Genomic DNA, 72,089 nt, shown 5'->3' on the forward strand with positions numbered 1-72,089 from the left:
AGATCAACAAATAAATTAGCTGGTGCTGCCAAGATAACTTATTGTTGAGTATTCCATGGGTGCAGTTCCTTTTTCATCTCTGTGCACACATTTTACTCTTTTGTAATTAAGCTACTGATTAGGAAGTTGTAGCTTTGCACTTTTAAAAACACAGATGTGACAATGGGTACCCATTAAAAAATTGCACAAACTAGCACAAACATACCACGTTTAATTAAGACATGCAGGATTCCTGTACTCAAGACATGGTCTGGTCACACAGTAGTATAATAGTCATGGTATATAAAACAGGTGACTGTAATAACTCAAATGATTTTTCTATCATGTAACAGATAGTTTTTACTTGGAATGGAAAGCCCAGTGTGTTCCAGTAATCCTACTTGTAGGTATCTACCAAGGATAAATGCAGACATACATCCATGCAAATATCTGCACATACTTGCTCATAGCAGCATTATTCATAATAGTTGAAAAATGGGAAGAGTTGAAATATTCATCAAATGATGAATGGATAGACAAAATGTGGTGCACCCAGACAATGGAATATTATTTTACAATAAAAAGGAATGAAGTGTTATTACATGCCATTATATAATTGTCATATCTCTAAAGCAGTATGCTAAGTGAAAGAAGCTAGCATATGTCTAGGAAAGGCAAATATATAAAGATATAAGGTAGAATCATGATTGTCTAGACCTGGTTGGTGGAGTGGGGGATGGAGGGGGAAGCAGGGAGAGGAAATGTGAATTTAAAGCTTATGAATAGGGAGTTTCTGTATGGGACGATGGTAATGTTCTAAAATTAGGTTACATTGATGGTTGCTCAACTCTGTAAGTGTACTAAAAATGTTGAATTTCATATTTTAAATAGGTGAATGTTATGGCATATAAATTATAGCTCAATAAAGCTGTTAAATTTAAATTATAGATGTATAGTGTCAGGTATTAGGTTGTTAGTACTTGAAAAAGCGTGATTAAGAAATGTAAAACATATCACCAATTAATTGAAAAATATTAAGTTCAGAACATGTTGTTGGGTTCTGAAGAGATTAAAAGCAACTAATAAGATACACTTTTATATTTAAGTAGCTCATATACAGTTGAAATAAAGATAACATAATTTTGAATTTGCAAAGTTCTGAAAAACTTGTTGCAAAATCTCTCTCTAAAAAGAGGTCAATTTAACTTCGATGTAGTAAGACTATGAAAAGTTGTCTTCATATTAATGAGTCACCTGTTAAGTAGGAAAGAACCTATACATCCAGAGCATAAGGGAAGCAACCCATGAGAAATCTGTTTTAAAAACTGGCTTGTTAAGTTTGATAGATCATCATTGGGCAAAGGCATTGTAGGCACTATTAAAAACTAGGTGGATTCCCAGTCCAATGGGATTCTGTTTGCGATGTAAAAAATTGGTAAGAAGTGAATTCTGATTCACCAATCATCTAAGCAATTATAATCACAGGTTATTTTGTAGTAAACAGTAACTATTACATAAAAATCTCAACAAAAATGCATCTAAGGAAGTCTGATATACAACTGGAAAATAATATAATTAAACATTTGTAGCCAACAAAATTTTAACTTTTGAAATACCGTACTGCTCACCAGAAACAATGAGAGTGTCACCCTCTGCTCATAACTCCAAAGAATAAAAATCAAATCCAGTTTTTGAACCCAACACATTTGGGAGGTTGGAGCTTATAAAAAGAAATGTTTCTTTTAGAGGAAATAATAATTGCACAACACTTCAGTTTTATAGAAATAAGTCTTCAAATTTATGATTTTAAACTTATTTATTTCAGTAAGCACCTACACTTGTAGAAATGAAATTTCATAATTGATGGTCAAAGGCTTGAATATACAGAATAGTCCTAAACTAGGCAGGTGGTAAAAGTACGAAGCAGAGGACAAGGGTTCCCATCTAGGAGGAAAAGATGCGTAGATGACAGAGAACTATCAAAAACCGGGCACTTTAAAGACATAATTTTATGTAACCTGAAAAGCAATTCTAAAGGGTAGGTAATGTTGTTCTCAGTTGAAAGATGAGAAAGATTAGTTTTAGAACTTGCAAATAACTTGCACACCTGTACACAGCGAACGGAAGCAGATCTGTCTTTTACCACTTTGTACACAGCTGAAGGGAGCAGGTCTGTCTGACTATACAGTCTGCTGCTGTCACTCTGCTTGTGGTTTTCCAGTCAGGGAAAATCCAGACTTCTTGATGTCAATTGAGGGTCACAAAAGGCTCTCACTTGAGTTGATGGTCTGAATCATTAACTTAAGTAGGCATTCTCTGAGGAAGACAATTTCTTAGGTTGAGGAAATTTATCAGGTTGTCTGCCAGTAGCCAGAGCACAGGGCTCAGGGGAATGAAATACAGAGCAAGCATGTCTTGATGATGAGAGGAAATTTAAGTGTTCAAGGTTCTACACAGGCTTGACAACCCTAAATAGGTTGAAATGCCCCTGTGAAATACCTTAGATGCTCCAGAACTCCCATTAAAGATGCTGGTGACAGATGAGGAAGGGGGTCACTGCTGAGCTTCTGTGATGTTTAAAGAACTTCAGATACCAAATAATTTTGTGTGTCTTCCATTATTAATCACATGGAGAAACTGTGAACATTTTTAGTAAAGATAAGATTATGCTCATCCCTGACTGTCTGAATTGGAGAGATTAATGTTATGTCTTAGACGTTAGAATAAAAATAAAAGTTGCTACAATACATATTATGTACAATAATATTGCAGGCTTTTGCATATCATGAAACAGGTAGTTACTCTCATTCTTTACATAAAATGTAGCATAGATACTACCACAGCTTGATTAGAGTATTATGTGTCAATGCACCAGAAAAGAAAAAAGAAAAAAAAAATCATTCCTGTGAAGCAATTACTTCCACCATTTACAGTGTTGAATGCCTATTGAAAGCAGGAACAGTTATTTTGATTGGAAATAAAACACGAAAAATGGAAAGTGATTTGTGCAGTTTGACCTAGCTGGAAATTGTCTAATTTTAGTTCTCATGCTTTCTATTGTACCATAAATGTTATTATATTTGGATATTACTAGTTTCTATTATCAACTTAAATAAAATTAAAGCCTCTCACATTTATAACATTTCTCGGTAAGGAGTGAGAAATAAACATCTTTCAAGGAGAAATGAGAAGTCAGTAAAAGTTTTGTACCTCCCATTTGTAGATCTGTAGATCAGTAAGCTTACTGGAATAATTTCTGAGAGCAACTAAAGGCACACGGTATATTTGACCTACTTGTTTATAAATACAAGCTATAGCACTACTTTATTTCTTATATACAGGACATAATTATATTAGGCTATAGACAACAAAGATAATTAAAATTTAGAAAGGCAACAGAATCAAGATAATGCAGTATTTCCCTACTTCCATTGGGCCCCAACAGAAATCACTACCTAGAATAATTTTTTCATTATTAGACATAGAGTTTGAGTTTTGTTTTCTATTGCATATTTCCTAATAAAACCCAAAGTATAAAGTACAATAAAAAGTAAATTAATATAACATAAATTTTCTAACTTAAAGCACACAAAGACTAACTGTAACTTTCTTTTTTATTATTATTAAAGCATGATAATTATTTTGAAAGGTAGAGCCCATATGTAAATCTCAAACAGTTTTCTGTGGTAGAGTTTCATCTTTTTAGGCTAAATGTATTAAATAGGTATACATTACTCAAAAATCATGATTAATATGCATGATATCTACTTGCATATAATTTTGTTATAATTTCTTAAATTCAGAATAATTAAGCTTGATTTTATATATATATATTTATGCTCAGAGAACTTACATCTTTACATAATGTAAGTACTTGTATTCTGTCTATCTTCTATCTGTGTTACTAAACTAATAGAAATATACCTGGTATCAATGGGGAAACCAAGATTAATCTAAGGTTTGGTGCCCCATGAATGCTTATATCTGAAATACAGTACAGTTTGCTTTGGGACTCTTGATGCTCCAGTTTTCCAAATCAGCAAACATCTTGTTTTTATTCTTCTCCTGTATGACAATAATAGATCTTAAACTCATCCACACCATTTTGATTACCATCTGCTGCCTCAGTTCAGTTACAATGAAAACTCAGTCTGCTACAAGACTTGAGAATCAGTTCCTCATACCACCTGAAAGCTAGAAGGCCAGATATTTTTTGTTTAGCCAGAAAAAGAGAAAATTATTCTAAAGTAAACTTCTGGTAGTAAATGACTCTCATATAAGAAAAGAGAATGAAGTATCAGTAAAGAGAATAACAATGCATGAATACATACCTGTTATTGCATTAAAATAAATGACAATTGCCTTCTTGTGATTTATCTAAAATACTAAATTTTGGAGATTCAGCCAGAACACCGAGTATCATTTAAAATTTATATCTTTCCCTTATTCCTTATTACAGCCTTATATACAATGAATCACAAAATATTGTTCATAGTGCCTCTTACTGCACTAATTTATACCCATCTTTCTGCAAAACCTAAGTGGTCCCCTAATTGATCTCCTGTAGACTGCCTTCTTTCCTGTCCACTCTTTCCAGTATGGCCAGTGAGCATAGTCCTCCCTGCTTGAAATATGTCAGTAGCTCCCCATGGCTGTATTACAAATCTGGCATACAGCATTAATCTTTTTTGGATACAGATGGAATTTCTTAGTATATATGGCATAGGACATAGACCAAAGTCTTAACAATGACTATTTCTATATTGCAGGGCTATGCATGCATTGTTTAATTGTTCTTTTTGTTTATTCATATCTGCAATAAGTGTATGCTGCTTTTTATGAGAAGGAATAAAAGTTTAAATTAAAAAAATTCTCTATCAGGAAACTGATCATATCAGGGAAGAAATATTCCCCATGATGATGACATAAGATGATTTTGCGAGGTCAGTTCTACTGTGTCCAGTCATGGACCAGGCGTTATATAAATCCATATCCAGATCATCCCTGGAGCCACAGTGGAGGGCATAGATACTTGAGTTTCTTTAGTCCTAGATACTGGGTCGTGTTGGAGATGGGGGACACATGGTTTATTTAGCTCTATGCGTCTTGAAGTGAGTCAGAAGTTTATTTGTGATCCTTTTTCATTGCATACGGTCCCTGCCTTTTCTTCTTTCTGGATTGAATGCACTCACTTTATTCCTCTGATTTCTTGCTAGTAGTTTGGAAGTTAAACTCTATGGTATTGTTACTTTATCTTCAAGTTTGAAGATAACAAATAACTCTACCTTCTAGATAAAGACTTAAGATTAGTGTTCAACAATTCTTTTGCTACTGTACTACTAAAAGAAATGTAAGAAGTTATATGTTTCTAGCATATAAAATCAGCATCTAAATATTTTTGTATAATTTTAGTTTCAAATGATGCATTTTACGTAAGCATAAAATGACTACGAATCTATCTTAAATATATATAATGGAATCTATATACTATACCAATTCAATCCTTACTGTCATCTATTTAAAAAGTAAAGATTTTTAACAGTCAGAATTTTTTCAGTGTTCTATGTTCTTTTTGAAATTCTATTTCAATTTCATTTTCCTCATAGAATTTCATCCTAACATAACATAATTATGCTTAAAATCTCATACATCTCTGCAAAAATATATAAATTTAACTTTTTAAATGTATTTTTTTAACCATAGGATGTAAACATTTTCTTACCAGTTGATTTATTACAAATTATTATTAGAACAGTAGTAAAGCTTTATAAACAATATATATTTTAAAATTATTAAACAAAACAATATTTCATTAGAAACAAATTTCAGGGATATTTTATTATTGCCTCTCCAATGTGTCATATATCCAAGGATACATGCTAGAGTAAAACAGATTTCAGTTTTATTGCCATAATTTGTTTTTATGACTATAAGTGCTGTGTAAATCCTAAATGAGTAGATGGGAATGGAATTTTATTTAGCAATCACAATTTGTTTTAATAATAATGGCATTCATTGTGATCTACCTATTATTAAAGTTATTTTTAATGTTACACAGACATCTCAATTTAATCTTCCTTTACTTTTGTAGAAAGAAAAGAATGAAAATTACCTCAACTGTAAAAATCTTGTCAATACTAACACAGATCACCTTTCCTTTACTTGATGCCTTACTGGTTCTTATGCTCTTGATAATACTTCAGAATTTCTTTGTCTATCTGGGCTGATCAATTTTTGGAAAACTGAGATACTAGACAACAATAAAAAACATTGTCAAACATTAACCATACTTTGTTTAATATTCAATACTTATTCATTTTTAGCCAATTGTTCACCAGTTTCTTGGATCCGCATTCCCTCTCACATCTTAACCTTTCTTCCTGGGCGTAATTTTTTTTTCATGTTTAAGTATATCTTTTCTGTTTCCATAAGGACCTATGGAAACAAATTATTTTAGCCTTTGTCCATTCTTATTACATAGTTTCAGTTTTGATGGAGTTAGTTGATGGGTATTTTGTATCAGCTCTTAAAAATTTGCATTCCGTTGTATTTCTGTTGTCACATTTTTTTTTTTTTCTGTGTAACGGGCATCACTTTTGTTAGTCCCCCTTTTTTCCTGTCAGGTTAGTTTTATAATTTTCTTTGATAATTGATGTTCAATGGTTTCATCAAGATGTGTACTTGAGTTTGCTTCTGTTATTTCTACTCAGAACACAATTTGCTCTTTTAACCTGAGCATTTATATTTTTCTTTAATTCTGAAAAATTCTAAGATGTTATTTTTGAAACATTGCTTTTCTTCCCTTTTCTCTATTTTCTTTTACACTCATTGGTACTGTTTCTATTATATCCTCCACTGATTTAGCAAAAATCCTCATTTTACTTCAATTTTCTTCAAACTTAGAGTTTTTTTTGCTTTGACTCTAATTATTTATTTACATTAATTAGTTTTATAAAACTAATTTTGAAATGGCTTATACATAACAAAAACTTCAGCTTGATTTATAGCCTTCTGATATCTATTACGGAGTTTATGTTTGGAGGATGGTTGGGCCATTTTTCCATAAGGTTAGTAGAATTTCTTGGAATTGAACATAAGTTGTATCTCTGCTGGGCCACATCCAGGTGTATGAGATGGTGAGGTGACTCCATGTAAGTTTATGCTCAGGGGACAGAGCAGCTTTCTGGGACAGAAAGGATCCTAAGAGAAGAAAAGCCAAGCTTGATGAGTTATACCTAGCATCAAACCTTTAGTCATCTGAAGTCTTAGTGCATCTTAGTACAGAATTCTGGCTGTTTGATTTGAATTTGGGTTCTGGCAGAAGCCACTGGTAACTCCTGTGTATTCCAAGCAATGAGAGGGCCGTAAGTAAACATTACAAAACTGGTTTATTGAACTCACTTACATGTTAAATACTCTGCCCACTGGTGAGTACTCATATGTCACACTTATAAATCTTCATGCTCTGAGCACTTATCTTTTTACCTAGCAAGAAGTTTTTTTTTTTTTTTTTCTTGGAAATTCCTCAAATATTCTTGAACATCACTAATAATGACTGTTTGGGGCACATATTTCTCCTTACTTTAAGGGTCCTTTGTGAGCTGATATGTTAGATGCCCCAGGGAAGAAGTAGATGGCTCACTATATAATCATCTCACATTCAGCTTGTACCTGTTCTGTGCCAAACAATGGCCTGTGTGCTGTGATATCACGGTATTTCTCTTTAGTTGGTGACTGCCAGACAGGTCTATATATTTCTGAGCCCTCTGACTTGGGTCTAAGTGTTTTTCCACAGGTCTTGGTTCTCATGCAAAATAATTGATATTGGAACAGACGGAAACCTCTGGGATATAAAGAAGTTCTGTTCATATTCTTAAGTTAAGATACGCTTCTGTTCCAACTACATAGAAGACCTCAAGGCGGGTAGTGATGCCTGATCCCATTGTCAGTTCAGCAGAAGCTAAGCACTGGTTTAGCAGGAAGATTCTGTTGCATAAATAACACAAGGATCCTATGGTCCCTTTTTTCACTGTGTGGTGAGAAAGGCTGGAGGAATTATTCACTCCTCCTGTCACTTTCACTCAGTAGTCTTTTCCCGAAAGTTAGCAAGGTAAGGCTCAGGAAATGATAAAGCTGTATAATGAGCAGACGTGACCAAAAAGAAATGATTCTCCCCAGGTGCTAATAAATAGTGATAGAACTGGAATTCTCAGTAGATAGCTAGAAGCATCTCTCAGGGAATGACCAACAAGTGAAACCATAACATTTGTGTGGACAAACACTGGGGCTTCAATACCTTTAGGGAGTAACCCTAGTGGACAAGGAGTCAGTGGAACAAGACATGGCAAATTATGGGTTATTATTCATTATTCATTATGTAACCCTCATCAATGTTATCAGGGTGGCTAAGCCTGAACAGTTTCTGATTTTAGAATATTACATAGTTTTATGTTCAGAACCTCTTTCTAACTCTGCTCTCTCTGAACCTTTATAGCATTTTCTGAGGATCAAATTATGTGTGTCTTTGTCAAGAATCTCTGTAATGGCCTCTGACCAAAAACATTAGTGTTCAGACTGAAGATTAAAACAATTAACACAGCCATCCATATGTCTATATCCTCTGAATCTTCAGGCCAGTTCACACTTTCATCAAATATTACAGGGTATATTTTTTATTTACTTACTTTGCCCACCACTAAGTCAGATGACAAAATAACACGGGTCAGAAACTGACTCTAGTTATGGAAAGAAAAAAATGTATGTGCAGAAAAGAATATGTAAATCACTGGGAATACACCTAAAATGTTTAAATTGATTACCACTGGGGATTGGAATTGAGAGCATGAAGGATAGTTTTATGTTTTTCATTATATAATTCTTTACTGTTTGAATTTTGATGGCTGTATATCTTCAATTAAAGTCCAATGCAAGCAAAATCAATAAAAAATTAATAAATTATTTAATACATTGAACTGGATAAATTGACTAGCTACTTAGAAAATATATTTTCATAACAGTTCATCATAACATGTTTCAAAATAATCTAGATGCATTAGAGTTAAAGCTAACTATGACATCCAAATGTCATAGAAAAATATAGATGATTATCTAATATTGATTGAAGGAAGACTTTTAACAAAATACCAAAACAACAGAAGAAATTAAAGGTTAATGTATTTGACAGTGTCAATGACATAATAACTGCAAACCACAGACTGGGTAAAGTATTTACAATAAATCAGCCTGTACAATGTTAATGTAATATATGAAGTTTTAATATATCAGTAAGCAAATTTCTCATGTGCCTGTTAAAGACTTACAGAAGAGAAAATGCAAAATGACTGATAAGATTAGAAATATTCAACATTAGTAGAAGTGAAGCTGAAAACAACATTCTAATTTTAATATTTTAATATCTGCCTAGGGCAAGACACTTCTACTCTTATAGATTTTTTTCTTAAAGAGTTTGTCCAGCTATTGTTACATGTTTATTTGTTCATATAAATGTAGCCTCTAATTGCTTCAGTTAAATACTGTATTAATATTTTATTAGAATTTTATGAATTTTATAAATTATCACAAGGCATTTTGACATTTTTATGATATTTACATATCCTGTCAGAGCAGGGGATGTCTTCATTTGCTCAGATTTATGCTTGGGACTTAGAGGAATACTTTAAAATTTTCCTCATATAAGTTTTGAGCAAGTTTTAAACTTGTTCCTCTTTATTTGATCTGTGTAATGCTATTGCAAATGGGGTTTTCTCTACCATTGTATCCTCTATCGAGTTATTGATTGCATAATCTATGATTTCTATAAGTTAATTTCATCTTTTGCTATCCTACTAAATTCTTCTACTGTTAACTGAAAATGGTAGTTGTTTTTTTTTTCATTGATTGTGCAGGGTTTTCTAGGTATCTAGCATATCATTGGCAGATAGAAATAGGTTTAGTATTTCTCTTCCAGTTCTTAAAGATTCTAATGGTTTTTTTCTTGCCTTTTTCTTTATATTGGTGGAAAGTCTTTAGTTATTCTCCATTTAATCAAGATGCTGAGTTAAGGATCAAGGTAAATATATCATTTAAGAAAGTATCAATTCCTATCTTTGAGTGTTTTGTGAAGTAACAAGCTGGTTTGTCAAAGAGTTTTAAAGTCTATAAGGTAGTTGTATGTGTCTTAGATCTAGTAATGTGGTACATTATGTCCATGGGTTTTCCAATATTTAAACAATGTTGCATTTCTTAAATAAATCCTATTTGGTTATGCATTATTATTTTCTTAATGTGATGCTGAATTCTGCTTGCTAACATTTTATTTAGAGTATTTACTTTGATGTTCATATAAATATTGTTTTGAGCTTTTTTGTGGCACCTTCATCTGAGTTAGATATTCGTATTATATTTTTTGCTGGTAACAATTTGGAACTTTTTTCAGTTTCCATGCTCTGGAAAAATATATATAGCATTAGGAACTGATCTATTTTTAAAGGCTGGGTGAATTCCCTTGTAAAGCAATCTAGGTCTGATGTGTTTTATCTTTCTCTATTTCTTCAGTGGTAATTGATCTGTTTTCTATCTCTAATGGAATTAATTTTCATAAACTGTGCTTTTTAGGAAATTATACATTTCAGCTAACATTTCAAACTTATTTACATAGAAGTCTTCAAAATAAGCTCCTTTTAAGATTTTTTCAATAATTATTTTCCCTTGTTATTTCATATTTTGTATCTTTGTGATTTTTTTTTCTTACTTGATGACATCAAGCAGTGGTTTGCATATAGTGTTAGCTGTTCCAAGAACCAGCCAGCATTTTGACATGACGATTGAAGGTCTCATTTTCCTTTTCTCTATCTTGTTCATTTCTGCTTTTACCTTTATTATCATCTTTCTTCTGATTTCCTTTAGGTTATTTTTCTGTTTCTGGTTTTTCATTGGAAATTTATTCATTTTGATTCTTTCTTTTTAATTACTAAACATGTTTAAGGCTATGCACATTTCTCTGATCACTGCCTTAAGTATTTCCCATATGTTTGGGTATGAAGTGTTTTATTGTTATTATTTTACACAATTGTGTAATTTTGGTTTATATGCCCCCTTTCAGCCAGAAACCCAGGTGCTGTTTAATAGGCAGATACTTTCTTTTCCATGTTTAAAGTCTTCTAAATTTCATTCCTCTATTTCAATTTTTTTTACTTTGATTTCGAAAATATCATACTTATTTCCTTTAACTGTATCTTCCATATCTGGTTCTACCTTATTGGGCCCAATAATGTTGTGATCCCACAGGGCAGGGTCCTGAGGCTGAGTTGTTTTAATATCTTCTCTTGAGTATCATGGGTTTCATTTCTTGAAACACCATATATGTACTGAGTACTCACAAATTAGTAGCTCTAGCCCAGACCACCTTCCTGAATTCTAAAACTGTTTATCCAACTTAGACTCAAAATAACCACTTAGCAGTCATATACAAATTTCATATTTAATATGTTCAAAATGGAGCTCATGACCATCCTTCCATGTTCCAGTAAATTCTTCCCATTTCAATAAATGCTAACTCTTTTTTTCCAATTGCTTAGGGTGAAAATTTGGGAGCCATCCCTTTCTTGTTTGCTTAACCTCATACCAGCAAGTAGTAAATCCCAGAATGTGGTTTCTTATCACATCCACTACTACCATCCTTTTACAAACCATCATTTTCTCTCCCCTAGATCATTGCAATAGCCTCTTGACCGATCTCTGTGCTCCCATGCTTTTCCATATAAAACTTATGCTCAGCCCTCCAGTCAGGGGCACTCTCCAAGTCAGATGATGTCTTAATGTCACTCCTCTGCTCAAAACCTTATTGTGGCTCTCTGCCTCATTAGAATGAAAGGAATAACCTCTAAAATTAACTGCTCGGCCCCTCATGAACTGCATCTTACAATCCAACACATTACCTCATGGGCTTCATTTCCCACTCTCTTTTGGCTCGGTCCCCTCAGGGTCATTCTTATTCCTTTGATATTCTAAACATGTTCTTGTACCTGTATCTGGACCCCTGCACTTCCTGTTTCTCTGCTTTGATTTTTTTTTTCTTCCAGTTATATCCACAATGCTACAGAATTCACCTCCTTGTCTTCTCCAAGTGTTTGCTTAAAATACTGCCTATTCAGGAGGGCTCTTCCTGCCAGCCTGCTTAAGATTGTACCTGACCACCAGTACTTCCTTTCTTCTTTCCATTCTCTGTGTTACTCCACAGCACTTTAACCAGCCAGTGTGATATATAATTATTTGTTTTATGAGTTTTCTCTCTCACCTTACCAAAATGTAAGCTCTCAGAAGTATAGGTTAAGTCTCATGTTCACACGTACATTCCTAGGACATAGAAGATTATCTGGCATAGAACAAACAGTGAATATTTGTTAACCAAAGAATAAATCATGGAATCTATTATCTGATATTTCTTTATAATAGATACCATTAGATAGGATATACACATTTACCATAAAATCTTCAACCTCAGGCACAAGTTACTACAGGCAGACTTCCCTTTCACATTTTTCATCTTCATATCATTTTCATTGCTCATCCTGGAACTGTGTACTTCAGAAGAGTCCACAAAGCTCTTTCCTGGATCTACAACTCGGTGGTTGGGTCTCATTTCCTTTTTCATTGTACATTCCAAGATCTCTTCAAAGTCTTTGAGTTTCTTCTCCATTAATGTCCCCATGTTATTCCCACCCGTATTGATCTCCATCCTCTTTGAACTCTCATGGCGTATACAGATTATCTTATACATTTAGCTTTTGATTTCTTCTGTATAGGTAAGCCTAATTTACACAGGTGTGCAACAAATAATATAAGGGCAAACAAAGCATTTCCTAAGTTTTACATATTACTTTATTTTTATGATGAGTATATGGTTGGTAATGCCTAACTTGCAGGGTTACTGGTTCCCTGACTGGCTGCGGCTGATTGATTGATTGATTGGGTCAAGGGCAGAAAGTGTGCCTGTAAGAGGAACTGTTTGTTTGGCACTTGGGGAAGAAGGACTGTAAGGTAAATTATCACAGAGATGACCTAGATGGCTTCAAAATTTAGAAATATTTAAACGTGTATATATGTATTATATATATATATATATATATATATATATATATATATATATATATATATATATCTCAAGTATACATAAATATTTAAATTAGGATAAATCAATGTGAAAATTTGAAGTGTCTTATTTTAATGAGCATATTCATAAAACAGATTTTACATAGTTTTTATAGCAAAGATTTCTTTCTAAAACCAGAAAATGTTATCACTTTGCTGAACTGACTTGTTTACAAAAAGACTTTTTAATGATTCTAATGGTAATTGTTCCTGCTCTCTTATTCAGAAGCGTTAGTCACTAATTGTTCTATGAATATGTTACAGAAAATTATACTCTTTTGTGGACATCTGGAATCTTTAAAGTCACAGTTTACCTTAAATTCCAAATTTGATAAATGCCAGAGGTTTCCTAAAAGTGCTTACCATCTGGGAGGAATCTTACTATTTCTTTGAATATTTTAAACATTTTCGTATAAAACAGAAGAGCAAAAGAGTAATGTTATCAGCTTTCATAATGTAAAAGTTACACATTTCCTTTTCAACGCTGTTATTCACTTGAGCGTTTCGTTTATAACCTCCATGGAATGATATATTCATGACTAAACACTTCGATGTGCACTCTGCAGCTCCTCATTCTGGGGGGCTTCCATATTACATTTGTATTACATGCCTAGTATGACAAATGCAAGCCGTATTTATATTAGTTAGTTTAAAATTTTAAATTTTTACCTATAAATATGAGTTTTATTATCAATGTAGTTATTTTATATATATATTTACTCAGTGGATACTCTTTGCTAATATTTGAGCTTAGTGTTTGGTACTTAATAAAAAAAAAATCAAGATGTCTGCCTGTATTACTAGTATGCCTACTAGAGTTTCCAAAATGTCCTTTATTAATTAACTATATAAGTATTAATAAATAATTATTTTTTTCAATATAAATATAAACAGAAGATATTTTGGATTAGTGATAAAAAACTTGAGTTAAAATATTCAAATTTATTCAAATCTGCTTACTAGTTGTATTATCTTAATTGAATTATATAAATTCTCAGTTTATAATTTTTATATTTAGAGTTTGGTCATTTATATACAATCTGTTTGATTCAGGAACTTTAAATATCTCAATGTGTTGTGCTTGGCAGAATACCTGGGTTTTGATAGTCTATATGTATATATATATATACATATATATATATATACACATATATATATATTTAAAAAATCACTAAAGCCAATTAAAGCAGTTTACTACATGCCATTTAACTGAGGAGTATCAGATGACTGACTTGACAATTTCACACATTCAGTAGCCTCTTGATAAGACACATCTTTGTCTACTATGCTTTAGAATCCTTTTGATTCACAGAGAGCAGAGTAGCTTGTGTTTCTATGCCAACTTCCTCGTTGCTATTTGAAACTCTCCATTCTTCTCCTTTGTGCTGGCTCTTGTGTCAAACTTGTCACCCCATCAGAACCAGAGGTCTTTTTAACTCTCCAATAGACCTCTGAAAAGAGTTTGTTGGCCACAACTGTGGGAGCTGAATTCCCTCTGAATTACTCTGTAATGTTCCTTAATTGTGTATGGAGACAAAGATATATCAGGTTAGATTTGAAACCTAAACTGCATCTTAAGAAATACTTCCTAAACACATTATTGCTTTTGTTTGTCTTTGTCTTTTTTTTTTTTAATTTCAAACATCATAAAATATTTTGAACAGATTAGAACTAACTCTAAGTCATTGTGTACTACAATCCCTAGGAGTCCCAAAGTAAACTTTAAACGTGAAAGTTAGAAGTTAGCTATTTGAAAAGGTTAATAAAGTTGACAGCACACGTTAAATGTTAGTCAGGAAACATAGGAAAATACAAAACTGCAATATCATAAATCAAAATGAGGAAATCAATATAATCATACAGAGAAAACATAATAGGTTGATTTTAATCATCTTACACAAATAAATTTGACAGTTTAGATAAAATGAAAAAATTCCCTGAAAAGTAGCATTTACCAAAAATGAAAAAAGAAGTAAAACATGTAAGTTAACTGCTGTTAAAATTAAAAGCTTATTAGCTATTTAAAAATGTATTTGTTATTTCTAAACTTCTTAGATTTCCTGATGCAAACATTATGTAAAAGTAACACTAATATTCATAAACTCTTCCAGAGAATATCCACCAAAGAACAATTTCCAGTTTATTTGATGAGACTAATATGACCTTGCTGCCAAAAACTGTGACAAACATTATAATAAATATTTATCCTCTCTGTTATATAGAGTAAGACAACAACACTATAGTAACACACATGATAAATAAAAGCAGAAAGGACATACATGTTATTTAGAAGATAGAGATGGGAAAATGGCTTACTACATTAAAATGTTAATGTCGTATCTCTACTTTTTACCCTTTAAATGATGGAGGTCAAATAGATGTAAGAATAAATTTGAAAGATGAAAGTTGCAGACTAATGGAATAAAATGTAGGAGAATATTTTTGTAACATTAGGGTAGGGAGAACTTCTTAAACAAGTTCCCAAAGAACCATATATTTTATATGTTAGGTTTGACAGTATGAATTTAAACTCTTCTTCAGTGAAGAATACCATAGACAAAGTTAACAGATGTTTGACAGGTAGGGAAAATGTCAAATCATAACAAAGGGATAAGAACCTGAGATGTACAACAAACTCCTACAAATCAATAAGAAAATGGCATGAAGTCTAACAGACTAATAGGCAAATGATACAAAAAGGGAATTTAAATAGATAAAACCTAAGTATCTAATGAAAATGTGACGAAGTATACAATCAAGTGGTCAGAAAATTCTAAGTAAAATCAATAAGATAACAATTTATATTTCTTAGTTTAGTAGGTTTAGAAAGAAGCATTCATGCCAAATGTTACTGAGGGGTAATAAAATATAAAAATCCTCATGCATTAATAAGAATCAAAACCAGCAGAACTATCCTACAGGAAGAATCAGATAATATTCAGTGAGACCATATATTTGGGTACGTGTGTGTGTGTGTGTGTGTGTGTGTGTGTGTGTGTGTGTATATATATATACATATATATATATATCCCATATATATATATTTATATGTATATATATGGGATATACATGTGTGTGTGTATATATATATATCTCCCATGAACTACTCTCTTTACTTTATGTATATAGGCCAGAAAAAATTGCCAAAGGGGATGTACCAAAATGTTCATCATTGTGTTAGGAGGCAGAGAGAACCAATGTAATAGTCCACCAATAGGGAAATATATAAATAAAATGAGCTATGTATTTTTCATAACATCTATATAGCATTAAAAGCACTAAATTATTTGTGAACAAAACAATATGAAATGATCTCAAAAGCAAATAGGAAAAATATGATGTATAGAAAATATAAAACATATTTACATAAATATTGGAAGAACATGTAGAAAATAATTCATAAATTATAGTTTTTACAGGATAGAGAGGAAGAGAATTGGAAATTATAGTTAAAGGGGGAATTAATGATCGCTGATGATAGTATGCCATAGATTTAGGAGTGGTATTGTTTCAATTCTGCACTGAATTCCAAAAAAGTAAAAACAACAGAAAAAAAGTAAACAAGTTAAAAATAACATGCAAAGCTGATAAGCATTTTCTAAGCAAACAGTAAAGAGAAAATATCTGTCAAATACGAATGATACTGGAGAAATATACATCATGAAACTGGAATACCAGATAAATGTATATTTCTTCCGACAGGAAATGTTGCAAAAGGGGAGTAAGCAGCGTCAGTAGTGCAATCTGCAGATAAGGTTTGTGCAGCTGCAATACATGATCTGGTAGTTGTCACAAAAGAGTTGTGCAATAATGGTTAGCTAAGTGAAAATAAATGAAGGATTGAATGTTTCCTACATTTTGTTAGCCTGATGGTAGGGTGAAATTTGGTAAAACAGCAAAGTATCAGATCTCCTTTACTCCTAAAAGTAAACTGTTGCTTGAGGGGGAAAAAAATGGGAAAAGAAAAAGAATGATGCCATCTGGCTACAAATACCCTTCTGTTCTAACTGCAGGTCTTGTGCTTATCACCTTTGGGTGTAAAACAAAATGCCAAAGTGCTGCTTGCAACTGATCCAAAATTAAATAGTGCTGTATTGCAGCTTCTGAATGTGAAGGATGTCATCTCTAGATTGTAACCATAGGAGTTTAGTCTCAGCCTGAAAGTCAGTATTTTTCCTTTATTACCTGGTTCTGGACATTCACAGTGTATAAGACTGCCAGTGAATAAAAAATGAGAGAAAAATAGTGTGATATGAAAGGTCTCATGTATTTCAAATTGTCTCTATAGAACCTGTGTACACCCAAGGTACAATATGTCAGCTGTCAATCACATTGCTCTTTTCAGATGTCGTTAGTCCTATGGAGGCAGCAAGTAATAAAGAATATTTTTGCATTTAGACCCCCGATTAGGAACACTTTATCACAGTCTCTCCTTTCTCCAGACTGTCACCTTGAAAGTAGCCTTGATGATAGTGTGCAGAATTCTTATCCACATGCTCGGTAGTTTCCAGAGATCTTTGATTTGCTCTACAATTATATCTTTTAATCAAATGTGCCAAGTAGAATGGATATATATGATTATTGACTTTTATGTTAATAAGTTAAGTCTCAGATTCAATGACTTTATGAAGACCCTAAAATAATGTGTCTAGAGACTTGGAAAATCTGAATTTAAGTAGAATAAATATGACAATTTTTGTTGAAGAAAATAAATTATTTTGTTAGGTTTGTGAAATTTACCTTACAAATAAGAGAAATCAGTCTAGCTACTACTCCTGGCATGATTAACAATTAAATTATGAATTTATTTGGAATCAAGAATAAAGAGAATATAAACAGATTTTTTAGTACAAGTAAAAATTTTGTCCTTGTTTTACTGCTGATCGAATATATAAATTATCCTGCACTCCTGACACGGTTATAGGAAAACATCTGCTTGTAGCTTATAAACCAACAATGCACACACACACTTTGTGAATGAATAAAATGTGCAATAAAGATTGAAGAGATTGACATCATAAGTTAGATATAATAATAACATATTTGGATTCAAGGACAGTGTTAGGACAAATGCCTTATTCATAGCAGTGGAACATGGCTTGCCAAATTGAAATTGAAATACACGTGTAAGTTTAGAAAATATTCATCAAATATGTTTGTTATCAGTGTTGTGCTACAGAAAATTGTTTGGGAATAAATACAGATGCTTACGGCTCAATTATGTCAGCTGTTCAGAGAATAAAGTTTCATCATTTGGATGTAACTTTGTGTAACATTTATGCTGCCTCACTGGCAAAATATTTGAACATACAAGTGCTAAGGACTGGTCAGTAAATAGAAGTTATATGAGAAATGATATAAAATTAAAATCATGTTTTAATTTCATAACTTCATATCAAACTTTATTTTAGAAATTTTAAAAAGCAATCTATCAGTATAATATTTTATATTCTATGCATATATATTTTGGGATACATAAATGATGTACATATATGCATACACATTATTTATTTCATGATGATACTTAGGTGCTTAGGAATTCAAAACTACACAGACATTATAATGTTATGTTTCACTCATTTTTGTTTTGTCCACTTTGATTGACTCCTGTAGTATGTTTATGTCTTCTTAGTGTGTTACAATATTAGCATACTGGAAATATTAGAATGCTGGTGTCCTGATATTATCTCTTTCCTAAAAGGAAGATCTTATTACTCTTTTCATGTAAGATCCTATTATTCTTAATTTTCAAAACTCAAGAATTTTTGGTATATTTTACCCCATTCCTGATAGAAAGTATCTTACTGTGTTCACATGGATTTGGTGGCATTATGCAAATTATTTTCTTTTTAATTCTTTTCTACATTTTCCATATTTTGTGCAATAAAACGTACTTTCCTGAATGAAAACACAGGTTATTTTCTAATAACATTAATTTCAGATTATTTTCTTAAAATCAACACTACATAGTGAATCATTCAATAAATGTTTATTGTTTTCCTTTTCTCAGGGACTGTGTTAGAGACTAAGATTAGAAATTTGACTTATTGTTTACTAAGGGTAAGAATAAATAAAAAGTAATGAAAATAAAGTGAGAAAGATGCACTTTTGGAAGCAGACATAGAATGCTGCTCTGCATAAAATTAAAGAAACATTTTGTCTAAGCCGGTTACTGAAAACAGGTAGTACATAAGCAATGAAATTGAAAGAGAATATTTTTCTTTTTTCTTTTGCTGTTGTTGTTGCTTCTGCATTTTCTCCCTTGACACGTCTACCTCAAAGTTATGAAATTATTTCTAAATTATTAGATAGAAATTATCTCCCTTAAATGTGATGAATCCTCTTATTCTAGTCCTTCTGAGGTATTTTTGAAATATAATGGTAAAGTGCTCTCCAGCTGGGTTTCAAGTTCTTTTTGTCCTTTCATTTATGTTAACTTAATTTTAAACAATAACAGACCGAGCATTTTTAGATTTAAAAAAGTATACATTTGTATGTGGAAAATTGTTTCAATTACATTATTCAATTCAATTATTTAAAATACTAAGATGATATTTATTTATGCTTTATTTCCCCCAGTTTCCTTTTTTCCCTGTGGTTTAGGAACACAAGAAATTTAACCAAAAATCATCCACTTATCCTATCCTTATCTGTTGCCATAATGCTAGTCATAACTGAGGAATAATGATTATTTTTAGCTGACCTTGTAGGATTTAATGGGAAAGGTAAATTTTATAAAATTTTTTCTGAGAAGTCTTAGGATGGATGCAATGTTTTAAAAATTTTTTTAAAGACTCACACATAAAAAGAATTTCTAAAATAAAACAACCGCCCCAAAAACCCACAAATTTATAAAATATACTTTGAAAGAGTCAAAAGAAAAGAACATTTGCATGCATTTGTTCTCTTATGGCAATGAGATAATAATCTGTTTAACTTCATTCTTCTCTACTCTAATAATTTCTATATAAACTAACTTGGTAACTTCTTCATCTATGCTGCTTTTATAATTGTGCTCAGATTTGTTAGCTCCATAGATATAGAGCTGGTGCCTTATGTTTTTGTTTTTTGTTTTGTTTTGTTTTGTTTTTCAGTATGACCTCTTAGTTGCAAGAAACTGAGCTGCACTCATGGCTACCTCTCATCTCTCTGTCTCTCTTGACTTACCTCCTCATCTTACACATGGTCCCAAATGACTCCCCCTTCCCACATTGTATCACGCCTGTTCCTCCCCACCATACTCATCCTTCTTACCCGACCTCCATGGTAATTGCTGAGTTAAACATTCTTAAAGCTACACAACTTTGCAGAGCTTTTAATAATAATCATATTTCTCTTACGCATCTCTGAAAAGGATATATAATTTCCAGCATATTTGGTCATTGAACTCTTTATGGCATATCTTATTGGACTAGTCTTCTAAAAGATAGCTTTGAGAAAAGCTAGCTGTGTTAGAAATATGTTAGCTACTCTTAGACACAAGCCTTACAATCGCAGAGGTTTAACACAGCAAAGTTAATTTCTCAGCCATTTAGGCCTCCTATGGATGTGCTCTTGTTTGGGGGGCTGCGTTCCTCCACGTGGCAAATCAGGGCACAGGCTCTTCCCACCTTGTTAGTGTGCCATCCACTGTAATCCCAGAGTCCTTTACTTCTAGTGATTAGAACAGGGAGAAAAGTGACAAGGCTACATCTGCTTCTCAAAAATCCTGAGACTGTCACATACCTTTTCTGCTTGTAGTCCTTGGTGAGAGCTAGTCCCCAAATCCAACTTTGATACAGGAGAAAGGGTGAAGAGAATTCAGTCCCCATCTGGGTAACTTTTTCCAAGCCATACATAATGAAAGGGGAGCATGATATTTTTGTGAGAATCAACCCAATTCTGCTGCACTGAGTTAAAGAATTTTCTTATCCTACCACATAGTACAGAGAGGAGAAGGAGGGAAAAGAAGGGAATTGGAGAGGAGTGCCTTCTCCCTCTACTAAATTGAGTAAAGGTAGTTCCAACCCCTTTTGGTAATGTGTGCGATATTTTCCCTTAGTGTATGGATTTGTATATTGGTTAGGGTATAGTTCTTATTATTTCCAGGTTATTAACAAGTTAAATGTTGGCATAGAGATTAGGGAGCTAGTCTGGAATCTAACCACATTCACAGTGTTGTCTTTGCATTCTTTGTAAAATTGGAAAGAACTTTTGAGTATCATTATTAGCTTAGAACACGACTCTACTGTTAAGTTTTATTGATTTCCTAATATGGTAAAAATGAGCCGATTAATCTAGTGAAATCTATGAATGTGTACCTTTCTATAGCTGCATAGAGTCCTGAAGTCTCTTTAGTTAATTTGTAACTAATCCAATTTAGAGTCATAGAAGTCTAGAAAATGGTGTTTGCATGTTTTGTACTTTGTTGAGAAAAATAAATACATCAATCTTCTATAAAGGCTAAAAGACATAGGCTTAGCCATCTCAGTCTCCTGATACCTGATCAGTTTTTGAATTTTTATTTGTCTTAGGTTTATCTCCCTAATTATTTTGTGAGCTACTTGAAAGACTATTTTATGCCTTGTATTTATTGACCATTCATTCATTCAGCAAATATATGCTTATCTTCTATTATGTGCCAAGTATTGGGCGACATTGGGGATTAGTTGATGAAAAAGATAGTCTCTACCTCAAAACACTTTGTTCTATTGGAGTAGATAGAAATTGAAATATATGACTAACAGTGAAATTAGTGACGATTACATGTGTTCACTTACTTTGGGGGAAACAGTGATCTTAGTATATGTATTTTATGCATTTTTGTTCATGAATATATTATTATTGTGATTAATAGTAGTATTTAGATTTAAAAGAAACACACAGTGTAAAGAGGGTTAGAAGATAGGTAGGTTGTCTGTGAGCTTTCAGGGAAGACATCTCCCTCATCCAGAGCAGTGGGAAGGTGAGCAGAGATGAAAAATTTGATCAGGAGGAAAGACTATCATTCCCAGCGTAACACACAATGTTAAGCTCTTTGTTAAGGATCTTGACTTTTATACGTTGGCTTAGGAAGAGCCACTGAGTGATTTTAAGCCTATCGTACCATGACAAAGTTTTCAGTCAGTGCTGAAAAATAAGCTCTAGATGCGATCTGGAAGATGCATAAGGGACAAACCTGACTGCAGTCAGAAAGGCCTGCTAGAAATTTACTACAAAACATGACACAAAATGTAACTAGGACTGTGTCAATGAGAGTGCACAGAAAGGGATTGTTTTCCTAGGTATATGAGGTGCAATCTGTTAATGAAATGATCAGTTGGGTACAGAGGGCTATGAAGATTACAAAATACCAAAAAAAATAGGACTATGGTTATCTTTAGTCAGGAGTGGAAAAGAGAGTGCTGTTTGTAAAGGGATCCATAGGTGATATCTGGTGTACTGGCAGTGCTCTGTTTTCTGACTGGCTGAGATGAGAGTGGGAAGAAAGGTGATAGATATCTGGCAATTCACAAAAAAATTAATGCAGTGTGGCTTGTTGATGGATGTGAAGGCCATGGTCAGAAAATGGCCTTTCCTAACTATATAATTATATGCCTCTTGAAATGCATACTTTCAAACTAGTAGAAACATTGCAGATGACTCATAGAAATATTATTTTTAACAGCTCCAATTTGGAAATGACTTGGAATTGAAGGGGTAAATCAATTATTGGCTTTTTAAGCAATAGAATAAAATTTTGTATGATCGAATTAAAATGATAATATTGAGTAAAAGAAGATGGCACAAAAGGATTTATACTACATGATTCTATTTATATAATGTTCAGAAATAGGTGAATATTATGTTTTAAGGTTCAATTTTAGCTGGTAAAATAAAAATGTAAAACAGAAATGACCCCCTTAAGAGTCATGTTTGTGGTAATATTTAATGGAAATGAAGAGGTTTTGAAGTCGAAGGGATCTACAAAGGACTCCTGGAGTGTTGGTAATGATCTAATTCCTGACCTTGCCCCAGATTACATAGCTCTCCCTTCTAATAAATTATTAAACTGTGGTTTTTATGTTTTATCAACTTTGTGTGTGTGTGTTTATAAAGTAATGTCAAAATGCAATCAGGCTAATTTAATTTATTAAAAGAAAATATCTTAACTGACTTAAGTTAGTATTTATTTTACTCTTTAAAAATGACATTCCTCTTTATCAAACAGAAACACTTTGCATCTGTTTTTAATGGATATGAAAACCAGGGTTGATAAAGTGTCCTCAAAATTAGTAACTAAGTATATTTAATTTTTTATTCTCAAAGAAAGTCTAACCTTTTTTGATATGATTATGATAAATAAAAAGAGGTGGGATTTACCTGTACAACCATATGGCCTTGTGTTAATTCAGCATATCTCACTGGTGGTGCTGATGACGGTGATAAGAAGTGGACAGCTTGAAGAAACATCTACTTTACTAGACAAGCAAAGCTGAGAGTCAAAAAAGCAATGGTAAGAATAGGTTAGAGAGTTGGACAATAGTGTAAGACAATAGTCTAAGAAAATAAGTATTCAAAAAATTATTTTCCCAAAGGAAAGTTAATTCCTTAGACTTTTTGTTCACTTCTGAAAAATAAGAGAATGCCTACATTAAATAATTCTCCTGGAAACTACTGTAGTTTATACATATTGTTATCAGTTCAAATATATTCTTCTAGTTCAGTCACTTTTTGTTATAGTGATATCTTAATTACTTTGTAATCCTAAAGCAAAGTTCACTATTGTGCTTCAAAATGCAAAATGCACTGATAGTAATTCAATAATACATAGTATTGTTGACTCAGGACCAATTTTAAAATTAAAGAAACTTTAATTATTTATATATTTTTATAAATAAATTCGTAGATTTATTTTTATTTCTGGCTTGCTATCCAGAATCCACCCCAGAGTAAATTATTTTCCAAACAAATTTTGTCCTAAGTGTCAGCTCTTCTAGAGGATAATGAACTATTTCATTGATGTTCTCGCCCATGGCTCTCCAAAGTGAATTTCATGCATGACACATAAAATATATCTTAATCTAGAAATATACTCCACCAATTTGATAAAATGATTTTATTAATCTTGATATTACATATATTTATGTGTGTGTGTATTTTTCTCTTTTTTAAATGACTTTGTAAGAGCTCATGTTGTAACACATCTGTAATTGGATTAGCAAAATAGAAAGTAAACTGTGCAGGGTAAAAACAATTAAATATGATGATCGTGATATTTTTTATGACTAAGCATAAAGTCTAAGTGTGATAAACTAAAAGATGAGGAAAATGTGACAATCTAATATAAGAAAAGAAGAAATACACCATTTCCTAAGGGATATAACATTTTTTCCTATTCCTAAATTCCTAAGGAAGTTCTTTCATGTGAAGAGCAAAGAAAGATGTGAAGAAAAGTACTCTCAATAAAAGTTTCAAGGCAATTTTAAAAGTGGGATTCATGCGGCTAGTTATTTTAGAAATTTTCAGTGAAATTCTGGACATTGCATTGAAATTCACTCCAGTGCAGGGATTCTGCCAGTAGCTACACTCGTATTATCCCTACATGGAGTCCTTCTGCTGCCAGACTCTATCACATGCTAGAATGTAGACTTCCGACAAAAATGAGTAGTTTTTCTTTTATTTTATATTCTTTAAAATAGTATAATCTCTCTCAGCTGGAGTTTTGGCAAGAAATTATAGCCTCTAGCAAGTAAATAGGGCTAATATTCTCTATGGCTGATTAAGGACAGATGTGTTAGTTGTCTTCAGCAGGTGTTAGAACTAGTATGTTTTATAAAAATTAAGAAAACAAACCTAATAGAAGCCTTATTTATGAAGGTATTACCCAAAACTTTTGTATCAAACAATCTCTTCTGATTGGAATGCTTGTAAAATGTAAGGAAAAATACAGGAAATAACCTAGATTTTATTCTTCGTTTAAAAAAATTCAGATAAGCACACACACACACACACACACACACACACACATCTCACAAAGAAAGATACAAGATTATTTTTTTCTCTAGACAATTATCCACAAAATTACAAAGCATATTAAAGTGTGCTCAGCTTTTTGTCTTTTGTGTATGCTAATTAATCTTACAATATAATCTAAAATAGCTTGTTTTATTTAGTTTTACTCATAGAACTCCCATGTTATATAATGCTTGTCGCTGATATAAATGACAATATATTACTTAAGACATTTGACATTTGCCTATTTTAAAAATATTTCATGCAAAAATAAATGATACAACTCTGTGGCTTAAAATAGTCAATGTATTCATCTGACCAGTCTCCTTAATATCCTAATTTATGTTTCATTTCTATGTATTTCTTTTGTTTTAAGAGATTGTATTGCTAGAGCACTTTTATGTTCACAGCAAAATTGAACAGAAAGTTCAGAGACTTCCCATATATACCCTGCCCTGCATATGCACAGCCTCTCCCCATTATTAACACCCCCCGACTAGAGTGGTACATCTTACATAATTGATAAGCCTGTATCCACATGTCATTGACACCCAAAGCCCATAGTCTACATAAGGGTTCACTCTTACTGTTGTACATTCTATAGATTTGGAAGAATGTATGATAGCGTACATCCATCATGACAGTATCAGACAAAGTAGTTTCACAGCCCTAAAAATCCTCTGTGCTTTGCCTGTTCGTTTTCTCCCCACACCTGAACCCTTGGCAGACATGACTGACTGGCTCTTTAGTTTTGCCTTTTCCAGAACGCCATGTAATTGGAATCATACAGTATGTAGCCTTTTCAGATTGGCTTCTTACACTTAGTAATACACATTTGATGTCCCTCTCTGCCTTTTAATGGCTTGATAGGTTTCATTTTGTTGCTGAATAATATTCCACTGGTTGTACTATGTATTTTTTTTATCATTCACCTACTGAAGGACACCCTGGTTACGTCCAAATTTTGACAGTTTATGAATAAAGCTGCTCTAAACATAAACATGCACATTTTGTGGTAGAAATAAATTTTAATCTTCTTTGGGTAAATACCAAGGAGAATGCTTGCTGGATCTTATGATAAAAATAGGTTTTAGTTTTGTAAGACACTGCTGAACTGCCTTCCAAAGTGGCGGTAGAATCTTACATTCCGACCAGCAATGAATGAAATTTCCTGTTGCTGTACCATTTCACCAGCATTTGGTGTCGTCAGTCGTCTGGAATGTGGCCATTCTATAGATACATAGTAGTATCCCAGTGTTGGCTTAATTTGTGTTTCCCTAATAACATATGATGGAGAGCAGCTTTTCACATCCTTATTTGCCATCTGTGTATCTTCTGTGGTGAAGTATCTAAGGTATTCAGCCCATTTTAAATTTTTGTTTAGTGCTGAGTTTCAAGAGTTCTTTGTATATTTTGGATAATAGTCCTTTATCAGATAATCTGCAAATATTTTCTCTACATCTTTCTTTTTATTCTCTTGGCAGTGTCTCTCATGGAGCATAAAATTTTAATTTTAATTAAATTCAGTTTATGAGTTGTTTCTTTCAACATATAGTTATTTTCACTGTTTTTTCAGTCAGAATTTTACTCACTCAACTGCAGGTAAAAGAATGCAAAATCTGTGAAAAAAATTAAATGTGTAACACTACATTCTAATCTATATTTTATTCTCAAAGATATTAAATACTAAAGTGGATTTTTTAATGCTAGATTTAATTTTTCAGTAGTTTTAGGTTAACAGAAAAGTAAGCATAAAGTACAGAATTTCCATATATTGTCTCTCTGCCTCCAATTTTCCCAATTATTAAAAATCCTAAGTTGTGTGATACATTTTTAACAATTGATGAGCCAATATTGTTACATTAGTATTAATTAAAGTTCGTAGTTTATATTAAGGTTCACACTGTCTTGTTCATTCTGTGATTATTGGCAAATGTACAATACATATCTGGTATTATACAGAATAATTTCACTTCCTTAAAAAGCTCCTGTCTATCTATTTATTTATTCTCCCTCCCCTGAATTCCTGGAAATCACTGCTGTCTCCATGATTTTGCCCTTTACATAATGTTATATAGTTGGAATCATACAGTGCATAATTTTTTCAGGTTTATTTATTCCTATAGTGGAGTTTTTATGACATTATTCAACAATATTTAGGATAAAAGTGGTTTCCCAGATACCTTAATACATAATAAAACATACATAATAAAAATATACCTGGAATGTATAATCATACATATGTTTATTTTAAATGGCTAAGCATACTTTTGAAGTGTTTTCATTAAGCAAATAAGAAACCTGGCTAGCTACTATCAGTAAAACCAAATAAAAGTCAAATGAAGACAAATGTAAGTCAAATGAAGCCATGGTTAGATGACAAGGTGATGGATAGTAAGAGACAAAGAGCAGGAGGGGAATAAGATTATCATTTGAAAAATAACAGTACAGTTCTGCCTGACCTTAAAAACAGATCCTGGAGTCACAGAACGTTAAAATAGGAAAGGACCTGGGAGCCCGTCTACTCTTATTTACTAATTAAGTCAAAGAACTTGGATTCAAAAAGATTTGATGAGGTCATACACTAAAAAGGAGTAGTTTGGTATAGAATCAGGCTTTCTGAGGTTGCAAGGTTCTTTCTCCTGAAGCCAGTGATATTACACTTTGAAATATCTACTAGCTTAGCCTAGGTTGGTTCCCAATCTTTTTTTTTTTTTTTTTTCTTATTCTTGTGTAAGAAGCTGTGAAGAACCAAGCAATAGAATTCAAACTTCTGGGAAATCTAGGAGAGACACAACTTTGAATAGCAGTAGGCTTAACTTACATCATAAAACAGCTTCCAGAAATCAGTTAAGACCTGTCCTCAGACAGAAAGAGACGAATATTCACAGAGATCATGTGTTTTTTTGTATTATATTTTCCTGGGTGACCTATACACTCATCTCTTTGCTATGTGTAGGAACCATTTTACACACTTTCATTAGTTTGTTCCTGGGAGTGTAATTCTGGATCAGAGGACTTTTATATGTTCAGCATAAATAGATCTACCGACAGTTCTCCAGTGTTGGTATATAAATGTACACTCCCAACAGCCATAAATGGGAGTTCTAGGTGCTTCACATTCTTGCCCACACTTGGTACTGCCATTCACTTTAATTGTGCCCATCTAATGGATGTGTAGTGATAACTCCTAATTTCAATTGTCATTTCCCTGATAACTAATGAAGTTAAACACCTTTTTGTAACCTTATGGTCATTTGGATATTCTCTTCTGTGAAGTTTCTATTCAATTCATCAGTCCACTTTTCTTTATATTGGATATTTTTCTATTTTGTATGAATGCTTTATGGATTCTGGATGTGTATGTGTGTTCTTGTAATTATGCTTTTCTTTGCCTATGCTTTTATTATGCCTACAAGTAAAATTACTATTAAATATTCTCTCCAAACTGTTGTACCGTGTTATACTCCTACCAGAATGTAGAAAAATTCTAATTGCTTCATATCCTCTTCTAAACTTGACATTACCAATTGTGGGGGGGGGGAGTTTTAGCCATTTTGGTGGTTTCTTGTTAGTATCTCGTGTTTTAATTAGCATTTCCAGTTATTCTTATGTATAAAAATACAACTGACTGTTTCATCCAGCAATTAATGTAAAGTCACTATTTCTAAAAATGTATCTTTATGTGACTTGCTTTTTCCACATACACAGTGGTACAGCCCTTGTGAAAAACAGTATGGCTGTTTTCAATACAGAATTCTACTTAAATTATAGAATTCTAAAAATGAAATAATCTATTATTGGACCCAGTAATTCTACTTCTGGCTATACACCCAAAAGAATTAAAAGCAGTGTCTCAAAAAGGTATTTGTACACTCATGTTTACATTCATAATTGCAAAATGCATTCTAATTACTCTTAGATATTCTAAAAAATTCATTTTTGATGTTTATCAAAAATTGATGTTTATCAAGGGCTTCTTAGTACTTTTGTTTGTATATATTAGTCATTGTGATAAATCCTAGAGATAAACAGAGAAGGAAGACATGAAATAGAAAATATACATTTGACCCTTGAACAACATGTACTTGAACTTATCCACTTATATATGCAACTTTTTTTCCAATCACTCTATATTCCAGTACTACACAATCGGAGCTTGGTTGAATCCACAGATGTGAAACTATGGTGTGCAAGGTCAGTCTTCCACTTGTGAAGTTATATGTGGATTTTTGACTGCAAGGAAAGTCTGTGCCCCAACCCTAATGCTGGTCAAGAGTCAACTGTGTATGTTGATCTCTGCTCCTGGTTCTTGCCACGGAGCTCCAAAAACCCTTGTAATATCCTGAGTGATAAGAACAATAGGAGCATCTTTTGTTCTACTGTTTGACCCTTCAACCCTGGTTTCCTGGTGAATTTCTTGAGTGATGGGAGTGCCTTTTGTTCTAATGAGGGGATTTATTAGAATCTTCCTGGGCTCCTAGATAGATTCAGGATGGGGGCTGATCATCAGAAAGACCAACCTGGGATTAGAAGTGTGGAACATTCAGCCCAGCCCCTCTCCAAGGAATAGAAGAGGAGCTAGAGATTGAGTTAATTGATCATGCTTACATGGTGAAATCTCCATAAAAATTCCAAAAGTACAAAGGTCAGAGAGCTTCCAGGTTAGTGAACATGAGGAGGTGCTGGGAGTGTGGTGTTTGGAGAGGATGTGGAAGCTCTGTACCCTTCCGCAAGTCTCTGGCCCTGTGCATCTCTTCCATCTGGCTCTTTCTGAGTTACATCTTTTATAATATATGAGTAAGCTAGTAAGGAAAATGTTCCCCTGAGTTCAGTGAGCTGCTCTGGCAAATTAATCAAACCTGAGGAGGGGGTCAAGGGAACCCCTGACTTATTGCCAGTTGGCAGAGGCACAGATAACAACCTGAACTTGCAAGTGGCCCTGAAATGGGGAGGAGGGGCAGTCTCATGGGTCTGAACCCTTAACTTGTGGGATCTGTGTCCAGGTACATGGTGTCCAGGTAATTAGGTGAAATGGTAGGACACCCACCTGGTATCTTAGAGAATGCTTGGTGTGTGGACATCCCACATGTCTAGTGTCAGAAGTATGGTGAGTTTAGGAGTAAAGGGAAAACACAGGAGTTTTTTCCAATTTAGAAGACTTAATACCTTTTCTCAGTAAAGTCAGACCACAGGGAGGGAGTTCCTAGTAAACAATGAATTATAAGTCACTGCAATAAATATTTGAGTAAAAGAAGAATAGTACTTAAGGAAACAAACAAACAAAAGGAATAGGATGCATTATGGGAATGTTTATGAAACAATAAACTGTTGCTGTTATTAGATTATCATTTATCAGAATATGGTTTGGAATATGAAAGATATTTTCATGTTAAGTTTATTCTTGGATACTGTTAAAATAAATTTGCTTTATAAGAGGATAAAGACATCAACAACACAAAAAAGGATTTTACTTGGGTACATTAATGATAATGATAACAGTTGGGAAACTAATGTAGTATGAACAGAAAGTGAACAAAAAAACTGAATTAAAACAATAGCAGTGAGGATCGACAGATAGGGAGAGAGAGAATTGACCATTCTGTAGCAAGTTTGACTTTATTTTTAAATTCAGGTACAGAAGATTGAGATAATTATATCCATCAATTTATGGAACATTGTCATTATCACATCATTGATCCATACAAATTCTCTCACTTGCTGTTTACTATTTATTGTTTATTTATTCTTTTGTTCCTTTCATTTATATCTCTATTTTTACTCTCATTATCAACACTCACCCTCTCTTTGTAGTCAGTCATTGTATTATTTTTTGTGATCCTGTGTGTTCTGACAAATAGATCTCATCTATTATGTAAACATTTTAAATTTATATAAGTATTATTCTATTTCTTACTTTTAACATTTTCTAATTACTGTCACTAGGGGTACGTTTAATTATTTGCTGCACGTAGATGCATGATAATCCATGATGTGCAAGCCATATATTTTGCCCATCCACTTTTCCCAGGGGATGCTTAGATTTTATCCAACTACCAACAAACACTACCAAAGCTACCTCTTTCTCTCTCTGTCTTTCACAGACACACACACACACACACACACACACACACACACACACACACACTACACAAGCCTATCCTCCACATATTTATAGGACATAGAAATTGATTCACTGAGTGGAAGAAAAATGAAAACATTGACCATGATTCTGAATTGTGTACTGAGAAATGAAAACAGGATCAATGTTGAATGTACAATAACTTCAGATTTACCTACAATAACTTCTAAACCAATGTCCCACCAAACATCATATTTTATCTCTTAAATGTTTCCAAATGTACACATGTTTAAACATTTTAAAAACCACAATTCTAAGCATCCATTTTCAAAATTTTGATTTAAGTTCATGTGGAGAAGAGCTTTCCCTTCTCTGGCATGCAGGTAGGTAGAAGCCAATCTAGATCTGCATTATTTGTCCGAATCTTGAGTTACTATAAAAAATTATCATTGTTTGTGAAGAAACACTTTAACAGAGTCTGTGATAAATGAATTACCATGGAGGAAAGCTTACAGTGTGGGCATTAAAAATGAAAGAGCTTTCCTGGCGATGATATCTTAATAAAGCACTCTTAGGAAGAAAAAGAAATCATGTTTGAGTTGTCAATATGAATATCATCTTATCCTACTTTTCTTCTCTCCTGGCAGAAATATTAATGTCCTGATTTCCTAATATAGATTATAGTTCACTTTCATTTTTAGCATCAGTTTTATCCTTGCCCTAAGTTTTAATTTAATTTTTAATTTAATTTTAGTTTAAAAAGTATCATGGAATTAGTTGCATTTTGATTAAAAGATTTCTCAATAGTCTAGATAATAATGTTACATCAAGAGAGCAGGCTTGAGCAAAGAGAAGGGATAATGAAAATGTGATGTAGAGGAATGGCAGGCTTGACTGACCCCACGGGGAGCTCTGGTGCTAGAATAATCCTGGCAGTTGTCCAGAGTGGGCCTAGAATGGCCAGGTCTTTACATCCTCACACGGATCAGTCGGTCATGTAAGCCATCCCAGGTTGGGGGAGAGAGGGTGTGATTTTGGACAAGATGGCCCATGCAGCTACGATACTTCCTGACAAAACTGAAAGGTTTTCTGCCATTGATGGTCCCAGTAAGTGGGGCAAGTCCTTCATTGAAGTGAGACCTGACTTGCTGTATGTAGTGGCTTACCTGGTGGCATAACCAAAATCTCTATTTCTTGAGAAATCTCACGCTAAGGGATCTGTACTTCTCCATTTACAGACAAAGTTTGACAAGAGAGGTCAACGGATTCTGGGTCAAAAAACTGGCTCATGACCAAAATTTGGCAAGGAATTATGACTCGTTCACTGGGGCAATTGTCTTTAACCTGCTAGTCATTCATCCTTGATTTATTTTAATGCTACAAATTGACTAGCACCCTAATTGTTCATTATTTTTGCCTCTGTGGCCACCAAGATTTACTAACCATCTCCATAATATTCTGGGGTTGTGAACCTGGTTGCCCCTCTGACCTGGCTCCTCATTACCATAATTGTATTCACTGGGCTTCAGCTAGACTTTGGCCTTTATTGTTTCAGGGCCCTGTCATCTCCATTGCTACGAGTGAGTCCAGATCTGTAATAGTGTTTTCTACCATCGGCTCTGATTCACAGAGGAGAGCCACCACTGGATTTCTTAGTGATTCTTATTTCCCTTTCACCAGTGATTTCCTATAGCCTTGGTAAACGGTGTGTCCCTTGAGACCTGTAGAGCGTAATGACTTGATGGGTTTCATGACATTATGTAGCTTATCTACCCAGCATATCCACCTTCCTGACATGTTTAGTCCATTCTTTCACTATCTGCCATGAAAATCTAGCTCATGGATTAACTGAACATGGACCATTGCTTTTTCCATGCTTCTGGGAGCCATCCTAGAAGTGAGTTTGCACAGTCCTCGGGGGGGCTTTCCAGATGAAAAATTCTGTGTCCCAAATCCATCTTTATTTTCTAAACACCTGATCAAGCATCCTCAGAAACCAGTCGTACTCCTACTGCTAGTGTGTGCTGGCTGGTTCTTGCCACCCCTTTGAGATGTAGTCTCTCTCTCCTTATCGGTTTCTTTTTCCTTATTCCATCTGGTTTATGTTGCCGCTAAACCCTAGTTATACAGATAGTGGCCAAGAGAGTAGGTGAGGAATGATCCTGAGAAGGGCGTATGTAGACTTTTCTGAGAAAGGCCTCTGCATGGCTCCAATCAATCAAATGGAGAGCTCTAGTCTTAAATTGGGAAGGATGGCCTTCAAGAGGCTCAGAGGTTTCAGAGGACTAGGGCAGCACCTCAAGGGTCTAGCAGATAAAGACTACCTACTCACAGTCCTTCCAGCAGTTGGGGCAAGAACTTCACTTAGGGCTATCTGCACAGTACATCCCACTGTATACCAGAAGCAATGCCTGGATGAAGGTAAATGGATAGGACTCGGTGACTGATTCCTTATGAGAAGTAGGACTTAATTTTAGTTTAAAAAGTATCATGGAGTTAGTTGCATTTTGATTAAAAGATTTCTCAATAGTCTGAGGCATCCAGGATGACATAGAGCTTTATATTGAAATGGGATGATTAACAATTCTTTGAGATAAGGACCACATCATAAGAAATTGAAAATAAAAACTCTCTCTTTTGTTTGAGACGTGCTAGATTGAGATGCTTGTGATATTCCAGGAAAGAGTAGCTAATAAGTAGTGGAATACTTTTGTCTAGAACTCAGAAGACAAATTTTGGGTTGTGAAAATATGGCTGTAGAAATGAATTTTCTAATCAATGATGAGCAAAAAATGTAATACTGCAAGGAGCTTATGACCTGGTGATGAGAAGAATTAAATGTTATAAACAAAAGGAGTCCTAGCTGGCACAAACTCTGATAAGGCTCTTGAAGGAAATGTGTGTGGTTCTGTGACTCATGAAGAAGAAAGTGCTGAGCCTGTTTGGGAAGATGCCTTCTGTAAGACAGATCCAAATTGGTATACAAAAGGTGACACAGAAATAGGCAAATGAAGGAGCAGGAAGCACTGAGAGAGGGAACAGTACATGCAAAGTTCCAGTGGCAGGAGCCTGATTTAACTAAAAGAATTTTAGCCACAGAAGTAGGTGTTTTCACCAAAAAGGAATGTGAAGGAGTGTGAATATATAAACCAGGCAATCTGTTGGAATAAATTATTCTCTTACTAAACTAATCAGGAGTTCATGGAGAGAGAAGGAGAGAGAGGGAAAGAGAATTTGTGGAATCATGAAGTTAAAAGAAGTGTTGGAAAAAACAAAAACTAGGAAGGATAGTTACGCATCTGGGGCTCAGTAACAATTAGAAACGGAGAGTTAATGGAATTAGCCTCTTTTATCCTTTCTTCCTTCTCTTAACCTAGACTTATTCTGGCTTTCTCTACCTAACTTAAAGTATAGTCAAAGTTGACTCTCAGTTTTACATTCAAAGATAGATCATTTAATTGCTTGTTTGAATTCAGTATATACTAGTAAAAGTATCTGATTGATCGGCTTGGGATTAGTTATCAGCTCTTGCTTGAATCATCTGTGGCAAGCATGGCAGAGCTAAGTAACAGAAGGGCAGTTTCTCAACGTTATTGAGAAGTGGTGGCTGAGGGGGAAGGAGGTGCCTCCCTCAGGAATGGTTCCTTTACAAGCTGATGTGTGTTTGTGAAAGCAAAACAAAAACAAAACAAAAAACTTGGAAAGGATGTCATTTAGCACTATAATAAAGTAGCATAGATAAAATGTAGAAAAAATCATGTTAAATATTTTCAAAATGGATAGTTATTATTAGAATCTGTATTGGAACTTGTATTTTTATATTAAAGAAGTGATGCTAGACTACATGTTTTGGGGGAAAAAATCCTCAAAATTCAAGGGTAGATGAAATCTATAACATCTTTCAGAGGAGTTCATGGGGTCTTGTAAGATTTGGCTGAGAGATGCCCCATTGAATTTCAACATGAAAGTTTCCCCTTGATGGTGAGGAGAATCTTCAGAAGAGACTCCTTTAGTTTATGAGAGAGCAAATGGTACCACTTTATAAACTCGTTATTTGCAAATGCCAAACTGTCGTGGGGATTAGACAATTTGTGAACCACAAAGCAACCCAGAGTCAGAAAACTCTCATCCATTGTCCTTCTGCCTACTCCCACAGAGAATCAGTTTGCTCATCTGTGTCTTCATGGGGTTTCTGTCCTATTTTAATGACATGGCCCTAATATCCCCTCAGTCCCAGGCTTGTAGAATGTCTACAACTTCAAGTTCAACAAGTTAATTTTACCTTATCCCTTCTATCAACTCATCTCTTCTAAACACACACACACCCCTATACACACAACTTAGTTTTGTAGGATGGGGGAATTACAAAGCAGCTCATAAGAAGAATAAGAAATGGTAGATTTTTTATTTACAGAAAATATTTTGAGACTCCTTTAAAATGGTCTATGACAGTACAAATAGCAATATTTGTTCTGGGGGCCTCATTTTTCAAGATGAACTTTGTAATCATTTGGAACTAGAGTTTTGTCCTACCAGAAATATTTTTTTCAGACTACCATGATGCAGATCTGAGCTAAAAGAGAAATATATGCTCATAAATGAAGTCAATTAGAGAAGGATTTTTTTTTAATTTAAAAGGTGGACAATTTAAGAAAGAAGAAGAGATACAAATTAATTCAGACATAATAATTAGAAAATATTAGAACATTCCTAATGGAGTTACATAATAAAATAAATTTAGCTTACATTTTCTATCCCTACACTTGCTAGATTGACTAAGAGTGAGAGCACTAGACTTTGTGCTAATTTACTAGCTGCATACAATTCAATTAACTTTGTGTGTGTGCGTGTGTGTGTGTGTGTGTGTTAAATAAAATGAGGGCAATAATGTGTCTGTTTCACAGGGTTGTTGTGATAATGTGCCGTTAGTTCAGGATCTGCTAAATTGCTCTATGAACTAAGAGCTATTAGGATTAAATCCATAATTAGGGTAGAAATAAAAGATGTTGTCATGGGGGTTTGGGAGAAAATCTTAGACAAGACCTTACCATAAGGACTACCTATGTAGAGTTACTAATACCCTAAGGTCTTATTCTTAATTTACAAATTCAGAAATGTGATTTTGTTCAAGTCAAGAAGTGATTCTCCTTTTAGCAATTAAATTATTCTTACAGTAACTGACGTACACATGCAAAAACCAGAGCTGGGCTCAGCGTTACCTCTCCTTCTCGCTTCTTACTGACGACAAAATGTTACATCTCTGAAGCAGACCGAATTCCTAGCAATGTTTAGCATAGTCTATCCAGTATTTAAAGATACCTGGGAAGCCAAATTATAAATAGAATTTAGTGGTACTCTACAAAGACTCTCAATAAATATTTGTGGAGACATAGTAGCTTTTAAGTCTTTAATCACCTCTTTTTTTTTTTTCACCTCTTTTTGAGTCTTCATGCTGAACAATGCACCTCCTTTTAAAATAGGTCTTCCCTTCAGAGTTTATAAAATACAAGTGATTAAACCAGTATTTCCACCGTGTGTTCAGAGAGACGTCATTCTACCTATTCCAAAATGTGGGTGAGTGCTGGGGGGACCCTTTGGACAAATGTTTGGGGAACTTTTTATTAGACAAACTTAAGTATTTCTCTCCTTCAGACTTCTCAGAGTGTTTAGTAGGCTAATATGCATTATGAATCCCTGAGTGGGAATATATCATGCAGTGGTTTCCTAAATTTATTTAAAAACTGAACTCTTTTTTTTCGCTGGGCTCATTACAATTCTGATATTCTATTAAGCTTGTTTGGGGAAGACAGATACACTAATAGTGAAGCTTTAGGCTTTATGTTCTTGTTCTGCAAATTAAAATATGGATTTTTTTTCAGTCACCCATTTACAGATGACAATCTTTAGGATAGATAGCACTATTATTAATTATTTACTTATTATTTTTTCTTAAGTCAGAAGCCTGAGGTTTTTTGCAGCTGTCTCCATTTACCACCAAGAAATATGATTTGTTTTAATAGCTTGCTTGGTTTTCCCACGGCCTTCTTCATTAGCAAATCTCTACCTCTTGCACATTCTCAAGGTGTAGGCTTAATTTCATGTTAAAGTGGCACAACGCTGGTGCTTCTATGCACATTTAAGGTTGCGTCATACAATTAAAATTAGATGATTAGTCTCAGCCCCACCAATGATTTTTTTTTTCCTGATAGTGATTCCAAAAGATGCCCTGTAAAAAACTGTTTCTCAAGAATATTAAAGAAAAAATGTTTATGCATTCAAAACTTTCTTATTGGATTGAATAGCTATGATCTATTTCTCCATTATTTTAAGTAATGTTTTATATATATGTGTAGAATATATATTGCTGGTACCTTATATATAGTCTCTTTATTTATCACATCCTTTTTTTTTCCCTCCAGTAACTAGATAATTGAGATCATATCTACCATGTCAGATTAATATATTTTTGCTTTGGGTTTTATTTTGTTTCAGCATATATTCAACGCTAATGATTTTGTTGTTAAACAATTACATATGTTCTGTGAGACTAGTGATCTGTGGATTGTTAGAAAAAGAAGGAAATGTTTGTCAAGGAATCATAGTATAAGAGAAAAACTTGGAGAACAAATTAAATTTTATTTTATTTTGCTTTTTAAAAATCATTCACATAGCCAAAAGAACACCAAAGAGGTACAATGTATAATGTTTATTGTCTTATTTAATGTATCATATATTTAAAACCTCTTCACAACTCTGATCATTAGTGAATCATAAGTTATGATACTTAGAATAACTTAGTTAAGAACAAAGGGAATAAATCATGCTCCAGATGACAAAAGTTATGGTATTAACAACAATGAAAGATGTTTCTATACAAGCTGAATTGGAGGTCAAATTCTTAACTCTATCAGTTCTTATTACTGTAGAATTTATTCTAATAATAGACAAGAATATGGAAGGCCAATTAAAATAAAAATAAAATACTGGCTTACAGCAAACAGCATAGTAAAAACACACAGATAAAGCAGGCTGCCAACTTATGTTTTATTTGTTCTTTCTCTTATGCTTGGGAAAAAACAACTCATTATAAATTATATATAACATCAGTATAAAACAGGTAAGAGAAAGAAAAGGCTTTGATATTTTAAAGAGAATTTCCTCTTCTTTCATTAGCAGATGGAAATTAAATGGATGTTTTCATTCCTTTAGCATGCAGGAAAGAGTAAATAACAAAAAGACATTTAAAAGTGGTTTGTAATTGTATTTTAACCATCTAATACTTCCATTTCCCTGTGTGTTTTTCTACTTTATTAAAAATATTTAATTCCTAAGGTCTCACAAATAACCACCATGCCAGGCTCCAATTTGTCTCTAAATTGCCTCTGTCAGGTTATTTCCTCATGCAAATTGAAGTATAGAAGGAAAATCATTAGATAATCAAAGCCATAAAAAATAGGTATTTACCTTCTTTCCATATCAATTTCTTTTGAAATGTCTAATACTAGTAATTTGGAAGAAATTTATTTTTCATTTTGAATTAACCAGAAAAAAATTGTCTAAAATCTATATTTAATTATCTCCTGGCTACTGAATTCGTTCAACTTTCTTTGAAAAGTTTTTTTTTTAATAATTAATCACATACCATATTTTCTTTATTATTTAATGATCACATCAATTTTAAAAACTTTTCTCAATTCTATGTCAACATTCTCATTTTACTGACAATTACATTTGTCCATTAGGAGTAATTCAAATTCTGAGGGTAGCCACTCAGGAAACCTTCTAATACCAGACAGCTAAGTGTCTTAAACAACCTTGTGTGAGTGAGAACAGAGTGAACTAGGGTCAGATCATTGCAAAGTTATGATTGTGGATTTTAAATTCAAAATAGCATGGCTATCAATATTCTCTCTGTTTACCTGCATATCTGTGGTTTATTTTAAAGTCAGTCTCTAATAGTAAATTCCCAAAAGAATATTTCTCAATAAAGCATCCCTTACCTTTTTCAAAAAATCAAGTGCATAAAAATTGTAATTTTTTTTTGCAGATCCTAAAGGCAAATCCTTTGAATTTTGGTGATAGCATGATTTTTACAAGGATGTTGTAGGATTCTGAGCAAGAATAAGGAATGATTCAGTAAAGTAACAGTGTAAACAAAGTGAATCTACCCTCCAAGCTGTGTAAATTTGGAAGCAATTGCCAAGTTGGAGATGATTGCCCTTGGGAATGGAAAAGAAGAAATGAAAATGAGAGGTTGATTAAAAAACATGTGCTGATTCGAGATCAACTCTATTTGATATTAAATGATTAATTTTAAATAAACTACAATTAAAGGAAATAATCATCAAAAATATGCCAGATCCAGTAATAACCCATTTACATATTATCTTGTTAAATTACTGTGACCTCCCTGTGAGGAAAACTGTTTTTTTTTTCTGATGCTTGTAGAAAATGAATTTAGATCTAGATAGATTAAAGAACATGCCAAAGTCAACAGTTAGCAAATAGTAGCCACATTTCAAATCCAAGCTGCCCTACTACATATTCCATTCTAAAATGACACTGTATTGTCTGTCAAAAATAGGTGAATTAATTATGGAATTATTAAATGATGAATAAAAGCACTATAACTGTAATGATGATAAAGATGATAAGATTGAAGGATTATCCCTGAAAACAAATAATATGGATCTTTATAATAATATGACATAAAATTTAAATTATTTTTAATAAAATACTAATAATGGTTAAAACTATTGAGTACTACATAAGTTAGGCATGAGTTTAAGCTCTTTACATCCTCATATCATCCTGGCAATAAACTTAGCATAAATTCTGTTATCATTCTTTTTACAGATGATAAAATTAAGGTGCAAAAAGACTAGTTATGCTTACATATGATGGAGGTGGTAGAGCCAAGGTTGGGGCCTGGACCACGGGTACATTAGATTCTGTTATTTTCTGGTGTTTTGGCAATGTCATCCTTAACAGAAAATCCAGAAATTATTTTCTCCCTTTTTGATGTTGAAGGGACTAGGAATATAGTGAATCAAGAAGTTGTAGTGACAGTAGGAATAAATTGACTTTCCAATGCTCCTGCAGAAAGAAAACCGGATTATTTCATCATCTCATAATTTATTAGTGGACTTGGTACAGGACAGTGAGGATCAGACTGATTATATACTGAATATATGTTGTACGGCTTCACGTATTTTATAACAACATGTAGATAATATAGAGAAACTGAAAATTCAATTTTTGACACAGAACAGGAGAGGGACTAGTGGACATGGTGGAGCAGTTTAGATTCACAACGCAATACTATAATCACTGTTCTGCATTCACACAGGGAGTTCCATTTCATCTACTTTAAATAGGATATAATTATTTATATGCCTCCAAATCACACATTATGTAAAAAATATTAGAAGAAAACAGTGAGCGTAACATTCAAAATTTTCCAAAATTAAATATGCATATAGCATAGGTAATATCACACTTAACTTCAGATGTCCGATTCTTTTATTTCTAGCCACCTCATGAAAACTTTTTTAAAGATTAATATTGAACTAGGAACGACATTCATAATAGAATTTGTTTCTATTACCCTGAGATAATCTAACATCTACTACTGCAAAGCAACTCCATGGGGGACACTTCGGAACACTTCCTTCAGGCAGGCATTTGAGAATATACATATACGTCACTGTGGGAGATTTAGTCAAGAGAATTCCTCTGAAATAAAATAACGTTTTAAAGCCACATGTCACTTCATATGTTCTAATATCTTGGCTCTCTGAAACAGAGAGAGTTCTGTTTCCACTCTACTTCTGCCACCCCTGCCCAGATGGTCTTTAGGCTTCATCGTGTCTGGAAATTTTCTCACTGTGAAGATCTCAAAATCTGAGGTTCCATTTTCTGATAATAAACTCGTTTTAATATTTCTTATATTTAACTCCTATTGAACTGGATCATTAATTTACTGTCAGTTGCCCCTCTTTACCCTGTGCAATTTTTGTCGCTCAACAATGCTGTCCTGGCTTTACGTGTCTCTATCCAATGAGAGAAAAATCATGGTCAGCCATTTGAGGTGGATCATTTTCTGTTATTGTAGAAAGCCACATCCTTTTGACTCACTGCCATTCCTGCCAAGCAAACCCTCAGTTTTGAATCTCTCTCACTCTAAATTCTTCCCATTTCTGTTCCTAGATAGGTATAATGTCGGAAAACAAATTAGAGCCAGTGGATGAGTGACCATGTAACTAATGTCTCAATCAGAGACACTTTTCAGTTTCAAAAGTGAGAGAGGATATTCTAAAGCTGGTATAAACCATCTCCGTCTCAGGGAAACAGTAGTAGGCCTATTACCTCATCACAATTTGTCTTCAGTAATGCTTGAAATTTTCATATTAAAAAAAATTTAGTGGATGCCTATTAGGCATTTCCAATGTCAGCTTTAATTTCAAACCTCTAGGAGTGAATTCCTTCATCTCATCCCAAGTTTAATTCAACTAGAATCAATTACTTTCTCCTTCCATGAGAAGACTGAGATCCCACCACCTCTTCTCTCTTCTTAGTCCTTTTCTTTGTCTGAATTAAAGTCCTTCAATTCTTACTCAAAATGCTATTCATTACTATACTCCTTCATTAGCTTTCTTTTGAGGTTGGAGCTGAGGGTTGAGGCTGGGGCCGTCAGAATCTCTTGGCTTTCCTCTTCTACTGATCACAGCCTCCCAGAATGTAGAAAATATGTCTTTCCAACCGACAGATCTAGTCATTATCTTAACAATTTCCCTTTGGTTTTATAAATATTTTCCCACCCAGGACTTGTTCACCCACCATGATAGATTCAAACAAGACTTAGTGACTGTCACCCCCAGCCCACTTTCTACAGGTGTATTGGTTGACGGATAAAATTCTGATTTTTCCCAGCGACACTTCAAATTTAAAATGCCCAAAGCTGAACTTGTTTTTGCCATTGAACCTACAAGTTCCACTATATCAACTTTAAAAATCACTACATGTCCTTATATAGGCATAGTGGTGAAACCTTGGGTTAATTGTAAATGGCCCTCCTTTCAGTATCTCCAGATAAAATGAGTCACCAGGTTTTGTGGAGGTGGCTCTTCTACCACATTCCTCACACCTATTACTGTTACTCCGTCAGTTAGCTCCACATAGTACTTCTGCCAGATTAAACTTAAAGCAAAACTCTGATCATTTCAAGCCATTAAGCTATTCCAGAACTTTTTATGTTCCTTCTCTTGGAGGCTGTGGTACATACAGACTCCTTAGCTTTGCATTCCTGGCTTTCCTTACTCTGGCTTCAAAACAGACTCCCAGTTGTTTCCTCTCACAGTATTCCATTAGCCAGACTGGATGGCATGCTATTTCCTAAGTGTGACCAGAATGGTCATTTTGTTCCTCCCTCTAGGGACATCTTCTGTTGGGACTCCATATTCTTAAGGCCTTTATCATAGTCTCTTCCACAAGAAATGGTTTACTCTCTTACCAGATATGAAATCTCCCTTCTTTAATTCCCATCAGTACTATGTTCTTACTCTTTTTATTTATTTTTTGTCTCATAAATATTATTTGTATACTGTTTTATCCTCCCAACAGAGTATTATTTTCTAAAGAAGAGGACATAGGCTTTACCTATGGTTAGAATACTAAAACACCATGCTTTCTTACACTAATCAATCATTAATTGCTTGTTAAAATTATTGTACAAATGTGACTATTTGATTAGGGTAGAAATATGTGTATAATTGTCATGTAAAAATATTTTCAGGTCTCTCTGCAAAGAAAGTTGTTTCCAATAGTCAGGTAGCAAGTATCATTATACCTAATAAGTAGTTAAAATGATTGATGCATGAAGAAAGTATGGAATTTATTCACAAATAAGTCCTAGTCTCTGTTAGTGCTGGAAGAAGATACCAGGTCCTTTTTACTCCTCTTTTCCTGTTCATTTTAAACAGCGCCCTCTATATGCATGCAAACTGCTGCAATCATTCATTAAGCAGATTCCACCTCTCATTTTCCTTAAATCATCACCGATTTGAGCTTACTGTTTCCTCAATTTAGGCCTGAGAAAATTATGGCCAGTTATTCATTCTCTAATTAACCTAAAAGTGAACTATATTTCATTGCTTGTAGGATGGTATGGGAAATCTGAGAGTCACCAAGAAGGGAATCCGACTTGAAGGTATATCTGAGTTTCTACTTCCATTGTATGTGAAAGAAATTCATTCCCGAAAGGTATGTGATACTGGCTTTGGCTTACTGTAAAAGATAATTTAGAGGTTATGTTTTAGCTTGAAATAGGAGGACAGCACCCCCTTATCTCTTCAGTATACATTTAGTCGCTTTAAGCTAAAGACTTACTTCAAGAAATCAAAACAACGAAACAATTGAAAAACCAGTAGAGAAGGTTAGTTTCAGAGTGACAAATTAGAGAGCCTTTTTGAATTAAACTGAAGTGTTGCTTCTGTTAGTCTATAAAATATGCCTCTTTGTTTTTAATGGACGTTAAAAATCCACTGTTATATTAATTCCAAAAGGGGCACTTGATATATTTTGAGTAATTTTTGCAAGAATTTTTCTTGAATAAATTATTTTAATTCAATATATTATACATCTTTTCAACTTTAATGGATATGCATTTTCTAAAAGAGATGACAAAAAGTTTAGTACAGAAATTAAATTTATTTCTGGATCTACATTATTTAAAACCATTAAGAATATTTATTCTTTCAAATTGTGTGTGCGTGTGCGCGTGTATGTGTGTGTGTGTGTGTGTGTTGCTTATGTGTGTTGTATCACCAGCAGCATGCTAAAAGTCAAAAGATTATAGCTTAGATATTGTTCATTTTGGCTTAAGTGTGTTATTTCCCAGAAGGTAGTAAGTATTCTCTGGTGCTTCAAAATCAAACTAGTATCTTTCAAATGTAATGGGCTTTCCCCTGGGAAATGTGTGTATGTGTGGAATATAATTTAGTAAAATAAAAAATTAGAAAGCTTGTTGTATAAAATGTGGAAAGATTATTAACCTTATTTCATAGATATGAAAGTCTATTTTAGACTAAAATCATGTTTTAATAGTACCAATATAATATATTAGCAAATGAGTTGTGTAGTGAGCCAAAATTTTTAATTTGCTTCAAGGTTATTTTTACCTTAAATATCAAAGTGAACACAGAGCAGAGGATTCTTTTTCATGAACACTCTAAGTTTAAATTTTATTTTGTTATGAGTGAACCTTCCTGATATACTATACTTACTACTCTGGGTGCTGGAAATTTTGTATTAAGATTACTGTACTTTCTTGATTTTGGTCAGAGAATAAACAATGCAGTAGACACATGTATGAACACCTGAGCCTACATGATTAACCTATCAAAACTAATTAAACAAAAAAAATTTTTTTAAGTTTACATGGTCTTTTTATTTGACTTGATTGTTAGGAATACTGAAAAAATAGCATGCTTACACATATCTTCCCTCTGATTGGAAGGCACCACCACTCAGTTATTCACTGATTCCTTCTTGGTTTTGGCCCTATTAAACAGTTTTATATTTGAAGAAATGAAAACTTAACATGGAAATCAAAATAGTACTTAACACAGGAAGAAGGTGAGAGTCATCATAGGCAGGAACCTCTTCAAAATGCATCCTATGGATAAGCCCAGAACAGCAAAAAAAAACAGATGTATCTTCAGAGCCATTTTAGAACAATTTGATGCAGCTTCCTGGGAATAGGGTTTAGAGGATTGTGAAGCCCTCTGCCAGTAGGAAGGTCACAGAATTTGCCTTCCCAGCTGGAACGTTTTTGAGAGTATAGCAACAAGGTGTAAACGAGGATTCTCCTGAGAAACGGGGAAGTATGTTCACTCCATCTATGGACCAAATAAGAAAGAATTCACTGATGTTATTCAAGTGTTAGGTGGTGGCAGGTGAGCTTTCTAAACTTATCCCTGGGAAAATTCACAAGCCTTTCTAAAACCCACCGTATTGAGTGGAATCTCTATGCTCCCTTTCACATCCCCAGCCCTGTGCCTGTCTAACCGTGTCTCCTCTCATTTGCCTCTCAGTACCTGCAAAGCATGGTACAGCCTAGGCAGGTGGCAGCATGTTCCATCAGCAGTCAGACGGGAGGTCTGGCTAGAGAGCAGAGAAAGAAGGAGGTTTATTTACTTCTTGAAGATGTTTCTACGCATATGCCACAAAAATCAATATTTTAAATAAAGAGAAAAATACGTCTTTTCTTAGCAGTCCCTATGTTAGGATTCTGTAGTCCATGAATGCTTGCAGTTGTTTATTCTCTGCCATAAAGCTCATTTGCTGTTTTAAAAAGCCAGCCACAATTTTCCTGAGCCTTAATTTTCTCATTAATAAAGTGAATTTGGTAGAAACTTATCAAAACACTTAATTCTTAGTTTAAGAAAGAACACACAAATTTCAGTAATACTAGTAGAGTGAGATTTTACATTATTTTTTAATTCCATTATACATTTCAGTCTTTCCACACATATTCATATATTCAAATGTTTTTAGGATCAAATGTCAGAGTTCCTGTAGGTAAGATAAGGAAATCTACTAAATTTGAAAGGTACTTATAAAGATTCAATTAAGCTGAGAAAAATAGTAGAGTACAACAATTTTGATTTATGCAGATTTTTTCCCTGCAGTTTTGATTTGTGTATGTGTTTGCGTGTGTGTGTGTTTTCCTGCACTAATATCAGTGGGTTGCCTTCTTTACATTTAGCCAGCATTCCACTCTGAAATAAAGAATTTTCTTATTTAAAATTATTTTCTGGTTACATAGGTATTTAATCCTATACATGGAAAGGTATCAATGTCTATTGGTCAGAAAATGCGGTTGCCCAGACACACATATCGAGTCCCCTAACTTAATAAATCACGGACTGTTTCTACCCTACAAGCTAACTGGCCCCTTACCCCACCACCAAATTTCTATCAATGTCTGAAGTTCTGTTATTATCCAATACAGTTTACTCTCTTCTTCATGCTTTAAAAAAAAATTAGACTTTTTCAGTGGTCCATCGTATCAGCACACAAAAAAACACATTCTATGTTTAAAATATCTTAGAATTTAATGTATCTTCAAAATTAACATTATTTTCAGACAGTTAATCACTGAACATTTGTGAAGTTAAATATATAGTTTTCTTTAGATAGAAAAAATTGAAGAACATGGAATTGAGGCTACATTTTATATATATTATAACATTCTGAATGAGTCTTTAATACGTGTGGTCTAACATTAGGTTAAAATATTTGCAGTATCAGGTAATTAAGACTTATAATCGCCGGGGTTTTTTTAATGTAATTAAAATGTTTCTCAGGGTTTCATGAGTTCAGAGTATTTAAGGTGGTTAAATTATCTACATTTCACCAATTCTTACCGGAAAAAATTGCATCATGAGTTCTCTAAAACTACTTTAAATATTATCTAACTTAATCTGATATTAGCTGAACAACTCTCTCTCTTTTTTTTTTTTTCTGTTCAAGAATCCTTAGATAAGGTGGTATCTCATCACTTCCTCCCCATCCTAGCATCCTGCATGATAGAGTATATTGTGCCAGGGAATTATGACCAGATAATTCCAGTTCTAGTAACTCTGCAGATAGCAAAGATGTTTGCATTCTTTAGGTTCTTGTGTTGGCAGAGCTGTGAGGAAAGTTCTGCCCTCCTTTTACTTCCAGTCATTTCACTTGGCTTCAAAACTGTAATGCTGTCTTCTTGGTTAAAATCAGTTTTTCACCTCCTGTGTTCAATTCTTCTTTATAGAGTTCAGATACAAAGCCACAGAGCCAGGGAAGTTCAGCAAACCTCTTTCCTAATTACACAACATGATCATCTCCTGCCCTGTGTCCTTCAGCTACCTGGGCATATCTCCTCTACACAGGTTTCTTTCTCCCATGCAAACTAATCCATGCACTTAGATACCTGCAGTCTTCTATAATCATTTTATTATCATTATCACTTTACATTCAGATGTTAAATACTGATGACGTTTATTATTTTACTGTAATGTCTTTATTTAAGTTAAAACACACACATACACACAAATCATTCTAAAATCTTAGGAAAAACAACTTAGCATAAGGTGAACATCATGACAGTTATATAAGTATACCTCTGCACAAATAAAAAGGTAACGATTTAAGGAGACATGTACCTGCTAAATATCATTAGTATATTATACATAGTTAAATAGAAGAAACATAAACTGAAATAAATTGGAAAGAACTGCTGACCTTAAATATTTCTTTACCATAAGAATGCTTTTTCAAACTTGTCTTTATGGTTAAGAATGAAAGATTATGAATACTGTTAGGAAGCTGGACACATTAGTTTCATGTTTTACTTTCTGACAGTGTTCATTAACTCCCTGCAGAGCAATTTGAGGTGATTAGCTTTGCTCCAATTTGTCCTCCCCCTCTTCATTTTCAGGTTTTGGTTTTGTTTTTTTTTTTTTTTTAATAATCATATTATTTAATTTTGTCAGAGTTCATAATATTTACATTCTGTTCTGTAACTTTAATTGCCTTGGCACTTTGGTCTTAATTCTACATACAGATGGCTGCCTTTCTCACCACAAGTCCTCCTTTTAGTATGGATTCTCCAGGACTGAGTTCATTATTCAAAGCATTCCTTCCTTGCTTGTATGTCTTTGTTAATTAGTTTTCTTTGTTTGTTTGCTGATCCTTGAAACATTTCATGTTAAAGCTGTCTGTTGTCTTTATTCTTTTCTGGAATGTTATTAATGGTCCATCCCTTCTTTTCCTGTTATCTCATTGCCCTATTAAATTCTAGCACTGAGTATTACCATAAAAAGTCTCAGGACACCTGGTATTTTTCTCCTGCTGATGACAAGCATGGTCTGCCTGGATGCCTGATAACATTTCTGCCACCTCACTTCTTTCACTTTAGGGTCATGTTCTGTATTGTATCACTCAGTATCTTTTAGTTTCATTCCCTGAGGTCTTCAGAGAGAGCAATAATTCTTATGTTGGATCTTCTTTGTCCTCCACAGCTATCATAATTTCTCTAATTATGTTAAACTTTGTATGTTTCCTCTGAATGCAAGTAAGTTATTATCTAGAGCCTTTGTCCTATTTCTGCCATTAGTTTATTTTTCTCCATGTGAATTTTTGTCCTTGCTCTAATTCATGTATTTTATGTATAAGGGTATTTATCAGAATTTCCCTTAGGTCTACAGTCTCCTTTTAAATCTTATTAGTTATTTTATTGTCTTTGAGATATGGTCTTATTAAAATCAAAACTTTTTTAAATTCTAAAACTGAAGGTATTTTCCTTACCTGGTTTGAATTATCCCTGATGAATCACAATTTGAGGTAGGGGAATTACTGTCTATCACCTTTATTTCCCTAGAGAGAGAGTTGATGGGAAGGGGAAGCTAGACTGTGACTAAATGCCTTGTGCCAAATAGGCTAGGACTATGTTAATCCTTTGTGTTTTAGTGGCCCTTTCTGCCTCTGTATTATTCTCCCAAAGACATACATAGTCCTCCAGTCTGGTAGATTTTTCCAGTGCTATCTACTCTATCACCTTTTTTCCTCTATCCAGATTAGTTTATTTGCCTTAGACTTCTCAGAAATATATCAAATATGTTCCTTCTTTTCTTCTGGGGATATGGGTGAAAGTAAGGCAGGAATACATACTATATGCTACTACGAAGTAACATTTCTTTTCTTGGCTTTTGCTTTTTAAAGTTTCTAGCGTAAGCTTGAATCAAGAAATTATTGACTGTCCCAAGAAAAAGTTGACGTTTTAGAAGTAGTAACTGTGGTTTAATTTGTTAAGTAAAGAGGGAGAATTTTTCAAAATGTTTCTATTTTGATGTATAGTATTAGGTAGGATCATTCTCTCTCTCTTTTCCTCCCTTCCTTCTCTTTTCTTCCTTTTCTCTTTACTTCTTTTTTCTTTCTTTCCTTTCTTGCTTCTTGGTCAGTAGCCCCCAATATCATGATTTGAAGTCCATTTTTCCCATCACTGATTTGAAATACAACTTTTTTCATATACTACATTCTTTAAATGTACACAGATTTATTTCTGGACTTTCTGTCTTTTCTATTGATAAATTTGCACTAAAACCAAACTTAAAAGGATGATTTTAATAACTGTTAGATCAAGTTCTTTTTTATTGCTGTTTTTCAAAACCTTTTGACTATGGTACATTTTCTCTTTCAAATGAATTTAATAATCAGCTGTCAAGTTCCATAAAAATTCCAGTTGGAAACTTAATTATGGTTACATTTAATTTGAGAATATTGACATCTTTATAGTTTTGAGTTTTTCTATCTAGAAATATGGCTTCTCTCCTGATTTTTTTTTTTTTTTTGAAGACTTACTTTGTGTTGCTCAGGAACATTTCCTAACGTTCTTTTTCATATAAGCACTGCAAGTTTCTTGTAATCACTTTATGGTTCGTATTGCATATGGAAATGGGTTTTCCATTCATTTTTCTCTTGGCTTTTGTGCTGTGGAGAAAAGCTGTTCTTTTTGGTGCTGTGAATGTAAGGTGGCCATTTTCTGGACATTTTTTCATTTCTGTTATATTCTAAATCATTTTTATGGCTATTCAGACAGATAATGGTTTTCAATACTAGCTAACGTTCAGCATAGAGTAGATCTCTGAAGTCCAATTCCTAGTTTCAAATCCTGGCTCTGTCACTTAGCAGTTGTGACTAGTTACCTTATTTAACCTCTCTGTGCCTTACTCTTATCATATGCAAAATAAAGTTCACAGTAATCCCTAATATTTTTAGAGACTTGAGTGTTACGGTTATTGTTAGAAGAGATGAGGTAAAACCTTTACCACAGAGTCTAACCCAGGAAATATCATTGCTTATTATTTTTAATGAAAGCCAAACATTATACTAAGTGCTTTGCATATTTTAACTCATTTAATCCTCACTATGTGATGGGCATTGTGATATAAGACAGTGTATTTTGAAAGTAGAATGTAAGGATTTGCTAACACATTGTAAATGGGATGTGAGAATAAGCAAGAATCTAGTATAACATCAAGGTTTTTTGGTCTGAGTAGTTGCTATTAGCCAATTTGGGGCAAAGTAGGGAGTCGGGGAAGATTATGAGCACAATTTTGGAGCTGTTAATTTTGTCTATTAGAAGAGCATGCTTTTCAGGTTAGCAGGTGGATATCTGAGTGTGGATTTCATGTTGGGTTATAAGCTAGAGACAAATTAAAACTTTATGTATCAATATTAATATTTCTATCTATCTAATTTAAATATGTGAAACCAGACAAGAATATCAGTAAGTGAGTGTGGATAGAATACTGAATATATTCAATCACTCCAATATTGAAGAGTTTGGAAAGCTGTATAAGAACCAGGGAGAAGGTATAGCTCAGTTGTTAGAGAGCATGCTTAACACACATGAGTCCTGGGTTCAATTCCAAGTACCTCCATTAAGTAAGTAAGTAAGTAAGTAAATAAATAAATAAATAAATAACCTCCCCTCTCAATAAAATAAATTAAAAAAAAAAAAAAAAAGAGCCAACCACAGACTATAGAGAGATTGGTAAGATAGGAAGAAAACCAACTTAGTATGGTATCATGAAAGAAGGGAGAAGAAAGTGTGTTCAGTTTGATAGAGCAAAGAACTGTTTCTGATGAGTCAAGTAACAGGAAATCTGAAAATCCACTCTTCTATTATTAGCTTGATTATAGTCTAGTCAGAAATAAGTGATTTTTAAAATATTTTTAGATCTCCATCAATGTCATTTTTATTATTTCTCTTATTTAATATATTCAATGAATTCCATGAAAAGATATCTAAATGTCAAAGCAGCAACCCTGGGAGATGAGCAGTGTAGGTAATTTTATTCCCATTTTGCAGATATGTTACCTCAAGATTTAGGAAATATAAGGGGTGCTCCCAAGGTCTGAGGACCAGAAAGGGAGCCAGAGCTCACATCTCAAGTCACTGCTTCTTCCTCTACCCACCTCATCTTTGTAAAAGTGTCTTCACAGTTGTCTCTCTGTAAATCGTAGACCTCCTGTTCTAAATAATTAAGACTGTAAATATTTACAGTCTTTCTGACAGCGCTAGAAATAATAGGACTCTAAGTTTCTCAGTTTTGATGAACTTAAGCCTCCTCTGTTATATTTACCAAACATCTCCAAATAAGTCATCTAACCCTTTTTATAGAGCTTATGTGTATATACTGGTTAAGGAAAATTAGTATTGAACACAGAAAAGGTAACACTCATTTGTGTGACAGAGTGCTTTTTAATGCTTGTAAATTCAAACGTCTTTGGTAGAACCCACTAAAAGCTGAGGGAAACAATTAAATTCAATCATAAATTAATAATTATATACAATTTTAAGTGGTTCATAGATTCCCCTCAACCATGTGTCCACCGATGAAAGCACAGAAACCACCTATGTAACTACTGACCGTATTTTAATAATCTTGATCATTAAGCTTTGCACTTCACATAGCATTTTTATACATACTGCCTTACTTAATCCATACTGCTGTATGGGAGATATTGTCCTCATTTGCATGTGGCAGCTTAGCTGTCTCAAATTGTGCAAACAAAAGTCTTAACACTACGACTCAGACCTAGATTCCCATGCTGATTCATTGCTTTTAAACAAGTCATACAAGTAATTATTATTACAGGTAAAAGGAAAAATGTTTATTAGGTAATTCTGTAGATACTCAGTCTAACTTGACCACTGAAAACTTTATTTGAAAGGAAAATTAAAATCTTTGAGCTATTAGAATATACATTAATTACTGATTAAAATGTGTCTTATTACTTGTCCAAAATAAATAAAAAATCATCTTTCATTACCAAATTTAAAAATTTTAAAAATTCATCACATTTTCCGAACTAAGTTTTTACAGTCTCCAGGAAGTCTATATTCTTATTTCTGTGTATGAAGTTCTGGGCTGTACCCACAGAAAAAGTATGCAAATAATTTGAGCATGGTCGACCTTGTTTAGGAATGAGACAAAAAAAAAAAATACCATGGTAGAAATCCTCATTAAACTAGAAGAGAGTTTGAAGTTGGAAATATAAAAGGGTAGGTGAGCTTGGTGTAGAAATGTAATAATTCCTGGAGTCAAAGAAATGTAGGGAGGCTCTAAAAGGAGTTCTACATACTGTGTATTTTTTCCTAAGATGCTGCTACTGTCCTCTCACTGCTATTGTCTTAGACACTGCAGAAGCCTTGCAAAGACATGAAGATTCCTTTATTACCACAAATTCAGTTGTTTTTTTATAAACAAAAACATAAACCAGTTACCTGTAGTGTCCCATCTCTTTCTCCACCAAAACACGAACACACACACACAGGTACACACTTAGTACTACACTTACTTCTTTCCCCAGAAAAGATGTTAGATAATGAGACAGCAAGCCTAGAACAAAAGGGAAGTAGACATCATCTCAGATTGTTGTTCTGTGCAGCATCAGACCTGTATTATTATTATTATTTTTACAACCTGTCACGGAGAACTTTGTACAGGGATATATTAAACATAGAGAGTGGAATTGACATGCTAGTAAATATTACACATCTTTTAATGCCTTACAGTAATCTGATAGTACCACATAATTCAGTGTGTTAAGAATGATCTGCCCTAAGGACCACAAATAATTGCATGAAATACCTGTTAATTCATCTTGAATAATTCTGGCCACCAATTATTAAATAATTTCCATATGTTAACTGCTATGTGAAGGGCCTGAGATGCAAGTTATCTAATTCTCATAGCAACCTATATGAAGTAGACATTATACTTATTTTACAGGCGAGAAAAAAGCAAGTGGCTCAAAGAAGTTATATAACTTACCTGAGTACCACAGCGCAAAAGTTGTAGGGCAAGGATCAAATGCAGGTCTGTGAGCTTCGTATGCCTGAGCCACCGTGAAATGTCCATTAGCAGAGTCTGGTCGCGCAGAGGGCATGGGGATTTTTTTGGAATTCTATTATTATTCATGGTCTATAAAACATTCTGTACTTTCTCTAAAATATTTTTCTGAAATCCCTTTATAGATTTGTCTTTAAATAGGTACTTAAGCACTTTAAGAATTTTTTTTGCATGAGAGATAAAAAACGAGAGTTCATTGTATTGAATGCCACTCTCCAGTGAATGGGATTTTAATGAGGCATCAGTGTCGTTTCTTATAATGGAGCTAAAAGAAATTGTTCTCCAGCTAGTGGATTTCTTCACTAACCCAGAGTTACATATTGGCATGCATGTGTGGGCTGACTGTGGCTGTGCAGGATCATCTTAGTCATGATGAAGAGAGGCATTTACTGGAAAAGTTCAAAATTCTGGGATCAGACCACAGAGGATATATTAGCAACAGATACATTAATTCAGTATTTTTCAAACTTTTTGGATATGAACCAAGATAGGAAATAGATTTTACATTGTAGCATATGGTACACTCATTTTTTTTCTAATGTATTACAGCAAGGGATTACAAAATACATATAATCCCACAGTATTACATGTATGTATGTGATATAATATGTATAATTCCATGGTATTATATGTAAATATATGATAAATATATCATGTATAAATACTAGTAAAATGTAATATTATATATTTGTTGCAATCCACAAAATTGATAATTAACGACCCTAGCTACTCAGATAACATGCTCAATAAACTTGCAGATGTAATGGTTTCTGCAGTTGGGAAGGGGAAACACTTCATTTAAATTTTAAAAGACAAAGTGCAAAAGGCATAAAAATTCCATAAGAGCAGTGTTTTGACCACTGCCTACAATTTTGCCTGATAGATTAAGTGCCAAGTGAAAAATGTTACACTGTTTATTACCAAGGAGTGGAGATCTGTTTTCAGACTCTCAGGCTTTAAAGGTACTTGCTCCTAAATTTGATCTGCCTAAGAATGACCCTTCTGTAGATTTTCTCATTTTCCACCGTCTGTACCACTATCACTCTTCTCTTATTTTTCAAAAATAAGACATAACTGTCATCAGTCTTCTTTTTTTTTCCTTTGAAAAAGATATTGCTCAGGACATAGGAGTTAAAAATGGGGGAGGAGGAGCTGGCTAAACAAAGTGGGAGTATAAGGATATATTGCACCTGAATTAAAAGTAAAAAGTTAGATAGATAGATAGGTATGAAAAAGTTAAGACAGGACAAAACCAGTGACTAGATAAGAACTATTAAAGAAGCGTATATCCATCCAAGCCATATGGATGGCAAAAATCTTCTCTCTGATGGTAATTATAAATCAAACATAAGTTAGTTATTATGGGATAATATTAATACATTTATTTGAAATGAAACATTCAAATATTTTTCTAATACAAAATAAGGCTGGTTTTGCTGATGATTTAGGTTATGTGGCAGACATGTTTTGTCATTTAGATAAGCTCAATACAGGGCTTTACAAAATTGGAGCATTCCACAAGTACGTTTAAAAGACATATATAATATGTGGGATCAGATATTTTATCCCTTGCAAAAAGTACAATTTGGATACCAAAAATATTTCAAATAGCATCTTAAAATATTCAAGGAGACATAGTTTTTAAAAATATTTTAGGGGATGAGTAAGCAAAAAAATATTTGAAGAATAAGGATATGAAGGAGCAGAGACATTGATTTGGAATGCAGCTTAGGGCTTCACACACGCAGGGTTTGAATGCTAAGGAATTTGGAGTTTGTACTCGAGGCAGTGAAACTCTTAAGTGCCTATATTCTGTTACATTTGCTTATTTGACTATTTCAAATTAATAAAATACATTTCTTTGCAAATAACAAACAGACATTACATTAACTGAAAAAGCTCCCCATTCTTTCCCATTATTTTGGGTTACTGAATTTTAATGTGTTAGATAAATAACTATTTTAATATTTCTAAGACAGAGTGTTAGAAGTTTTATTAAAAGGCACTCTACTGAGGCACAGATAAAGACATAATTTTTAAGACAGAAATTGTTACTGCTGATTATTATAAATTAAATATTTTTACCAGTTGGATTGATGGTTTATAAATGATTCATAGATATGAGATTGTCCCATCAAATAAAATACTACCAAAAACCCAAAAGCAATATTAAGCAAATGGACATAGAGTCTGTCTGACCTATGATAGGAATCTGTGAGACCTTTGGTACTTTTGACTTCTAGTGTGAAAAACACTGGTTTTGACCAATATCATCTTGAGTGTTGTATGCATTTCTCATTGTATACTCATTAGAGCTACCAAAATAATATCCAGTCACAAATACTATAACTACATTTCTATCCACATTTTATCATAACCTTTCCCATCACTGTAAAGGCTCATAATTTATTATAATCACTGTTTTGCCTTTTCACATACTTCCGTAATACTTCTCTGATTTTCCTTTGATTTGTATTATTTTTTAAAATTGAAAGATTTAAGGTACAATCTCTTCTTGTTAATTTCCCATCTCCGTAGCAACTGAAATATCTTTTGAAGTAATAAGCATCCTCTTATAAGTCAGAAATTGCTTTAAATAAGCACATCTGTGACAAAATGTATAATCTTTGTCACAAATTATTAAGATACATCAATATACTGACATTTCCAGGGGTTCAGAAAAGAAAGAAAAAGTTACATTCAATATAATTTTGGTTTTATTGATTTTAACATTGCTGAGCAATAATTTTGTTAGAATGAATCCATATATTGCCTTTGATCACCTTGCTTTTTAGAAATGTAAGAAATTTATATCCTGAAACTTTATTGAATTCATTGATTAGTTCCCACAGTTGTTTTGGTTGAGTCTTTCGGATTTTCTGTATGTAGATTTAATTCTTGTTCTATATCCTATGGATGAGCCAATTATTTCTGTAAGATTTCTATAGATTTCCAGGGGACTTAGTCCTCTGTTCTCAAGGTTCTGTCATCATTCAATGTTTCCCCTATGTTATATGAAAATTCTTTCCCCTGCCATGGTATCTACCCAAATATGGATCTTTGTCATTTCCTAGATTTTTTCTACTTTCTTAACTCTCTAAAATGTGCACATACATTCACAGATAATGTTTTCTTCTGTAAAGACTTCACTAATGTTTTAAGGAGACAGATTGTTTACCTTGTGGTGTGCAAACCATTTTAAGTGAAATATTAGACATCCTATTGTTTAAAATCAATTTATCATATTCTGAGCCTTCTTGCTCACCTGTCCATCCTCCTTTTCTCTTTCCCTACCTTTCCAAAGCAACCACCAAACATTTTTTTAATGTGTGAGAATAAATTGTGTATTTTTCTATAAGAAAGAAAAACAGATGGAAAAGTGCTCATTATTTTGTTAAGAGAATTTACATCAGATAATATAATTAAACATAAGGATAGGAGACAATTTGAACTTCGTTACCTTTGTGGTTTTTAAATCATTACAACAAGCGTATACCATAGGACAACAATTTTAACTCAGTTCAGGGCCCTACTTTTAACACTGTCCCTGAGGGCCAAAGAGAATCTTGTAATTTCCTCTCTTTTATCTTTAGTTACAAACCTAAAGTGGAAGGAGTCTTTTTTTGCCATGTAACATTTAGGTCAACCTCTATAATTCAGGAAAGGAGGGAAAAAAAAAAAGAAAAGAAAAATTTAGGAAGGGCTAGAGGTATTTGTCAGATTCTATAGATGTAGAAGAGGCAGGAAAATAATTAAGTGTCCAGATTCTTTTCATGGATGTTAAGAAATGCAAGTAAAAGTTCTGAATTCCTACAATGAACTATTTCTTCGACACAAGTCTAAAGCTGAATTACGTGTTTCTAGTCTTTAATTGCATTAAAAAGGTATAAATTTATAATTTAAATGAATGGGGAATAAGGAAGACGATAGAAAGAGAAACAGTTAATTAAATGCTATATTTTTTGTGTCCCATATTCACTATTTCCTTCAAACCTATGCTCTGGTCATTATTAGTAAAGTAATTGTTATTTTAGCAGTATTGTTTTTCCCTGATATTTGTTGAATTCATTTCTTCTTTATCTTTTTTTACTTCATGAAATGCAAATTAGTGCAAATTCCCCTTTCAATATATTTTAAGTGTAACTAGTAACTACCTGCCATTTCACTTCTTTCTAGGAAGTATTTGGGAAGGGAATTATTAAAACAAGCTGCTATAAAGCAGAGTCATCTGACTTTTTTGTCTTTTATCCTCTGTATATGTGAAGGATAAAAAAGCAATTTAATAATTGTTTACTTGTTTTCTTTTTCTTTATCTTCCATTCTTTGTCTAAGTTTCATGAATCTGATACTGCAAATAGCCATAATTTTTATTGTATCCTGAAGTAGGAGAAGAAGAATTTGGCATAATTTATGCAAATGCCTGCACTTCTTTTTTTTAAATCAGTGCCAGCCAACACCACGCCATTCTTGTCCTCTTCACCCGACTGTGATTTGCAATCAGCGTCCTATTTCACTGCACTTTTCACTACACTACAGAATCCTACTTCACTACAACTTCCTACACTTTAGCCATATTGGCTTCTTCTTTTGATCACAAATTAAATCCAGAAATTAGAATCAAAATAGTCCCAATCATGCTGAATAACAGAGATTATCTGTTAAGATAGAGAGAACTTGGGAGATCCTAAACTACAGTAAAGGCTATTGTAGAGAAATTAATCCTAATATTTCCAAGTGCATCACAATTTATTTGGGATAATGTTTAATTAGCTAAACAGTCAATCAAACATCTAAGCTCATATGTTATTTCAAAATTCATGAAATCAATGGATAGCATATAAACTAGTATTTTTGCTTAAGAATTTTATGTCATTCTGTACTCTTACCATATTTAACTTAATGCTTTGGTTCGATCATGTTGTTTGTATACTTTTTGTTGTTTATTAAAGATACGAAAAATAGCTGTATAAAAGCTATATGAAGACTGATTCAGCTAGCTTTTGCTGCAAATAAAAAGCTTTCATTCAAAACTTAATAGCCTAAAACCTTAAGTTTGTATTATTCCTCTCAATTTTGTGCATTAGAAAAACTATTAACTGGCTCGGGGCTGGATAAGCTAGAATGTCCTCACAGGTCTGTCTGGTTTGGATATCAAGGCTGAGATGGCACTCCATGGGATGTCTCCTCCCATGGGAGGTTAGTCCCAGCTTGATCACCTGGTGACAAATGGTTACATCAGCAAGAGAGGGCCACCTCAGCCTGCAAATGCTTCTCGAACCTTTGCTTATGGCAAGTTTGTTAATGTCCATTAGCTGATACAAGTTGCAGGGCTGGGCCCAGATCAAGGATGGAGTAATTGACCTCTGATGGTAGAACAGTATATACACTTCACAAGGCAGCATAAAGCACCAGGAGAAATCTGTGACCACTTTGCAAGCCAACACAAAGGCTATTATTACTTCTCTGCTTAATGATGCTAGCACTTTTTAATTTTGTAGTTTATCAGAAGCACTCTCTGTGAATGATTGAATCATGTTTATGCATTTGTTTAAAAAGTGAACATTTTTAATTCAACTTTAGAAGATGATTTTTTTCACTTAAAATTAGATAAAATTCCTAGGATTTTGTTATTCTATGTTTATAGCAGAACTTTGAATATCATTTGAAGATATGGACAAACTGCTTATTGAGTTATTTTGAAAGTCTGGGTTTTCAGACATTGAATCTTTCCTGAAATTTTAAAATAAGCAATATTAATATTAAAAATATTGCATCCTGTGATCAAATCAACAGATTAATTTCTGTGGCATTACTATGATTTATAAGACATCTATCATGCTAATCATTACTCATCTCTTTGAATTTATATGATTATGTTGTTCTTATGGTAGTAAAATTGGTAGATTAGTTGTTGACATTGATTTCCCTATGAAGATTTATAGCTTGGCTTTATATTCTATTAAACACTAGCAGATAAGACGTGTGTCCAATCTATTTAATCTTGAGTCTTTACACAATAAAGCACCCTAAGCTAAAATACATTAGTATAATGTCTTATATCTGCTGCTAGTCTCAATACTTGATTTAATGAATATTATATATTTTGATGTAATCACATGTTATCTTCCCTAAATTGTCATCAATTGATAATTTCACTAAGGCTACAAATCTCTGAAGTTTGATTCTCTTTTATTTTTTTTAATCTAACAATGTCTTACTGCTATAATATAACCAAATTATATCCATAATCAATGTGAAAATAGGTGTGCTATTTCCAGAATTATAGTTTAATGGCTACAGTTTTCATTTCACCTGGTTAAAATAGTCCTGAAGTTTAAAACTGTAGCAAGAGAGAACATTTATTAAATACTTTGGCCACTTTTTCAGGAAGTGAAATAAATCCCAGGAAGGATGATACATTACCATTACAATGGGATGTAGAGCCATGTAATTATGAGATGTACACATTTTTATTCTTTCTGGTAGAAAAATACCCCCATTATGTTCATTTGAAAACGATTTGTAGCATCATCTGTAGGTGACCTTATGATTTTACTATTTCTTTTTTCATAAGTGTAAAGCCATGTTACAATTATAGCTGACTATATGAATTGTCATTTTCATTATAATGTTTGAGAAAAAATACTAAGAATAAATTGGGGAAAGAATAAATGATCATTAGAGTGGAAATGAGATTTTTGCAGTCTTAGAAGTGTCTATTTATTAAAAAAAACAAACCTGTAACTATGTGGCCAACTAAGGGAATAATTTCTATCAACTCATGTAGCTATAATACAACTCCATTTATTATTCTAGTGATAAAAATAACCATCTCTAACATTACTGTAATTACCAAAAATGATTGAGTCAATAATGAAATGAACATGAAGCAATATTTTTATTTTTAGAATAAGATACATTAATTGATATTTTGCAACCTAATGTAATTAGTTATCCATTATTTCCACTGACAATCAGGAGGACTCTGATGTTTCAGGATGTCACTATTGATGTGTTGTGCTTCATTGGAAGTGTTTTAGAGTCATTGAATTGTAATAAAAAAAACATATACTTGGAGCACATAATTTTAGTTTGGCACTTCTATAAATTCACTGACTCATTGTTCATTGAAGCAATGTTTGACTTTCCATATGAGCATTTAGAGTTTATTGTCAGAGAACTTCTTGCCTGTTGAACATCCAGTACCTGTGTGTGAGTGTGTATAATATTGGTTTTTAAATAACCCATGTTCTTTTTAATATTTAGAATTCTAATCTTGATGTTTTATTTTCGTATGAGACAATTGAAAAGTGACGTTTTATTTTTGAAGTACCTCTGTCCTCTGTATCTGTGGTATTCCTTTCATGTATGTTTTAGCTAGGGTTGATCAGTTTCCCTCATATAATGCTTCTTTGTATGACTTTGCTTTTTAGCTAATTTGAGAATACACTGAGGTATAGTATTTCTTGTATAAGCTGGTTCCAAAGTATGTTTGGAGATTTTAAATAAGTTTGTTTTACTTTAAGATGTTTTCATTTCCCAAATTAAGTTGGAAATGAGTGGCCTTTGAATACTTCATGGGGTTCAGGGTCTTTCTTGAGGGTCTTATAAGATGGCAGACAGATAGAAGGGGCATGCTAGACCAAGGGAGAGCCTGAGTGAGAAGTCAATGTGAGAAGTCCAGACATGGCTGAAACTTTCTTTTTTAAAGAAAGTAGGAAGTCAAGCTAGCTGTCTCTGTGAACTTGCATCAAGAATTACGATTTTACTCCCTGAAAGCTAGGGATCCAGTAAGTATTCTTTGAGCATTTAAGTGACTTATAGTTTTATTTAGGAATAAGATGCTGGCAGTTATATACAGAATGCATTTGAGGCAGGGAGAAAAATATTGAGGTCAGTATTTCAGTGCATTTCTCACCAAAAATAGCATTAGTTTGGGACAGGTAAAGCTCGAGTTCACAGAGGGACATTTTGATGGAGATATCTGCAGGGATTTGGAAAACAGTAGCTCAGTAAAGCATAAAGCTGGAGAGACAGGTGAGGCAACCACATATAGTAAGATGGCCAAACCGCTGTAAGCGAATGACAATTGGTGAAATTGGAGAGACTTAAGCACCAAGTATAGGTTAGAACTTTGGGAAACATGTTTTCTTGGATGAGAGAGATGTTCCTATGAAACAGTGGTTAGAGAAGTAAGAAAACTAAAGTGCGAAAACAATAAATATAAAAGTGTCTCTCTCTCATATGTATATAAAATATGTAATAGATGCTTCTCTGAATAACTACTAGGCAGGTAAAATCTACTTGATTTGGTAAACAGGAAAGCTAAACACCTAGAAGGATGGTAGCCTTTGTTTGTCAAGATCATAATGTTCAATCACTTTATAAGAAATTTCCAAATACCCAGTCCAGTGTTTTCATAGAAGTGCTTACATTTCATGTCAGATGTTAAGTTATTTTATTTTCCTTTTGGGATAAATTATGTGAAAAACATTTTGTATTTTTAAGAGCAGAATTTAACTTAAAATTAAAAAAACAGTTATTAAAAGAGTATAATAGATTCTCTCCTCTCTCACATTTTGGTCCAGTTACAGTGATGTATGCATCTTTAAGTTGTAATCTTAGAGAAAAAGACATTTTAGAGCTATAACTTCACTTTTTGTACTTCCTTGATGCTTTCTGTGTGAGTGTATATGTATATATGTGTGTGTGTTTCTGAAAAATTACCCTTTTTAAATCATTTAGTGTCTTCTTTCAATTAGAGCTTATAATGAAGTTGACAGATATTTCTTAACAATTGGTGAAAAACATCAATGAGCTCTAAATTTTAAAGGCAGCCTTTGAAAATAGGATTTTGAAAAATGTTCAAACAGCTACAAAATTATCATTTTGGTCTGAAAATGCTTGGTTGGTGCTTTGAATTTAAAAATCTGTTTTCTAAAGGAGACAGATGAACAACAAAACAAACTTATAACTTAAAAACTATGGGCGCAGAACATGAGAAATAAATATTAAAATCAGCTTCAAAAGTTTTCCCAAAATTTCAACTTAATCACCTCAATGTAGTTTTACTTTTCTAACATTTATTCAGATGGCTTTTGGAGCAGAGATAGTACCTTGAATGGATAGAGGTTTCCAATAAAATAAACTGAAGTCAAGTAAAGTTATTCTCATTTTAGAGAAACCAAAGTTGAAATACTGAGAAATAATAAATTCTATGTTAAACTAATTGAGAAGGCCTAAATTTTATTCTTTTGGTAAAAGGCTTCTATGAAATTTGGTTATCATGTGCTCTATAAAACACCAAAATAAAAATCAGACAAAGGCAGATCTGAGTGTAAACAGGTTACGATTTATAGTTAACTCCAGAAAGGAGCTATTAGACTCTTCAGAAGTTGTCTTTGTGGGGTTTGAATCCCTATCCACATAGAAAGTGTGTTCCTAACTCCCACAGTCCTGTCTTCTCTTCCATCAGAAAGCGTGAATCGGCTCCACTGAGACTAAAGAAACTAGAGAAATGAAAGAAAATGCATATAGACCTGCTTTTAGTTTGCATACTGTGTACACTTGGGGAATCTTATACAGAGATCTCAAGAAGGTAGTCGTAAGTGGTGAAACTAGATAAACTACGCACAGCGTGTGAGTAGTAAGTGTTCCATAAATGGATGATGATGGTGGTGATGATCTCCTGGTCTATCAGAGTCGACTCACACCTCTACAGGGGACAGCAGAATCTTAGCTACATGAGGGCTTGCTGGCTGGATCCTCCCCAGACTGGTACCGCCTATGTCTTCACTCTCTCTCCACTCCTGAACATTGCCTTTTGGATCCATGCTGTTTGGCCACTTTTAAGATGTATGTGGTGAAACTGTCTGATGTCTGCATACCCTGCTTCTGTGAGGTCCAACATCTCACCTCTCTGTCCACTCTGTAGTTAGTCAAAATTTGTAGTCGCCACAAAAGAAGGATCTCATTTTTTTTCCGCAAGTACCTCTTTAGCATTTAGAGGCAACTTGCCTCAGGAACAGTAGTGGGAAACTTAAGTATTTTGGTGACTACTACATACTGAAATCCTTTTAATGGACTCCTTCCTCCTAAGACCCTTCTTAACGATACTCATTGTCTCACCTTTACCTTAAGAAGAAGTTTGCATTTTCTCAAGTTTTCCCACCAGGGGTTGCAATTCAGCCAATTCTCAGATAATGTCCACACTGTACTCATAACCCATCATCATTATAACTGCCAGCCGGCAGTTATCAGCTTTGACATAGTCCAGTGTTAAAGACTTTTCATACATGTCATGTTATTTAATCTTCATAACAATCTTATAAATATTATGGAAAGTTCCTTTATTCAGGTAACAAAATAAAAAAATAGACAAGCTTACCGATGTGGCTAAAGCTACACAATAAGTAGCAGACCTGGAGGATGGACTGTGTATATTAATCTCAGAACCCAAGGGCGCTTCCTTCCTCACTCCCTCTGCACCTTTCTTCCTTCCTGTATTTGGCTGGAGAACTTTTGTTTTAATTAAAATATAATATACGTACAGTGAAATGCATAACTCTGAAATGTAATTCACATATATATAAACTTAACACCCACCCCAGTCAATGTAGTTTAATGGGTTCCCGTAGCTGAGTCTAATTAAGAATATTGATTGAACCTACAAAACTTTTCAAAATATAACTTGGAAAATTTTAAACATGATTCTCATGCAAACATCAAAGATTTATTATCTCATTAGTACTGTGACCATTTGAATGATACTGCAAGTTCAAAGAGCTTTTTGTAAAACAGGGTTTTTAACACTGCTCTAAGAAAGGTATTTTGAAATAAGTTTGCTGAGTTGCTAAGTTAGAGACCAAACTCATTAATATCTTACAGAGCAATAAAACTGTAACCTTTTCGGCTATTTTATTCTACTGGGCAGAGATTTATAATTTAATATGTATCTTCACAAGGTCTAAGCCATTAATTACTAGTAAATAGCAAAGTCAAATAGAGGTACATTCCCCTAGATAATTAAATAATGTTGGATAAAGCCTGTCATATAATGCCCTAATATGACAGTAAAAGTAACTGAAGACTGCCTTTCTGCCTTATATTCCAGTTTAAATATTTTTAACATTATATGACCATGTATACATGCAAAATATTTAATGATATTAAAAAACAGAGATAATTTACAAACAGGAAATAATTTGCAGCAACTAAAAAGTCTTATATACTTCTTAAAAAGTTTATGTGCTTAATGTCTAAAAAAATTTATATGCTATTTATGTAACATTTACATATTTATAAGAAAACGTAAGTATTGAAAAATTGAAAAATTTACAAAGAAATCACAGGTAATTCACAAAAATATGGCCAATGCATACAAGGAAAAAACTAAGCTTACTAGTATGACTCAGAAACTAAACTCACAAAAAATGTGTATTGAAACTATAATGACATACATTTGTTTACTTTTCACATGAAATTTTTAAATTATGGCTTTGTCGTGATTGTGATTCAGATGTTCACAAAGTGCTAATGGGAACATAAGTGGCATCAGTCGTTCTAGGAGCAATGTCATGTGAGTCTTAACAGCTTTAAAAATGTTCAAAGACTGCTATGTAGCAGTTATTTCTGGAAATGTAGCCTAACAACACACTGAAAAATTATAATATTAATTTGAAACATTTGAAAATAACTTACAAAAAGATAAATGTGATGTAATATTAGTACTCTCATTAAAAATAATCAAATAATTTTTAACTATATGAGATACCAGTCATAATAAACCAAGTAAAACCATCCTGTAATGCCTGGTATGATGTTAGATACATGGTCCTACTAACAGCCAAACTCGGGCGAGCCTCACAATACCCCCAACACACGTAGGATAGGGGGTGTTAAACAGTTGGTGCTTTGTGAGAAGGGGACCTCTTTGCTGCAGCTTAATTATCTGTCCTAGTTTATATATACTCTGCACAGCTCTCTAGTGCTTTTGGAGATTAGAGAATGGTGAATTCCTTTGTAACTAACCTGATGGGATCAGGCGTCATGGAAAAGGCAATTTTTAAATTAGATCCTAGCAAGGTGGGTAAGATGACATTAGGTAGAAATATGACGAGGACAATATGCTAGGAATAAGGCAGCTTCTAGGAATTAGCAGGGCACTGGTATGTTGCAGAGAGAATACCATGCAAGAAAGTGGAGGACTCATTGTGGAAAATTAAAGACTTAGATATAAGCTTTAACACAGGAAGTCAATTTGAGGCCTCTTTAGAAGACAAGCAAAATGCACAGACTGCATTTGCATGAAGCCAAGCTTCACATGCAAAATAAATAAATAGTTTCTATCACTAATCATTGATCCTGATAATCTTCCTTTTAAATAACATGGTAATAAATTATCTGGGCAAAAACAAAACAGAGTATGTGTTCCTGTAAATATTTTAATGGAGTTGTGAGAAGATAGCCTCCTTTTTACAGAAAACTGTCAACAACGGCAGGAATTCTTCCAGTCCGTAATATGAACCACTGATGGTTACAAGATGAACCGCTCTCCAGCTTGACCCATATCCAGGTTGATAGAGAACCCGTGCATTGTTTGTTTCTACCATATGAACAAATACTGATCTAGAGTCATTAAGTGTAGAGATCTAGTAGCAGCTTTCCTGTGCTGTGGGGTAAGCAAGGCTGCTTCTTACGTCTTCTTCCTTCTTCTTCCTTTTTCTTCCTTCTTCCTCCTCCTCCTGCTCCTGCTCCTTCTTCTTCTCCTTCTTCTTCACCTCCTCCTTCTTCTTTGGCAAGGGTCATTTCTTCTTAACATGCTGATATCATAGGTGGGCCCATGGGTTTTCAATAAATACTGTGAAATATTTCCACATGAAATATGACACATGACCTTAATATCTCAATGTTTAATCTCCAGCCAACTATAACTCTTATTGCTACAAGTAGAGCAAGGCGGGAAAATTAAACTAAAAGTTTCCTGAGAGGCAGTGGAGTACAAAGAAATTTCCACTGTCTTGGAGCAGCCTTTAGGATGCAAGGCCCTTTCTATGGCTCTAATGGGAAATTCTGCCATCCTTCCAGCTGCCTCATGTAACTCATTTGACTGAGTTTTCCTCTCAAGAGCTGAACAGAATAGATCTAATTTATATTCCAAATCAACATTCTGACTGCAATGATTTTAGGCTAAATTTATCCAATTTATTAAGTTATTCTCCATTTGATAAATTTATTTGTTTGTCTATTTGTTTTTAGCATATCTGGGCTTAATCTCCTCTGGGCTAACTTCAATCTGTAGTAGAAGTCTAATTGGATCTGCAGCTCAATTTGATTATTTGGGTGGTGAAAGGATACTTTGCATATGACTCTTAAAGATTTGTAATATTAAAAAAAATGTTGAGAATCTGCCTAGTGGATAAAAATATTGCATAAGTTAAATATAACATAAAAACTCAAGATAGCAGAGGATAATAGAACTAATGGTGGTAGATTTCACATTAGATATTTTAAATAATATACATAAAGCATTTTGACATATAAGGACATATGAACTCATGAATTAAGTTCATGAGTAATGAAAATCATGTAAAATCTCAGAATTTATAGTTGTGATATAATATACACAGTAGCAAAGGAGAACTTTGTCTAATCTATAACATCAACCTCATTCAGGGAGGGATTTAATTATCAAAATGTAAGAGCCAATTTTATTCCCTATATTAATTCTGCCATTCTCCTTTCTTATATGCTTTCTCCTCTTGTTTTACCAATCCTGCCACCATATATGTGATAATTGGCCAAGCAATTCATCTTTACTGTATGCTCGGTGAAAAAGCAAAACATGAACTAAATTCACTGAAGAAAGAGTCAAATTAATAGCAACAAAAGCCTAAAAGCATGATTTCCTTGATAGAAAGGTGTTCAGAGTCAATTTCACATAAATTTTCTTTCCAATTACAAAGGAATCAACAGTAATAGTCATCATTAATGGCATTGTTTCCCGATATTTAGCAAGACAGTATATAAAATCTAAGTGCCTTTAAGACATCATCAGAGATTTAAGTTTTAAGAGCTCAGGAACAATAGTACTACAAGAGGTCAAAGCAATTTTCTTCATGGAGTCATATTTTATATGAATATAATGTTAATGATGAAATTGCATTTAGCCCAGTTGCTTAGAAAATTTAGTGATAACAATATTCCTTTTATTAAAGGGAAAGATTTAGTAGTGTTAGACAAAGGAATTAAATCTTACCTGGAAGTTACAGAAACATTTAATCATCCCGATTCTTTCCTACTCTGCTATAATATGTATTATATTAACTAGATCTATATTCCTACCAATTTTTGGAAATGCGATGGTTAAGGCAATGTTTTCCATTACCCCTGACAGGTGATTTTCCTGAGATGTCACTGTTCATAAGCTTCTCGGATGATGGACGGCAATCAGGGGCCATCTGGGGAACTCCTCTCATTATATGTGTTCCTCCTTGTTCTCTGTCTCACTGTCCCCCGACCCACCCCTCCACCATCTCTTACTCCCCAGTGACAAATTACACTCCTGAATAAAATGTTAGCACATAGGCTTTTACCTCAGGCTCTGAATTCTAGGAAATTCAACCTAGGACAGGTAATTAAGATTAAATTAGGTAGCAAAACAAAAGTGGAGTAATGTATTTTTATTATTTCATTATTAAAAGACATCTCCCAATTAAATATCTAGCCTGAGAACTGGGGTCATTTCCTTAAAACATCCATTTATCAGAGGAGAGACATGGCATTCTAGGAGTTTATGACAGCAATCAACATACTTTTGTGGGCTGAGAATTTAAAAGCACCTTGTGGATTGTTAGAGATAATACTCAGGGGGCATTGTACATATTTTGAGTCCATCAAAAACACAAAATCCTATGTAGAGGTAGATCATAGCAGAACACCAGCTTCTTTATTAGGATGTGTTAATGGGGTGCTGCTACTGTTAGTAACCCAAAGATTTGGTCTAGTAATTACAAAGAGATTCATCTTTACACCTGGAAGATGATACCTATAAAATTCCAAACCCATTGCCAGAATACATGCTGTTTGGGAAATAGAAATCTAGAGAATATAGAAACCTCTGAGAGCCTGTTATCACTATCTCACAATCTTTCATCCTCTTTTAAGACCTTTTCAACTTGACATGAGTTGCCCGATAACTGCAAGTAGTTGATCAGGAGAATCTTAATGCACCTGCTCTCTTCTCTACTGCTTCTATGCGTACTTTTACCATTGAGGTCAGTTTGCTCCCTTTCGTCTTAGTTTAACTAAAATGTTTGGAGGTCCAAGTAGAAACATGCAGATCACTTAGATGTTGACATTCTAGTGGCTATTAAACTGTTTGAGAAGAAATAGAACTAATAAATGTTATATATTTTATACAGTCAATCCTTTTATTTTATTCTTCATATTTATGTTCCAGATGATATGGTTGTGATGCTTTTTTCCTCCCATCAACATCCTAGCAGTGTAACAACTCAATTTATTGATCGTTTATTTATTGATTGATATATAATAAGGGGATTATCCTTCAGTCAAGTTGAAAAGACAAACATGTGAACAAATAATATAAAGTGATATATGCACTAAGAGCATAGTGTCTGGAGTTAGAAGAAATGAGGAAATGACTATTTCTGAGTGGACTACTAGAATATCATTTGTGCTGGCATTTGAAGTTGAGCAGGTAAACAAGAGAGGAAGGTATTTCATGCAAAGGAAACAGGCTTGCAAAAACTGGAAATTATGAAGGCACACAGCCCAACTAGCAATCTCTTTGTAGTTGAGTATTGCTGAACTTTATGAGGGTAAAGGTAGGGAATGATAAGAGTCAGTACCATGGGGAGTTAAAGTCCGATTGAAAAAGTTGTCTGTGTTATTCTGGGAAATTTGGAATCTTATTTGATATGTGACAGGAAGCAAGAAATGATTTAAACATTGGGCAGAGTGATAGTATAGAAAAAATGATCAAATTCAAATTTTAAGAATAATAAAATTGAAAATAGCATAAAATCCTGATTAGAAGGAGAAGAAAATATTGTAGGGAAATAGACATGTTTTAGAACAGCCCAAGTGAGGGGTGAGCACGTAAATTAAATCAGTGATATGGAAAAATTATGGAAGGGAAAAAAGATTCTAATGATAGGAAAGATGTAAAATTATTGAGACTTGAGGAAAACTTTGTTGTTGAACTCATGGAGAGAAATAAATCAAGAATCACTTACATGTTTCTTTATGAGAAGACATAGTGCTGGATCTAAATTAACAATCACTTCTATCATTCAAAAAAAAAAAGCAGTTGTTGAATACCTGCTACGTTTCAAAACAGTCAGAAAACATATGGGATAAGCTCCTTGACATTGGTCTTGGCAAAGATTTCCTGGATTTGACATCAGAAGTAAAGGCAACAAAAGCAAAAAGTAAACAAGTGGGACTATCGCACACTTAAACTTCTTCACACAAGTCCTTCAGATACAGTCAAAGCTCAGTCTAGGTCTGCATGTTCTAAGTGGCATGCAGTGTATCCCTGCTGCGCTTCGTGTGGCTGTGATAACACAGATCCCAGTGCGCTCCTCCTGATGACTAGCTATGCCACAGATCTTTCTGAGGTTACCTCATGATTCATTTCATGTTTGATTCATCCATACAGACATCATGGGTTTTGTTCTTGGCTGCTCTGACCATAGACAATGGGAAGGGTTTCAGTGACTCAGCTCTGCCTAGGAGAAGACCCAAGCACATGGGAACGGCCCATCAGTTCCTTCATGCTTTCCACACTCTTCATGGTGGTTTCATGACACAGTCTTCTTTACAATTCACTGTATGGAGATGAATTGATTTCAGTTCCCCATTTTGCTCTTCTCCTTCTGCCTTTGCTTGGTCTTTTCTCACTACCAGAAATGTCTTCCATTTTTCTTAAATTCCTACCTTCCCTCTACTATCTCCCACACATTATTTAACATTCAGTGCAAATATCACGTCTTGAAGAAAACTTTCCCTATCTATGCCTGTGTGTATAAGACTAGTCACATCAGTGCTTCTGTAGAACTCTAAAAAGCATATATCATCATATCTTTTCTACACTATTGCATTAATGTCTCACCCATCAAAGTAAAAGACCCCTACAGATGAGGAGTGTGACCTTTATGTTTGTATTGCTGTCATCGTCATCTCTGCCACCAAGTAATGGATCACTACATTTCGGTTCAGTTTCTATGAACCAGTAGTATTTCAGACCTTGACATTTTCTTTAGCTTTTTTCAAAAAAAAAAAAAAATTGTAGAACCAACAAGAAGTAGTACTGGGCAGAAAATAGATAGGATTGTATGGATTTTGGATTTCAGACACTTCTGGAAAATAACAAAGTCTTTAATCCTCTTTAGCAAAGTAAATGAGACAGGTATGTAAATATCGTCAGTTAAATGCTGACTTTATGAGTTCAGTATGTATGATGTAAATCCAGAATGACTCAAAAAGTGTCAAAATGGAGATATGGGAAGTGCCAGAATTGAAGACCTTAGTGAGGTGACCTTGGCTTTCATTGCTGTGCTAGATGCTCAGGGTTGGTACTCAAAAAGAGTCAGATGGGGTAGCCTGGGGCAAAAGTTGAAATAGACAGACATATAGTGGTCCAAATAATTCTGGCAGACTTGCTGGCCAGTGCTGGCATTCCTAGCTATGTTGAGAGCTGTCTTAAAGGTGCCACCTGGAATCAGACACTAATACAGGTTCATTTTTTGGACAATTTTGATGACTTTGGTTAAGGAAGAAATTACTGGTCTTACTGTAAATTCTAGTGCTTGAAAGTTAATCCAGAAAATCCTTTTCTTGTCTTCTGGGCATTATCAGAGGTAGGACACAGACCTCAAAATACAAATCTTCACAGTAATATTCTTAATTATCTTTAAATCTCTTCATAGACAAACTATTCTCTATTGTTCTTTCATAAACTAATCTGCTTTTATTTGCATTCTACAACTGGTTTAAATAAAATTTCAAATGTTATTTTTTATTGCGTAGCATTTAATAAAACCCCTACTTCCATTAAGCACAAACATAACAGTGAAAACAAAACTAAAGCAAAAAATATTTCTATTTAAAGTGAATCAATTCCAAAAAGGATCTATCTTTGTTATCCTTCAGAAAATGCTTATTTAATTTAAAATTTAAGAAAAAAATTGTATAAAAGATACAAATGCAGATAAGTGCTAGTATCAAAGAAGTTGATAAAGGATTTTTTCATTTTGTTTTTGTTTATTTACTTCTTCCAACAAAGTGAGTACTTAGGATGTAAGATTATGTCTCTCACATCTGACTTATTTTTAATTTAGAAAGTTCTAAATTAAAGCTGTGTGTGTGTGTGTGTGTGTTATCATTGTTTGAAACATCTTATGATTGGGTTTTGCATCATTTTTTCTTAGGTTTTATTGTTACATATCATGATGTATGTTTGATGGTGATAAATTATATATGCTATTTATTCAAGGCTCTTAATGTTTGAAAACTTGAATACAATAAAAAGGCAAAAGCCTAGTATAATAAATTATTTTAAGAAATATACGAAAGATAATGTATGCCTTTTTAAAATTGAATATAGAAATTAGAGGGATCAAATTCTTTATAGAAGATACTTGGATGAGACTAGATATTTTGTTCTTATGCTTTCCAGTACTATATCTACTAGCCAAATGTGGATATTAGATTTTAAATTAATTAATATTAAGTAAAATTTTAAAATTAGCTTCTCATTTGGTCAATATTTTGATGAGTCAATTTAAAGATAACTATAAATCATCTAGTTAGCTCAGTCAGCTTAAACTTGACATTGATCCAAATGAGCAGATTGACTTTGCATTGTTCTACACAGGCTGATAAATGTTATGCTCAGTCAAACTTCTTAAGGAAGTAAA

Source organism: Camelus bactrianus, chromosome 26 (genome assembly GCF_048773025.1).
Source record: "Camelus bactrianus isolate YW-2024 breed Bactrian camel chromosome 26, ASM4877302v1, whole genome shotgun sequence".
NCBI lineage: Eukaryota > Metazoa > Chordata > Mammalia > Artiodactyla > Camelidae > Camelus > Camelus bactrianus.